This window comes from Aotus nancymaae, unplaced genomic scaffold (assembly GCF_030222135.1).
Source record: "Aotus nancymaae isolate 86718 unplaced genomic scaffold, 86718_ANA_hifiasm-v0.15.2.pri h1tg000016l, whole genome shotgun sequence".
NCBI lineage: Eukaryota > Metazoa > Chordata > Mammalia > Primates > Aotidae > Aotus > Aotus nancymaae.
In genome coordinates, this window is record NW_026988428.1 from 59,164,863 (window position 1) to 59,236,951 (window position 72,089).

General features: G+C 41.8%; 1 protein-coding gene across 1 annotated transcript; it reads left to right on the top strand.

Annotated features, from left to right (window-relative positions):
* The first annotated feature begins 451 nt into the window (after nt 1-451).
* On the top strand, nt 452-22,202 carry KLHL42 (kelch like family member 42). The gene is made up of 3 exons (XM_012474264.3): nt 452-1,323; nt 13,320-13,513; nt 17,055-22,202. The coding sequence occupies exons 1-3, from the start codon at nt 452-454 to the stop codon at nt 17,504-17,506; spliced, it is 1,518 nt and encodes a 505-aa protein (XP_012329687.1). The 3' UTR covers nt 17,507-22,202.
* The last annotated feature ends 49,887 nt before the right edge of the window (nt 22,203-72,089 follow it).

Sequence of the window (72,089 nt, forward strand, 5' to 3'; positions counted from 1 at the left end):
CGCGCCCTCCGCCTCCCGCTTCCCCGCCGCGCGTCCCGCAACCTCTCCGGCTTCCCAGAGAGCCGGATGCAGCCAGCGGGTCAGGCTGCCGGCTGGGGTCCCGCGGGCGGAAGTGAGAAGGGCGGTGGGGGAGGAGGCTGCGGGCTGGGGGCTGGGATTCCCTTCCCTCCTGGCGCCGCCCGGGAGAGCCCGTGTGAAGACGCCCGGCGCGCTGCGCCCGCCCTTTTTTGGCGCTGAGAGAAAGGAGTAGGGCAGGGCCGCCGCCTCGCTGGAGCGGGCTCCTGGAGGAGGGGCCGCCGGAGAGGCCGGGCGAGCGCGGGCGGCTCTCACCTCGCTGCTCCTCCTGGGCCGCCATCCCTCGGCGCCCCACCCGGAACCGGCGCGCGCGTAGGGGCGGGGAGGCCGGCGCGCAGATCTGGCGGTGAGCGCCGCCGCCCCGGGGCCCTCAGCCATGTCGGCCGAGGAGATGGTGCAGATCCGCCTGGAGGACCGCTGCTACCCGGTGAGCAAGAGGAAACTCATCGAGCAGAGCGACTACTTCCGCGCCCTCTACCGCTCCGGCATGCGCGAGGCCCTGAGCCAGGAGGCCGGCGGCCCGGAGGTGCAACAGCTGCGCGGCCTCAGCGCTCCAGGCCTGCGTCTGGTCCTGGACTTCATCAACGCCGGCGGGGCCCGCGAAGGCTGGCTCCTGGGCCCGCGCGGGGAGAAGGCCGGCGGGGTGGACGAAGACGAGGAGATGGACGAGGTGAGCCTGCTGTCCGAGCTTGTGGAGGCGGCCTCCTTCCTGCAGGTTACGTCCCTGCTGCAGCTGCTGCTGTCCCAGGTGCGGCTTAACAACTGCCTGGAGATGTACCGCCTGGCGCAGGTATATGGGCTGCCCGACTTGCAGGAGGCCTGCCTGCGCTTCATGGTCGTCCACTTTCACGAGGTGCTGTGCAAGCCCCAGTTCCATCTCCTGGGATCTCCTCCCCAAGCCCCAGGGGATGTCAGCCTGAAGCAGAGGCTGAGGGAGGCCCGGATGAGTGGGACTCCTGTCCTCGTGGCCCTTGGGGACTTCCTGGGGGGACCCCTGGCCCCTCACCCCTACCAGGGGGAGCCCCCGTCCATGCTCAGGTACGAGGAGATGACTGAGCGTTGGTTCCCGCTGGCCAACAACCTTCCTCCTGACCTGGTCAATGTCAGGGGCTATGGGTCCGCCATCCTGGACAACTACCTCTTCATAGTGGGTGGGTACAGGATCACCAGCCAGGAGATCTCCGCTGCGCATTCCTACAACCCCAGCACCAACGAATGGCTCCAGGTGGCCTCCATGAACCAGAAGAGGTAAGCACCCCAGCAGAGTGCTGATGCCTTCTCATTCATTCACTTGTTCATTAGTTCATTGCCCCAGTGTTTACTGAGCCAGCAAATAGGGGAGGGTGTGCTGAGGTGGAAATGACATCTTCAGGAATGTTGTTGGCCTTAGTCCTGGCAAAATTCCCAGTGAACTAAGAAATTGCAAAGAGGAAGTCCCCAGTGAGGTCAAGTAGCTGAGTGGTTTTTTGGCAGGTATTGTGCCTTTAGGTGAAACTGCATTCTGTGGCTGTGTCCTTGTGAAAAAAGATGATGTTGTTTCCTACAAGAGTACTTTGAAAGAAAATTACTCCTTAATTAAAAAAATTTTTGTCTTAGTTTTTAGGATCTGATCCTGATGATAATGATACATTGGACCGTAACCTGTAACACTGACTTTGGTTTTTTTTTTTTTTTCTGTTGTCAGTGACTGTGACAACAGAGCCTTCCACACTGTGACAGCCATCCATGATCAAGAGATAATTACAGGAAATGTATTTATATTTGCAGTAGGGGTTGCTTTTCTTATTTTTTTTATCCTCTCTTTTGCTTCCTTCCCTGGACAGCCATCACCACTGACCCAAAGCTTGAGGCTGCAAGTGTTCAACTTCAGAATTGGAACATTTTCATTAACCCAATCTTCTCCCCCTCCCATCCTGCAAATCCCTCCTGCCAACAACATTGGGTGACTTGAAGAAAGGAAGAGGAGGAGCTTGGGGAGTGGGATGAGAGGGGAGAAGGGAAAGGAACCAGGGAAAGAATATGAAAACAAGAGCAAAGAGCATATACAAGAAGAGATGGTAGGAAATAAAGATGGTAGCACCCAGGAGGCCTCAGAGTCATTCAGAAGCGGGGAAAAGAATCCATGTAACTCAAGAAAGGATGAAAACACCCTGTCTTACCATCCACGTGTTTCCATCTCAGTCCTCACAGGATCCTGGTCCTGAAGTGTGGAGCAAGGAGTTGGGGAACTCACAGCTAGGCAAAGAAAGTCTTAACAGTAACAGTGAAGCTGTTATATATCTATTGGACTTGAGGGTCCTCCTGCGCCAGGGATCATTTGGGGAAATAACTGGCTTGCTTTCTCCTATAATATGAAATTCATTTTGAAAAGTATGCTTTTTTTTTTTGCCTGATAATATATAGTTGCAGAAAACTAGAAAATGAAAAATAATGAAGAAGCGAAAAGATGATTATTCCTACTCGCTCCTCCTAGAGGCAGTAACTGCAGGTTGGCGTATTTCCTGCCAGCCCATTTTTAATGCATTATTTACACCGTTGAGATGATGTCATGTTTAAAGTTTGGTACCAGAAGTGTTATTTTAAAATAAATTCTATGCGCTGTAATTGAAACAACAAAGGAACATTGTGTGGCTATAGGCAGTGGTCTGAGTAGGGGTGGACAGCCCTGAGTTCTCTGTCTCCTTTTGCACTTGCCTCCAGCTACACATCATTTGGTGCTCACGAGGCCATCCTTAGTGCCACAGTGCCTCACAGTTCTTTCTTCCCTTCATACATCCTTGGTAGTCTTTGTCTTTTTTTCTGGGAAGGCCCTTAATAAAAAAGCATTCAAATAATGCATGAATGCATGCTTCTTAGAAAAACTGCAGATTACACAAAAAAGTGTAGAGTAAATGTCTGCCCTCAGGGTACAGAAAGAAAAAGAAAAAAGGGTCACTGTATCAACAGACTTTTGTTACCTTTAGATACTATAAATGTATAAACATTTATATTTGTAAGTTATATATATACTTATATAAATACAGTTAACCCTTAAACAATGTGGGGGCTAGGGATACCAGCCCCTGCATAGTACAAAATCCCCATATAACTTTTAACTTTCCCAAAAACTCAACTACTAAATAGCCTACTGTTGACCAGACACCTTACCAATAACTTAATTAACACGTTTTGTATATGTATTATATACTTCATTCTAACTAATAGAGTATGTTATAGAAAATAAAATGTTATTAAAAAACTTTAGGGAAGAGAAAATTAAGTAGAAGTGGATCATCCTCATCGTCTTCATGTTGTGTAGGCTGAGGAGGAGAAGGAGGTAGAGGAGGAGTTGGTTTTGTTGGTCTTGGGCGGCAGAGGCAGAAGACAATCTGAATATGAGTGGACCCTCTCAGTTCAAACCTGTGTTGTGAAAGGGTCAGCTGTAAAAAAGTATGTTGATAGTGGTTAGCAATAGGGGAAAAGTATTTATGTATATTAATGTGCATGGGGGTATGCGTATTAACTTACACATGTTTTAAATTCTAAAATTGACTAGGTTGTGCTAATTATTATGGCACTTGATATTTCCACTTAACCATATCTGAGAATTTTTTTCTGTGTCAACAAATGTAGATCTGCCTCACTCTTTTTAATGACTGTATGGCATCCAGCCTATGGATGTACCGTAATGTAGTTAGCCTTTCCCTTATTTATGAACATTTAGGTCACTTCCATTTGCATTACATGTTTCAATAACCATTGCCATATTGAACATCCTGGTAGATGCATGTGTGTATCTTAGTAGGTATATGTGAGTTAGTTTCATATGTCGAATTTGTGGAATCCCTGGATAAGTAGGGCAAAGTGTGTGCATGTCTCAAGTTTTGTTGAAGCTGGGTGCAGTGGTTCATGCCTGTAGTCCCAGCTACTTGGGAGGCTTAGGCAGGAGGATCACTTGAGCCCAGGAGCTGAAGGCTGCAGTGCACTATGATTAGGCATGTGAATAGCCATTGCACTCTAGCCTGAGCAACACAGTGAGACCCCATCTCTATAAACAGTTAAAAATAAATAAATAGATTTTGGTAGCTCCTGCCAAATTGCCCATCAAGAAAATTGTTCTGTCCCTTTTCCATCAACAGTATTTGTGCTTGCCAGTACCCTATACTCTTGAGAAGATAGAATATTATCATCTTTTTTTCCCCCAAATCTAATGGGCAAAAACACTAGTGTGATTTTTCCCAATTAGAAGAGAGATTATTCTTTTTATATGTTGGTTGGCCATTTGTACTTCTTTTGTAAATGGTCTGTGCCAGTTTTCTAAAAATTGGCTTATTTTCTTCACATTCATTTTAGCAGTTCTACATATGAATACATTAATCTCTTGCCTGTTATGTAATGTTGTGTATGTTTTCCCATGCCATTATTTTTCTGCACAGTTCAAGTAACTGGGTAGGTGAAATTGTTGCCTAGAGGGGTGCATGGGAGTTAATGATGAAGCCGAGAGCTATTGCTCCACCAAAAGAGGGCTCCACCTCTCAGCCACAGCTGGTTACTTCCACGTGGAAGTGAGGAAATTTTGCCAGACATCCAAATATCCCTTTATTTTTTTCTTTTTTTTTTAAGAGATGGAGTCTTGCTCTGTCACCCAGGCTGGAGTACAATGGTGTGATCATAGCTCACTGTAACCTTCAACTCCTGGGCTCAAGCAATCTTCCTGCTTCAGCCTCCCCAGTAGCTGGGACTATAGGCATGCAGCACTGCACTTGGTTAATTTTTAAAATTAAACTTTTTTTGTAGAAATGGGGGCTCATTGTGTTACCCAGGCTGGTCTTGAATTCCTGGCCTCAGGTGATCCTCCCATCAAGGCCTCCCAAAGTGCTAAGATTACATGCCACCATGCCAGGCCCTCCATTATATCTTCTAACTGATTATTGATGCTGTACTGGAAATTGTACCCTTCTTGAGCTCCCTTCTGCTTTGACTCAGGTGTGACGTTTCTCCCAGGAGTTCCTTCCTGAACTCTCACTTGGGCTGAATGTTCCATTTCTGCTCCTCTAGCATCTCATACACACTCCCCAACTTGAACTGAAATTCTCTGTTTGTTATCTCTCTCCCTTCCCATCAGGAACTAGGACTTATGCAATGCTTATGTATAGTCTTACTCCTAACAAGCTGTCCAGTAATAATAGGTGTTTAAAATACCTGTTTTCTTAAAAAAAATTATGGAATATATTTTTACATTACTGTAATAAAAGTTAATGTATAATTTTATATTTTGCTTCATTTGTAACACTATAGTGAACATTTTTACCTTGGTAACAGTCATTATATTTATTTAAAGTAGCTGAAGAATAATGAGAGACATCATTTAATTGAACACTTAACTCTGCACTAGGTACTGTTCCCACTGCTTTGCATGTATTATCTCACTTATTCTTCTCAAGGGCTGTTAGGCAGGTTCCCATTTTATAGAGACAGCAAGTGAAGCACAGAGAAGTTAAGTAAATTGCTCAAGGATATGTAATAAGTACAATAACCAAAATGTAAATATCCATGGAGTAGTTATAACCATTTAAATTGTTTAGAAGTTTTGGTTTTTAGACTTACAGGGACCATCTTCATGCACATTTCCCCACTTCTTTAAAAAAAAAAAGTATTTCCTTCTAAGAAATAGAGGACAGTTATTTTGTGGTACTGTGCTGCTTTTCAGAATTTCATCATGTGTGCCTCAGCTCCACTACAGCCTGTAAGTCCAGCATTTTTCTAGTCACTATTGGATACACAGAAACTGGTGACACAGTTGCTGCCCTCGAGAAGTTTAAACTTGAGTTTAGATGATGAGACATGTAAAAATGAAACCTAGCATGGAGTTGTTCCTGGATGATGCATCCAATACAGGTCCTGCATGCACTGGAAGAAATTTGGAACCTTGAGAAAGAAAAGCAGATTTTGGCCTCTGGCTATGCAGAATTTCACATGAACTTTGATTCACCTTTGTTGGAGACTGCTTTGGGATATATCAGTATTTTACTTTGATAAAGGGGTCAAATGTAGAGCAGCTCACTTTTCCCAGAGACTGAATAGTGCAGTGATCCAGAATCTTAAATAGCAGGAACTCTGGAATTGAGAGATTTTATAAAGCCTTTTGCACTCTGGTGAAGATGGTGCTATATGACCATCAGGGGGTTAAAAAAAAAAAGTTTTGCTCTGTAGGCCAAGGGTGCAACACTGCCTGATGGTCTGAATGTGGGTTTGATCTCATAGGTTGTCAGAATGTAACTCTTCACATGTAAAAGCTTGTGAGACTTCTGGCCACAATGGCTCACACCTATAATCCCAGCACTTTAGGAGTCTGAGACAGGCAGATCACCTGATGTCAGAAGTTTGAGACCAGCCTGGCCAACATGGTGAAACCCTGCCTCTACCAAAAATACAAAAATTAGCCGGGCATGGTGGTGGGCATCTGTTGTTGCAGCTACTCAAGAGACTGAGGCAGGAAAATCAGGAAAATTGCTTGCATCCAGGAGGCGGAGGTTGCAGTCAGCTGAGATCCCATCATTGCACTCCATCCTCACTTTAACTAGTGATAACTTGCAGGAACTGACCACTGTTAACAGCAGTTGGTTCATTAATGTTCTTCATTTCCAAAGTTTTCTCTAGTCTTTTTCCATTGCTCCGCACTTTGGCTCTGAAAATGGAGTTGGGGTGAGTCTTCCTGTTCTGTGTGTGAATACAGCAAGGCTGGGAGAGAGACTTAACAAACAAATGTCTCCTGGCAGAGATGGAATTGCAGTTGTCAGCCTTAGCATTTGCTGAGCTGTCCCTTCTCCTCTTAGCCAGTGTTTACCATTTTTGGAGCATTTCTGTGGTTGAGGTTGTAGTAGAGCCTGGGAATAGTGCAAGAAGAAAACTGTATGTCTATTCACAGTCCCCCTCCCCATGCCCATTTAATTTTGGCCAACAGTTTAAATTGCTTTTTGCATCTTTGCTTTTGGAGTTTCTCAGAGCTGGGCATAGGTAGCAACAACAACTACTTCTGTTTTCTAACCTTTCCCCTTCTCCCCTTCCTAGTCCCTAGGGGAAATTAATGCATGGGGACATGGCAGAAGGCAAGTAGATGAAGGAGAAAGAAGAGGCAAAAGGACCTGATGGCCCACAGGCTTAAACACTGAGGTTCTGAGTGGTTGAGAAAGGACTTTCGAAAGGAGCTTGGTATTTTGTTCTAATTTTTACTCTGGTGGTAGCAAACTTCCTTTTCTACATAGGGAGTCATAATGATGGTTTTTTGAGCTTTTACTCCAGGTCAGGTATTGTAGTCACAACTTGAGGTGTCAATATTAATGCTCACATCATCTCTGTGAGGTAGATGTTATTAATCCCATTTCCTCAAAGTGGAAACTGAGGCTCAGTGAGTTTAATTACCTTCCCCATAATCACAGGGCTAGACTTGAAGCCACCAGACTTGTGTGTCATCTTGCCTTCCTATGGTTGTATGTAGCTACTGTTAATCCTTGATATCTGTGTGCTGGTGTTTAGCATGCTTCATGCTACTTAACTTTTAGGGATTTAAAGAACTTTTTAAGCCAGGCACAGTGGCTCATGTCTGTGGTCCTAGCTACTTGGGAGGCTGACTCAGGAGGATTGCTTGAGGCTGGGAGTTCAAGGCTGAGCCATGATCAGGCCACTGCATTCCAGCCTGGGCAATGAAACGAGACCCTGTCTCTTTAAAAACTCTTATTTTTTTAAAAAAAGTTTCTTTTAAGTGACCTTGAAATTCAACTGTGGTTTTATCCAATTTTTTCACTTAAAACAGAAATTTTCATGATAACATTTTTATTTATTGCAAGTAACACGTATATAGCTGTGATAGATGGCTTGTTACTTGGTCTTGAAATTCTTCTTTTTACCTCCTGAACATAGTATGTTAATATTAAGAAAACACTGTAGAGATGATAATTTTGAAAAGTGGTTGATAGCTTGAATTTATACTTTTGCCATTCAGGAGGTGAAGAGTGGAAGAGTTATTTTCATAAAGTTGGAAATGAAGCAGTAAGTGATGAGAATTTGTGGATGAGTGAGCACTTTGTAGAGAGTTCCAGAGTATATCATGATCAGTGACTGTAGCAGTTAACAAATGAGAAACCAACCCTCCTGAGGTTAAGAAAAACTTAGGACACCCAGAGAAGCCCACCAATGGAGAATGACTTATCTCTTCAAGTGCTGTCCTTTTCGGCTCTTACTGCATGCCAGACATTGTGCCCTTCTTATCCCCACTTAACAGATGGGAAAACTGAGGAACAGATAAACAGATTTCAATAATTTGTCTAAGGTCACACTGCAATTGATGTGTGATGATGTCTGAGGTTTCCCTGTGTAAGCCTGGACTCATAACCTTTAGCAGTATGCCTCTTTATTAAATGGCCTGTTTTTAGGTGGCAATTTCATCTTAAAACAAATTCAGCATTAAAAAATATTTCTCTTCAAGTGAATTTGAGCATGTTGGGGTCTGGAGAGATGGAATCGTTTACTTTAACTGCCTATTCATTGAGCCTCAAAAAGAAGCCCCTTACATGTTTGCTTAGGACAAATGATTATGCTGGATAAATACTAAAAACTGTTTTGATCTTACAAAATTTACTATCTGTGTACCTTTGGGGAGCAAAAACAAACTGCGGCTGGGAAAATTTAGTGCTTGTTTACAAGCTTTATTTCCTTTGGTTCCCCAAATTTGCACACACAAAGAGGGCATCATGGTTGGATTTTAAGGGCCATTGGCGACAAGAAAGGTAAGCAACGGGAATCAGGGACCCCCCAGTACCTGCCACCCTGATGTCTGTTGGCACGAAAAAATGGTCTGGCTGGCTGGCTTTAAGGGACAAGACGAGGCTCTTGATGAAGAGTACTCTATTCACGCTCTGATTGGAAAAACAAACTAAACACATTTAGATATAAACATGATAGGAACTGTTAAAAAGTCTTAATTGTTTAGTAGGTGCCTATTACCAATCTGTTTTTCATAGTGCAATGCATCAGTTTTATTGAACACTTTTTAAGGAATCAAGCATGGGCTTCTTGTTTACTGCTTATTCTTTATCTACCCCCTTGTGTGATTTTTTGTGTGTGCATAGCCTCTACTTCCATTATTTCTTAGGATATTATTATTTTTGAAAACATCATTGTGTTGGAGTTAGATGTGGTCTTGAAATTCACTTGGTCTAGCACTTTTATTTCAAACATTAGAAAACAGAAATTTGAATGATAGTATTTTATCCCTGTGTAGTAGTTTCTGATAGACAATTTGATTTAATCATCTCTACCACCTTGTGATGACTCGTGCCCATTTTACAGATGAGGAAGTGAGTTGGTTGGAGTAGGGTCAGATAGCTGGTTATTAGCAGAGCTGGGACTAGAACTGTGGTCTTCTGATTGGTGCTCAGGTCTTTTTCTGTTGCATCATGCTGCTGCTCATACTCTTGGAAACTTGTGACTGTTGCACATCTCACAGCAGACTAACCCAACACTCCCAAGTATTCATCCTTCCTGGCTTTCAAAGGTCTGATTAATCCTTGTAAGCTACATCAAAACAAATTAATTTTGTGTTACTTTTCAGTTCAAAAGTCATAAGACTTATCTAGTGTCTGAAGCTGATAAGCAGCATTTAATTATTTACTGAATATAGAGCTGGAATCCATTTTTCTTCTCTTTTAGAAGTTATTTCATTTTATGAAAGATGAGCATTTGTTCATAGAAGTATTTGTTGAATTAACATGTGTAAAGACCCTGAGAATGCTGGATCAAAGTATTTTTTTTTCTTTTTCTTTCTTTTTTTTTAATTGCATTTTAGGTTTTGGGGTACATGTGAAGAACATGCAAGATTGTTGCATAGGTACACACATGGCAGTGTGATTTGCTGCCTTCCTCCCCATCACCTGTATCTGGCATTTCTCCCCATCCTATCTCTCCCCAACTCCCCACCCCCCGCTGTCCCTCCCCTATTTCTCCCTGACAGACCCCAGTGTGTGATGCTCCCCTCCCTGTGTCCATGTGTTCTCATTGTTCAACACCCATCTATGAGTGAGAACATGCAGTGTCTGATTTTCCGTTCTTGTGTCAGTTTGCTGAGAATGATGGTTTCCAGGTTCATCCATGTCCCTACAAAAGACATGAACTCACTGTTTTTGATGGCTGCATAACCATGGTGTATATGTGCCACATTTTCCCTGTCCAGTCTATCATCGATGGGCATTTGGGTTGGTTCCAGGTCTTTGCTATTGTAAACAGTCCTGCAATGAACATTCATGTGCATGTGTCCTTGTAGTAGAATGATTTATAGTCCTTTGGATATATACCCAGTAATGGGATTGCTGGGTCAAATGGAATTTCTATTTCTAGGTCCTTGAGGAATCGCCACACTGTCTTTCAAAATTGTTGAACTAATTTACACTCTCACCAACAGTGTAAAAGTGTTCCTATTTCTCCACATCCTCTCCAGCATCTGTTGTCTTCAGATTTTTTAATGATCTGCATTCTAACTGGTATGAGATGGTATCTCAATGTAGTTTTGATTTGCATTTCTCTAATGACCAGTGATGATGAGCATTTTTTCATATATTTGTTGGCCTCATGTAAAGTGTCTGTTCATATCCTTTGCCCACTTTTGAATGGGCTTGTTTGTTTTTTTCTTGTAAATCTGTTTTAGTTTTTTGTAGATTCTGGATATCAGCCTTTGGTCAGATGGGTAGACTGCAAAAATTTTTTCCCATTCTGTTGGTTGCCGATTCACTCTCGTGACTGTTTCTTTTGCTGTGCAGAAGCTGTGGAGTTTGATTAGGTCCCATTGGTCTATTTTGGCTTTTGTTGCCAATGCTTTTGGTGTTTTGGTCATGAAGTCCTTGCTTACGCCTATGTCCTGCATGGTTTTGCCTAGATTTTCTTCGAGGGTTTTTATGGTGTTAGGTCTTATGTTTAAGTCTTTAATCCATCTGGAGTTAATTTTAGTGTAAGATGTCAGGAAGGGGTCCAGTTTCTGCTTTCTGCACATGGCTAGCCAGTTTAACCAACACCATTTATTAAGCAGGGAATCCTTTCCCCATTGCTGGTTTTTGTCAGGTTTGTCAAAGATCGGGTGGTTGTAGATGTGTTGTGTTGCCTCTGAGGCCTCTGTTCTGTTCCATTGGTCTATATCTCTGTTTTGGTACCAGTACCATGCTGTTTTGATTACTGTAGCCTTGTAGTATAGTTTGAAGTCTGGTAGTGTGATGCCTCCTGCTTTGTTCTTTTTGCTTAGAATTGACTTGGCTATGCAGGCTCTCTTTTGGTTCCATATGAAGTTTAAGGTGGTTTTTTCCAGTTCTGTGAAGAAGATCATTGGTAGCTTGATGGGGATAGTGTTGAATCTGTAAATTACTTTGGGCAGTATGGCCATTTTCATGATATTGATTCTTCCTAACCATGGACATGGAATGTTTCTCCATCTGTTTGTGTCCTCTCTTATTTCATTGAGCATACCAAAACCTGGCAGAGACTCAGCAAGAAAAGAAGACTTCAGGCCAATATCCATGATGAACATAGATGCAAAAATCTTCAATAAAATACTGGCAAGCCGATTGCAACAGCACATCAAACAGCTTATCCACCATGATCAAGTAAGCTTCATCCCAGTGATGCAAGGCTGGTTCAACATACACAAGTCTATAAATGTAATTCACCACATAAACAGAACCAAAGACAAAAAAACCACATGGTTATCTCAATTGATGCAGAGAAGACCTTTGACAAAATTCAACAGCCCTTTATGCTAAAAACCCTCAATAAACTAGGTATTGATGGAATGTACTTCAGAATAATAAGAGCTATTTATGACAAACCAACAGCCAATATCATTACTGAATGGGCAAAAACTGGAAGCATTCCCTTTGAAATCTGGCACTAGACAAGGATGCCCTCTGTCATCACTCCTATTCAATATAGTACTGGAAGTTCTAGCCAGAGCAATCAGGCAAGAAAAAGAAATAAAGGGTATTCGATTAGGAAAGGAGTAAGTCAAATTGTCTCTATTTGCAGACGACATGATTGTATATCTAGAAGACCCTATCACCTCAGCCCAAAATCTCCTGAAACTGATAAGCAACTTCAGCAAAGTCTCAGGATACAAAATCAATGTGCAAAAATCACAAGCATTCCTATACACCAATAACAGACTTAAAGAGAGCCAAATCAAGAACGAACTGCCATTCACAATTGCTACAAAGAGAATAAAATACCTAGGAATACAACTAACAAAGAACGTAAAGGACCTCTTCAAGGAGAAATACAAACCACGAATCAAAGTATTTTTGAGGCCGATTTTGGTATCTGGTAATATAATCTCAGCACTTTGGGAGGCTGAAGGAAGAGGATCACTTGAGGCCATGAGTTCAAGACCAGCTCAGACAACGTAGTGAGACGCCATCTCCACAAAAAATTTTTATAAAAAATTAGCTGAGTATACTTGAGTATGGTGGTGCATACTTGTAGTCCCAGCTACTTGAGAGGCTGAGGCAGGGGGCTCTCTTGAGCCCAGGAATTCAAGGCTGCAGTGAGCTATAACTGTGCCACTACAGTCTAGCCTGGGTAACAGAGCAAGACCCTGTTTCATAAATAAATTAGTAAATAAATAAATACAAACTGTGAATTTGTTAGTGCTGACCTCTCCCTATTTTGTATGTTGTGAAGCAATATGAGGCAGGGCCAGTGGCCTGCTCAGGTGTCCTGGTGATGCAAAGATCTCCTGACCCACCCTTTAGCAGTCACCCTTCACACCTGCCTATCTGTCTAGGCAGCACCAGTGTGTCCCTAAGATGAAGCCATGCTACTCAGTAGGAAGAATGAAATAACCATTCTGAGAGGTAAAAGACAAGGGGGTGAAGTGGGTGCCTTCTTCCTCTCTTAGCCTTGTGCCTGCCCCTGAAAGAGTATGGAATTTAGTGTATACACATTGTCTTTGGTTGCTGGACTAAGGCTGAGCAAGATTAATAACTTGTTATATTGAACTGCTTATCTTCAGTAGCTAGTGTTTGGACAGTGTGCCATTCCTGTGGAATCTTGGGGACAGGAGTGAGATTTGAGAAGCCATCGTTTCCTCCTCTGTCCTCAGGCAGAGTGGCTTCCAGCTGGGAGAGCTAATTTTCTTCAGATGTCCAAGAGATTCTAGTAGTTCATGCCATCGTCATGCTTCTCATTGATTAGAAGAACTAACTCTGTGGGCCTTTGTGTCTCTCTTTCAGGTCTAACTTCAAACTTGTGGCTGTTAATTCAAAACTCTATGCCATCGGAGGGCAGGCCGTTTCTAACGTTGAGTGTTATAACCCTGAGCAGGATGCTTGGAATTTTGTGGCACCCTTACCCAATCCTCTGGCTGAGTTCTCTGCCTGTGAGTGCAAGGGAAAAATTTATGTCATTGGAGGATACACTACCAGAGGTAAGTGAAGGGACTAAGTAGGTGGTCTGGCCATGTGTAGGTGTCAGCAGCTGGGAAGGGCAAGACAGTGTCAGAGGAAGCTCTGATGTACCCGAGTGTCATTTTATGGTTTAATACTGTACACTTACACATCTGGAAGGAAGCGAGTCCCATTTGGGTGGAACGATTGAGACAAAAGGGATCTTTTGATAACTTTGTGTGAGCATGAAAATCAAATGGGGAAGGGAGGGCTGTGAAAAAAATATGTTGTTACTATTTTTGCTTCTGAAAACCCAGCTTTTTGGTCAACTGTCTTGTGATTTGGCTAGGCCTGGTTTGTGGGGGTCACTCTCTGGGGTTGGGTAGGTCTTTGGAGAAGATTATCTGGGAACTCCCATTTTTATCTCAAACACGTACCAAACCTGCCCCCATCTACCATTATGGAATTTAGTACTAGAGCATCCTTGCAGATTAGTTCTCATTTTCTCTCTTTGTAAGCACACACACATCAGATAGAGGTTCCGGAAACCCAGCTCCAGGACATTGTTCACATATCACAGCAGGAGCAAGAACATGAATACAAGAGTTCTTTCCTGACCAGCAGTGGGAGGTGGTTGTACTATCTGTCTATTTATTTATTTATTTATTTATTGAGACAGAGTCTCCCTCTGTCACCCAGGCTGGAGTGCAATGGTGCGATCTCTGCTCACTGCAATCTGTGCCTCCCAGGTTCAAGTGATCCTCCTGCCTCAGTCTCCCTAGTAGCTGGGATTACAGGCACCCACCACCACGCCCAGCTGATTTTTGTGTTTTTAGTAGAGACAGGGTTTCACCATATTGGCCAGGCTGGTCTGTAACTTCTGACCTCAGGTGATCCAACTGCCTTGGCCTCCCAAAGTGCTGGGATTGCAGGTATGAGCCACCGTGCCTGGCCTGGTTCTACTGTTTATTAAAATGTACATGTGTGTTTTTCACTTTTTTGGTGGGCATTTTATAGTTAATAATTTGGAAATAAAAAATTTCTACAGCAAGTTTATTTTTTGTGGAGACGAAGTCTTACTATGTTGCCTAGGCTGGTCTTGAATTCCTGGGCTCAAGTGATTGTTCTGCCTTGGCCTCTCAAAGTACTGGGATTACAGGCATGAGCCACCATGCCCTGCTAACCAGCAAGTTTTATACTGCTGTTCTTGGTAGGGAATTGTCTCAGGTAACAGTGATACAGAACAATGTGGTTGTTGGCAGGACACAGTGGCTCATACCTGTAATCCAACACTTTGGGAGGCTGAGGCAGGAGGATTGCTTGAGGCCGAGAGTTCAAGACAGGCCTGAGCAACATAGCAAGACCCCTTCTCTAAAAATGAAAAGAAGAAAATTATCTGGATGTGGTGGCATGTACCTGTAGTCCCAGGCCCACAGATCCTTTTTTTGAGTAAAATCACCATTCACAGGTTCTGGGGATTAGGAAATTGACATATCTTGTTAGGGACCACCATGCAACCCACTAAAGTGATGTGTATATTTATGTATTTAAGGAGACGCAAGACAAAGAGAAGTGCATTGGAAGCAGTGACCTTTTTTTTCCCCACTCCAAGTTTCTGTCATTTGTCAAGCTATTCCCAATGTCTCTCTCTGGTGACTCTCCACTGAAGATAGTTTTCAACTTTTTCTTTAAATACAATTAAAAAAAGAGAGAGACTTAGTATGTCATTTCTTTGACCTTCAATATTGGTTGTCAGGTTACAGTGATTAACTTTATAGGTTTAGACTAAGCCATGGGCCCCTCAGTCCCCCAGAATTCCTATATTTATGTAATAATCCTCTCTCTCTCTCTCTCTCTCTCTCTCTCTCTCGTGTGTGTATGTGTGTGTGTGTGTCTTTTCTTCTAGGAAAGTAAATACAGTTATTTACCTATCAGCAATTCTAAGAATTCTCTCTAGATTAACATAGATTACATCTCGTGGACTGACATAATGCAAATTTGCTTTGACTTCTGACCAAGAGCTGTTCAACACTGACAGGCAGCAGCACTGTAACCCAAAGAGTACTTTACTGGTAGATTCTGGTTTTTCCATGACCCTGGCTGAGCAAATGTCCTTTAGATTTGACCTAGAAAACCCTTCTTGTGTGTTTTGTAGCTTCACAAGCCACTGCTAATGTACCTTCTTCACTTGGGCCACCCACCGTGATTTCTGTCCTGGATTCCCTGAGCCAAATACCCATGATGGGATGGTTCAGTGATGTGGATGGATGGCTATTTGTGTAAGGGCTGAAACTAGTTTTCTAAGATGGGAGAGCTGAGCAGTTACTTACACGCTGAAGCCCTCCTTCTGTTTATAACTCAGAGCATTTGTGTTTTCTGCTGAAACTAAAATACTCATTTATTCTTTCCTAGAGGAGAAAAGAAAAAGAGAACAATTAAAAACAAGAAAAGCAAAACTAGATATTCTAAATTTCATAAGCATTTTTCACAAGGAGACTAGGCAATATTTTTCCTTAAAGAAAATCACTTTTTTTTTTTTGAGACACCAGGATCTCTGTCACTCTGGCTAGAGTGCAGTGACGTGATCACAGCTCACTGCAGCCTCACCCGCCCAGGCTAAAGCCATCCTCCCACCTCAGCCTTCCAAGTAGCAGCTGGGGACGTAGGTGCACACCACCATACCTGGCTAGTTTTTAATTTTTTTGTAGAGACGGGGCCTCACCATGTTGCCTAGGCTGGTCTTGAACTCCTGGGCTCAAGCAGTCCTCTTGCTTCAGCCTCCTAAAATGGTGGGATTACAGTTGTGAGACACCATGCCTGGCCAAAAATCATTATTAATTAAAAATGCCAGAGCAGCATTTTATCTAGACTTTGATGTTATCTACACTGCAACTATCTCTTGTGAAATGGGAAAAGGGAGAGGGGAGGACCTTTGTTATTGTTTCTCTGGTGATTTAATTGGGAAACTAAGGCTGGGCATGGTAAAGACCCTGTCTTTACAAATAAAAACAAATTGGAAAACCGAATTGCCAAGTGATTCTGTGGCTTGGTAGAAGGCCACAGGTGAGACTGTTGCATTTCTCCTGACTTGTAACGTTGTGTACTTTTCACTAGACAGCCTCTGGAGAGCTTGTGTGGCTACTTGTTATGTTTCTTAGGATCAGCTGTCAAGAACAGATCTAGTTGCTGTTCAGCCTGGCTTCTGTATTAAGTAGTCTGTACTTTTGTAGCTATTGATGAGAGTTCTGAGGAACTTAGTTTTTTTACACTGACCTGGTGGTTCAAAAGTGTGGGGGTACCAGGGAGGAGGAGCTGTGTGAAAGTCAGAGCTGCTCTTTTCCCTGGTTTTATCCAGTCTGAGTCTCCCAAGGAGGAGATGTTTGGGAGGGGGAGGTGAGTGTGGATGGATCTAAATATATCTCTTCACAGCCATTTTGAAAATTGTTTTTCCAACTTGTGCTTTTTCCAAAACAGTTTTTTCTCTTTGTACCAAATTATGCAGGTAAAGGTAGACATTTCTGTGCAGCCTAGCCTAATGGTGTTAGTGGGGGCGGTGTCATCACTTGTCTTTCCTTCTTTCAGACCGGAACATGAACATTTTGCAGTACTGCCCGTCTTCCGACATCTGGACCCTCTTTGAAACATGTGACGTCCACATTCGCAAGCAGCAGATGGTGTCTGTGGAAGAGACCATCTACATCGTGGGGGGGTGTCTCCATGAGCTGGGGCCCAACCGCAGGAGCAGCCAGAGCGAGGACATGCTCACCGTGCAGTCCTACAATACCATCACCCGGCAGTGGCTCTACCTCAAGGAGAACACATCCAAATCGGGTCTTAACTTGACTTGTGCGCTCCATAACGACGGCATCTACATCATGAGCAGAGACGTCACCCTGTCGACCAGCTTGGAACACCGAGTGTTCCTCAAGTACAACATCTTTTCAGATAGTTGGGAAGCATTTCGGCGTTTTCCAGCTTTTGGACATAACTTGCTGGTGTCTTCTCTTTATCTGCCCAATAAAACAGAAACATGACTGAATTGAATTTGTAGATGAAAGAAAACTGGTTCAAGATTTTTTTAAAAAATGTAGTGTCCCATTGCAAGGGAGACTGATTCCTAAAGGGTAAAGAAGGGTTAAAATAGGTCACATATATATAGTACCAGCTGTAAATAAGCTTACTTGAACTAATTACTTGAAAACTTGTGGAAAAAAGAGATCAACTTTGTTATTTTTTAAATTACTGATTTTTAAATTATGGGAGCAAATCCATCTCCAGACATGATACTCTTGGGCCAATGATGGATCATCAAAATGTAGATTCATTGTGACTGCATGGTAAAGGGCCAAAGTCAATAATTGGAACAAATGGTAAAGATGATTTTAAAATCTGTTGTATTTAGGTCCCTTGACATATCATTAGCACCTTATGTGAGAGATTTTCTTTTTCTTGCCAGTATACTTGACAAGCATTCATATTAACATATTCATTTCCTCTTCTCCATCAAGCATACCCACACATACATCTAGTATGTTTAAAATAGGGTTCTGTGTTCAGATATTTTGTTTGCACACTACTTTTTAGGAAACTTACAATAATGGAGCCCTACAGTGAATCCTTGCCAGTGTTCAGTCCTCCTCAAAACTTGCATAAAAACATTCTCAGTTATTTTTCCAGCCTTCTTTGCAGGTACAAATGCTGGATTGATAGATTGATATAACCTCTTATTTATGTGGCAGATTGCATATTTATGTGGTCACAGGTTGCATTGCTAGGTGTTCTGTGTTATTTTAAAGAGGATATATTATTTAGAAAAATGAATATATGAATATTTTTAAAAATTGAGTCTTAAATTTAAATGGGAAGGGAAGAAAACACCAAATAAGACAAAAATTTGCCTTTGAGAGTTACTTTTATTGAATGTATTTGACTTAGTTCTTATTTTAAGGCTTAAAAAAAGTTTATCTTATTTAAGTCAGGCAGCTCATTTAATCTTAGCTTTGTAATTCATGTTTTGCTTTTGTGGACTAAGGTAAGGACAGCATTTAAACATTTGTTCTGGAGTAAGAGGAAGAAGCCCTTACAGAAGTGGAATGGCTTCTGGTAGTATTTCTGAAGTTAAGTAAAGTGCTTTACTTGCCTTGGTTGTTAATCGAAATAGAATTCAGCTCAAGCAGTTGTTTTCACTGAGGGAGTTAACAATAAAAGTTTCTGCCAATCATAGATCAGCATTCCTCAAAAATATATATATTCATCCTTACAGAAATTTTATTTTGATTAAAAAACACTCTAAAATTATCTGATATTTTATAATGGAATTAGTTAAACTGTGAGCTGGATTCCATCATTCTGCACTAACAGCAGGCAGAACCATTTCGGTCAGTATGTGCCTCAATTTAAGAAAATCCTGTTGGGGGAAAAAAAAACTGTCAGAGCAAATTCATGCATTCAGCAAACAGTTATTGAGTGCCTGCAATATGCCATCCACTGTGCAGATATAGGACAGGGCTAATTTCTTAGAGTTCTTCAGTTTATTATAGGAGTCACTACAGGGTTTCTTTACAACTGTGGCCTCTAGTATACTTAAAATAAGGGTCCAGTTATAAAAAGCCTATTTGCACAACTTTTTGGGAATACTTCTATTAAGTAAAATGAGGTAAGCCATTATTTTAGACATAAAAACAGATCTTTGTATCTTGTCACCAAATAATCTTATCTCCAATCTACTTAGAACTTTGTAAGGGTTTCTAAGCTGTACCCATTTATTCCCAAATATTAAGCCCTTAAAAAAATAACCTCTGAACAAAAATCTTCCTAGTAATAGTACTTAAAAGATTTTAATGTTAATTTATATTCATTGTAGAATTGAATTTCCAGTGACCTATATTTCATTACATATATTTTAAAATCTAATTTATTTTAGATGGTGTTAACTTTTTGTTGCTGAAGAGCTTAACTTTTTAAAGGCTGAGTCCTATACATTTAGAAGATGAGTCAGTTGAATTAGTACTGGACAAACAGTTGGAGATTAGCTTGCAAATAAGCACATCATATCAAATACAGTATTCCTGCCAACCAGTTAATTCTCTTCCTGATTACATTCTTTGGATCTGTTTGCCTAATGTTGACAATTAGATTCTTGGACCAAGTGGAGGTATACTCTGATCCACAAAGCTCTTTTATTAACCAGGTTTGGGTTATGTGTGTGTGTGTGTATGTTTGGATATTATAGCTTTCTTTAAGACAGACAGCTATCAAGATTTTGTTATTCTGGGCTGCCAGCAGTACTTGAGAAAGGTAGAATGTGCAATAGGAACAGATTTGTGCATTTTAGGACATCATCCTTCCTGCCGTGCACATCAGCTGTGTTGACATTTTGAGGATAGTTTTAATTTAGCTGACCTCTTGTTGGTGCCAGTATTACATTGAAGACTCTACCTATGATAGAGGCAATGTTGCTTTGAAAATCTCCCTTCATCCCCCAGGACTGTCCTTTACTCTTTGATAGTATCTCTCCATTTTCTTCCCACTTCTCTAAATGCTTTATCATTTTTTTCAGAGATGCTTCTGAGGGATCCTGACCTCCCACTATGGGGATGGGGTTGCTTGGAGGACCTAGGGTGACAGCCCACTGACCAGAAGCACCCTATTTTATAAATAGCGGTTTGAATGGTAGAGAGTGTCTCGTGTGTGGGTTGTTAGAAGGCTGGTTCTTCCTGTCATTCTCTCTGGCTTTCCTTTCAACCCCCTCAGTTTCAGAGGCCTCTCCCCTTAGCATCCTTTAAAAGGTTTTCTGATGAATGTCTACAAGAGTTGATTATTTTGACAGTATTGGTTAAATCACAACGACGAAGTACTGAGAAGGTTATCAGTACCAGGAAAACAGAAGTCTTAAGATTAGAATGAGAACCAAAGAGAATTTAACCCTGCCATTTTTTTTTAAACATCAAGATCCTAAGTAATTCCAAATGCCTTAGATATCAATGAAAGCTACACACCATTGAGATGAACAAAATTCTCTCTCTATGAAGGGAGTAATCAAGTAAATGCCTGTTCTCTTTCAATGGACTGTTGCTTATTGAGCATTGTGGATAATGTGTTTTCAGATTTCCAGTTCTGACCCTACCTGTTTGGCCAAAGACGTAAATTGAGAGGAAAGGCCTTGGTCTTCCTGATCAGCCAGCATTTAATGAACAGTGGCTTAATGCAGATCACTCAAGAGGCAGCACAGCAGTGTAAAAGGAATGTAAGTAGGAGTTGGATGCCTTTTTCCTAGGCCAGGAATGGGGAATACATAACATCTGTGCCATCGTTCTTCTAAGGAGGCATTATGAATGAGTGCAGCATTCCTTTCCTCTGTGCCAGGATTTGGTCTTAGAATCCATGTCAGATGGGTGCTTCCAGACATCTACTCCCAGTCCATCAGCTATTTGCCACCCCTGCCTTAGAGAGAGGAGTGAAGGAATTAAGAGGGTAGACACCAACCGAAATGGCTTTGAAAGCAATAAGCTGATTCAGCTCTAGTCCTGTGGTAACTAGAAAGTGTCTGTCATGTGCAAGACAATGCTAAGAACTGAGAATGCAGATATAAATAAGCCACGGTCCATGACCTTGAGGAGCTTACAGCCTTATAAATTATGAGGTTCACTGTAATTGTCTTCACCAGGGCATCCTTCTCAAAGATGCCCACTTTTGTCTGGCACGTAGGGGCTTGTTGGTCTGGTGGTCCCTTCGGTCTTGGCCCAATCTATCCTTTGTTTTTGTGATTTACTAACGATTATCATGAACCAGTTTTGTTTTTCTTTTAAATTTGAACATCACATCCTGTGTTTTAGTTTTTTCCTGTATGCTTTTCTCTCACTGCTTTTCATAGTCTTCTATGTACTTCATTATTATGAAAATCACATTAATTTGCTTTATTTTAAAATGCTCACTAAGCACTGCAGACTTTACAGTTGGGGGCCCAGCTGCTTGGTCCAGTGAAAAGGAAGAGTGAAGCCAGGGAAGTTAGTATCCAGGAGGGGCAAGTTGATTGCATGTGCATTTATACCTATGCCTTTAAAACATTCCCACAAAAAGAATAAAGAAATTTCCATTCCGCACTAGTACCGATGAAATGACACTTGATTTTGCCTTGTGATAATTATCAAAGGATAATTTTTCATCCTTAGATTTAATTCACATAAGAGTTTTTTTTTTCTTTGTTGACTTAGGAACACATCAGTTCACATCAACTGACATGTTGCTGATGTCTATACTTGACATAACCATTTTTATTCCTACAGGAAACATTAAATATAAAAGATGGTCAATTTTGAAGAGCAAAAGGGTGCTGAAATGACTTGTAGGGTTGGCTGGTGCTTTCTCAAATGGATTGCCGTAGTTTATTACTAGTAAAGAAAAGGAAAATGTGATTTACGTTATTGTCGTTTTTTCTATTAAAAAAAAAACCTTAAGAATGGGGCACTTTAGCTGTCCCCACAATGTTTTCATATCTAGTAGTCATTTTAGGGAAAGTGATAATCTGTAGAATGAATAGTTATGTTTTGATATGACTGATACTTTCTTTGTTAAAAAGGTTTGTCTTCAATTTCAAGTGTAGCTTAAAAGTGTAAACATATATGATTCATTTGAATACGAGAATGCCTATGAAGTACTCACTATAACAGCATTCCTTTTGTGTTTAGAACTATAGAAGAAAAAATCTTCAAATAAAGTAGTTCTCAGTCACTTTTTGTTGTCTAAGTTCTGTGTATCAGCTGCATATTCAGGGCTGTGCTGGAACGAGGAGGAAATGGGTGAAGCAACTCGGGAACCTGAGGAGGGAGGATTGCTTGGGGCCAGGAATTTGAGACCAACCTAGGCAACAGTGCAGTCCTGTCTCTACAAAAAATTAAAATAAAATAAATTAGCTGACGTGGTGGTGCATGCCTCTAGTCCCAGACACTTGGGAGGCTGAGGCTGGAAAACTGCTTGGGCCCAGGAGTTCGAGGCTGCAGAGAGCTCTTGATTGCACCACTGCACTCCAGCCTGGGCAAACAGTGCAAGACCCCAAGTCAAGAGAAATCTATGAATAAATGGACAAATTTCCTACACAGGACACATTAAAGGAGGAGGAGGATGGCTGACCCAGCAGAGTGACACCCAAAGCTAACTGAGCATTTTTTTTTGCCAGTAATTCTAAGCATTTTTTATTTATTTAATCCTCACATGAATCCCATGTGGTAAATAAAAATATTATCCTCCACTTTACAGTTGAGAAAACTGAGGCACTGTTGGTTACAAATTGCCATTTGGGAAAGAGGAGAAGGGAAAACTACATACGGCGGTCACTCGTCTAAAAGGTATCCTTTCTTTTGCTGGTGGAGGGGTGGGTTTCCGAGTAAGCCAATCTGGGAGCCTCTGTTCCTACTTTTGCAGCAGTGTTCCATGGCTGACCTGCATGGAGGTGATGTGGCAGCCGCTTCCTGTGGGCGTGGTTACAGGAGGTGTGTGGAGGGGAGCTGAACATTTCTGCGGAGGCTGAGGATCCCAGGCTCCTGTTTGTAGGCCATCAACATTTCCTTGGCAATCAAACTTTAAAAATCCATTTAGGGCTGGGCCCGGTGGCTCACACCTATAATCCCAGCACTTTGGGAGGCCGAGGTGGAAGGATCACTTGAGCCCAGGAGTTCAAGGCCAGCCTGGGCAACACAGTGAAACCATGTCTCCATTAAAAAAATAAATAAAACTCAGATGCTGGTAAATCCAGTCTCCTGCAACTCCGTAGGATAAAGGCCCAGATTTAGAGGAGCCCAGTTTCTTTAGCTTAGAGCCCATCGGTATGATGTCTGTCTTTTAGTCACAGGCTTCCTGCTCATGCCTTCACCCTCAGTTTGGTGGTATCAATCTCTCTCTCAGCTTTGGGATCATCTGAAACTGTAGGGGTTTGCCATTCCCAGACTACATCCCAGGGAATGCTTCATTAGTAGAAATGATTACCTCTGTGTGGCAGGAGGTGTTTAGAAAATAAAATTCCCACCCTATTTCTCTTCCTCCTCCTCCTCCCCGCTCCCCTTCCCTCATCCCCTCCCTGCTCCTTCTTCCTCTTCCTTCTCCACCTCCTCTTCCTCTTCCACTTTTGGAGACGGAATCTTGCTCTGCCACCCAGGCTGGAGTTCAGTGGTGTGATCACAGCTCACTGCAACCTTGGCCACCTGGGCTCAAGTGATCCTCCCACCTCAGCCTCTCAAGTAGCTGGGACCACAGGCATGTGCCACTACACCCAGCTAAAATTAAAAAAAAATTTTTTTTATAGAGATGGGGTCTTACTGTGTTGCTCAGGCTGGTCTTAAAAAATGATTCTCCCGCCTCAGGCTCCCAAGTGCTGGGATTTACAGGTGTGAACCACTGAGCCAGGACCCCCACTCTTATTACTTTGCCTTCTCTGGGAGCCCGATCCTACTATATTTTCCTGCCTCTCCATGCCCCTTTAACTAAGGCAGAGAACCTGGCTCCTATAGTTCTGCCAGGCACATTCTGTCTGATTCTCTGCAGTCTGCTGGCTACAGGCAAAAGGGTGAAAGGCATGGACTCTAGAGCAAAACTTTGCTTCCAAATTCTGCTATTTTCTAGCTATAGCTTTGGGTAGACTACTTAATCTCCCCAGGCCTCAGTTTCTTCATCTGTAAAGCAGGGTTAACAGTAGTATCCACTCTGTGAAATTGTTGCAAAAAATTGTATGAGGAAATTAATGTGATGTGTTCAGAATGGCATCTGGCACATAGCACACATTGAACGCGAGCTTTTACTATTTCCAAAGCTGTTTCTTTTATACCTTCAAATGAGCCAGCTTGGCTGGAAGCTTATGCCTTTCCTAAAATACCTTAGCAAAGCCATTAAGAGGTAGCTAACAAATTCCAGATCCTGGCACGTTCCTTTTACTTCTCCCAAAGAGCCAACTTGAATGGTCTGAGGCCCAAGATATAGCAGCTTAATCAGTTGCTTTGCTTCCCACAGAAGGTCAGGGATGAGAAAATTCTATCTACCCCATCCCTTCCCTTAATTTAGTTGGTTCCATATTTCAGCTTTAGATATTTACAACATTCGATCCCAAGTACCAAACCCTTTATTACGACTGATTTGAACCAGCCCAGGTAATGCGTCCATTTCTGAGGTAACCACTGTGGCCAGGGGAATGGAGGAGAAGCTCCAGTTCAACCATGTGGAATGAAGTCATCTCAGATAATAGGGGTCTGCTTACTAGAAGAAAGGGGTGTTGACTGTTGACTTGCAAAAGGAACAGCTGGACAACCTGTTGTTCAAGCAAAGTCAAGTTTGTTATGCTTACTGCTGAAAAAGCCTTAGTAGTGTCTCAGAAGGGATATGTCAGGGTTTTGGGCCTGGGCTGGGTGATTTTGAAGTAGGTCTCAAGACTGGACAGTTTCTGATACAAGAACTTTGGGCACAGGACTCTGTGGCCACAGTGCAGTGAGAGTCCGAAAGCTAGTCTTGAGAGCTTCTTTGGAGGTTCCAGCAGGGGAGTGCAGCTACTCGTACACCCTTGATTGAAGATCAGTCCTCCTGTATTGGGGATGTTCATCCTCTTCGACCAAGCGTGCAGCTTTGGGAGGGACACACATGGAGCGGTGAGGGTGGAAGGGGACACCCACCGAGCCAGCCAGATCAACTGAATCAACCCTGACGATCAATGGGGTGACAGATGTCGCAGCCAGATCGCCCACACATCCCCAAAGCTAGTCTTGATGGGGAAGCTGTGAGTCTTGGTAAGTAAGCTAGCTGGTTCTCTTACACTGTTATGGAAGATAAGCCTTCTGAAGGTACTTGTTTCTGGTTATAGCTTCAGCTGTCTCTCAGGATACACATACTTGTCTCATAGAACAGTTCTTATGTCCTTGTCTTATTCTTCTTCTAGACTGTAGTTTCCTTGATGATAGAATGTTTCATTAATCTTTTTATTTTATTTTATTTATTTATTTATTTATTTTTTCTTTATTTAAATTGCATTTTAGGTTTTGGGGTACATGTGAAGAACATGCAAGATTGTTGCATAGGTGCATACGTGGCAGTGTGATTTGTTGCCTTTCTCCCCTTCACGTATATGTGGCGTTTCTCCCCATGCTATCTCTCCCCAACTCCCCACCCCCTGCTGTCCCTCCCCTATTTCCCCCCAACAGACCCCAGTGTATAGTGCTCCCCTCCCTGTGTCCATGTGTTCTCATTGATCAACACCCGCCTATGAGTGAGAACATGTGGTGTTTGATATTGTGTTCTTGTGTCAGTTTGCTGAGAATGATGGTTTCCAGGTTCATCCATGTCCCTACAAAGGACGTGAACTCATCGTTCTTGATGGCTGCATAATATTCCATGGTGTATATGTGCCACATTTTCCCTGTCCAGTCTATCATCGATGGGCATTTGGGTTGGTTCCAGGTCTTTGCTATTGTAAACAGTGCTGCAATGAACATTCGTGTGCATGTGTCCTTATAGTAGAACGATTTATAATCCTTTGGATATATACCCAGTAATGGGATTGCTGGGTCAAATGGAATTTCTATTTCTAGGTCCTTGAGGAATGGCCACACTGTCTTCCACAATGGTTGAACTAATTTACACTCTCACCAACAGTGTAAAAGTGTTCCTATTTCTCCACATCCTCTCCAGCATCTGTTGTCTCCACATTTTTTAACGATCGCCATTCTAACTGGAGTGAGATGGTATCTCAATGTAGTTTTGATTTGCATTTCTCTAATGACGCATTTTTTCGTATGCTTGTTGGCCTCATGTATGTCTTCTTTTGTAAAGAATCTGTTCATATCCTTCGCCCACTTTTGAATGGGCTTGTTTGTTTTTTTCTTGTAAATCCGTTTTAGTTCGTTGTAAATTCTGGATATCAGCCCTTTGTCAGATGGGTAAGCTGCAAAAATTTTTTCCCATTCTGTTGGTTGCCGATTCACTCTAATGACTGTTTCTTTTGCTGTGCAGAAGCTGTGGAGTTTGATTAGGTCCCATTGGTCTATTTTGGCTTTTATTGCCAATGCTTTTGGTATTTTGGTCATGAAGTCCTTGCCTACGCCTATGTCCTGAATGGTTTTGCCTAGATTTTCTTTGAGGGTTTTTATGGTGTTAGGTCTTATGTTTAAGTCTTTAATCCATCTGGAGTTAATTTTAGTGTAAGATGTCAGGAAGGGGTCCAGTTTCTGCTTTCTGCACATGGCTAGCCAGTTTTCCCAACACCACTTGTTAAACAGGGAATCTTTTCCCCATTGCTTGTTTTTGTCAGGTTTGTCAATGATCGGATGGTTGTAGATATGTTGTGTTGCCTCCGACGCCACTGTTCTGTTCCATTGGTCTATATCTCTGTTTTGGTACCAGTACCATGCTCTTTTGATTACTGTAGCCTTGTAGTATAGTTTGATGTCCAGTAGTGTGATGCCTCCCGCTTTGTTCTTTTTGCTTAGAATTGACTTGGCTATGTGGGCCCTCTTTTGGTTCCATATGAAGTTTAAGGTGGTTTTTTCCAGTTCTGTGAAGAAGGTCATTGGTATCTTGATGGGGATAGTGTTGAATCTGTAAATTACTTTGGGCAGTATGGCCATTTTCATGATATTGATTCTTCCTAACCATGAACATGGAATGTTTCTCCATCTGTTTATGTCCTCTCTTATTTTGTTGAGCAGTGGTTTGTAGTTCTCCTTGAAGAGGCCCTTTACGTTCCTTGTTAGTTGTATTCCTAGGTATTTGATTCTCTTTGTAGCAATTGTGAATGGCAGTTCATTCTTGATTTGGCTTTCTTTAAGTCTGTTATTGGTGTATAGGAATGCTTGTGATTTTTGCACATTGATTTTGTATCCTGAGACTTTACTGAAGTTGCTTATCAGTTTCAGGAAATGTTGGGCTGAGACGATGGGGTCTTCTAGATATACAATGATGTCGTCTGCAAATAGAGACAATTTGACTTCGTCTTTTCCTATTTGAATACCCTTTATTTCTTTTTCTTGCCTGATTGCTCTGGCTAGAACTTCCAGTAGTATATTGAATAGGAGTGATGAGAGAGGGTATCCTTATCTAGTGCCAGATTTCAAAGGGAATGCTTCCAGTTTTTGCCCATTCAGTATGATATTGGCTGTTGGTTTGTCATAAATAGCTTTTATTATTTTGAGATACGTTCTGTCAATACCTAGTTTATTGAAGGTTTTTAGCATAAAGGGCTGTTGAATTTTGTCGAAGGCCTTCTCTACATCAATTGAGATAATCATGTGGTTTTTGTCTTTGGTTCTGTTTATGTGGTGAATTACATTTATAGACTTGCATATGTTGAACCAGCCTTGCATCCCTGGGATGAATCCTACTTGATCATGGTGGATAAGCTGTTTGATGTGCTGTTGTAATCGGCTTGCCAGTATTTTATTGAAGATTTTTGCATCTATGTTCATCATGGATATTGGCCTGTAGTTTTCTTTTCTTGTTGAGTCTCTGCTGGGTTTTGGTATCAGGATCATGTTGGTCTCATAAAATGATTTGGGAAGGATTCCCTCTTTTTGGATTATTTGGAATAGTTTCAGAAGGAATGGTACCAGCTCCTCTTTGTATGTCTGGTAGAATTCGGCTGTGAACCCATCTGGACCTGGGCTTTTTTTGGGTGGTAGACTCTTGATTGCTGCCTCGACTTCAGACCTTGTTATTGGTCTATTCAGGGTTTCAACTTCTTCCTGGTTTAAGCTTGGAAGGAGGCAAGTGTCCAGGAATTTATCCATTTCTTCCAGATTTTCTAGTTTATGTGCATAGAGTTGTTTGTAATAATGTCTGATGATGGTTTGAATTTCTGTGGAATCTGTGGTGATATCCCCTTTATCATTTTTTATTGCATCTATTTGGTTATTCTCTCTTTTCTTTTTTATTAATCTGGCTAGTGGTCTGTCTATTTTGTTGGTCTTTTCAAAAAAACAGCCCCTGCATTTATTGATTTTTTTGAAGAGTTTTTTGTGTCTCTATCTCCTTCAGTTCTGCTCTGATCTTCGTTATTTCTTGTTTTCTGCTAGGTTTTGAGTTTTTTTGATCTTGCTCCTCTAGCTCTTTCAATTTTGACGATAGGGTGTCAATTTTAGATCTCTCCTTGCTTCTCATGTGGGCACTTATTGCTATATATTTTCCTCTAGAGACTGCTTTAAATGTGTCCCAGAGATTCTGGTATGTGGTGTCTTTTTTCTCGTTGGTTTCGAAGAACATCTTTATTTCTGCCTTCATTTCATTGTTTATCCAGTCAATATTCAAGAGAAAGTTGTTCATTTTCCATGAAGCTGTGCGGTTCTGGGTTGGTTTCTGAATTCTGAGTTATAACTTGATTGCACGGTGGTCTGAGAGACTGTTTGTTATGGTTTCCATTCTTTTGCATTTGCTGAGGAGTGATTTACTTCCAATTATGTGGTCAATTTTAGAGTAGGTGTGATGTGGTGCTGAGAAGAATGTATATTCTGTGGATTTGTGGTGGAGAGTTCTGTAAATAAATGTCTATTAGGTTTGCTTGGTCCAGGTCTGCATTCAAGTCCTGGATATCCTTATTAATTTTCTGTCTCGTTGATCTGTCTAATATTGACAATGAGGTGTTAAAGTCTCCCACTATTATTGTGTGGGAGTCTAAGTCTCTTTGTAAGTCATTAAGAACTTGCCTTATGTATCTGGGTGCTCCTGTATTAGGTGCATATATATTTAGGATTGTTAGCTCTTCTTGTTGCATTGATCCTTTTACCATTATGTAATGTCCTTCTTTGTCTCTTTTGATCTTTGTTGCTATACAGTCTGTTTTATCAGAGATGAGAATTGCAACTCCTGCTTTCTTTTGCTCTCCATTTGCTTGGTAAATCTTCGTCCATCCCTTTATTTTGAGCCTTTGTGTATCCTTGCATGTGAGATGGGTTTCCTGGATCCAGCATACCGATGGGTTTTGGCTTTTTATCCAATTTGCCAGTCTGTGTCTTTTGATTGGGGCATTTAGTCCATTTACGTTTAGGGTTAATATTGTTATGTGTGAATTTGAAACTGCCATCTTGATGCTAGCCGGCTGTTTTGCCTGTTAGTTGATGGAGATTCTTCATTGTGTTGATGCTCTTTGCCATTTGGTATGTTTTTGGAGTGGCTGGTACTGGTCGTTCTTTTCTATGTGTAGTGCCTCTTTCAGGAGCTCTTGTAAAGCAGGTCTGGTGGTGATGAAATCTCTGAGTACTTGCTTGTTCACAAAGGATTTTATTTTTCTTTCACTTATGAAGCTTAATTTGGCTGGATGTGAAATTCTGGGTTGAAAGTTCTTTTCTTTAAGGATGTTGAATATTGGCCCCCACTCTCTTCCGGCTTGTAGGGTTTCTGCTGAGAGATCTGCTGTGAGTCTGATGGGCTTCCCTTTGTGGGTAACCCGACCTTTCTCTCTGGTTGCCCTTAGCATTTTCTCCTTCATTTCAACCCTGGTGAATCTGACGATTATGTGCCTTGGGGTTGCTCTTCTTGAGGAATATCTTTGTGGTGTTCTCTGTATTTCCTTGACTTGAATATTGGCCCACCTTGCTAGGTTGGGGAAGTTTTCCGGGATAATATCCTGAAGAGTATTTTCCAGCTTGGATTCATTCTCTTCATCACATTCAGGTACACCTATCAAACGTAGATTAGGTCTTTTCACATAGTCCCATATTTCTTGACTTTGTTCATTCCTTTTTACCCTGTTTTCTCTAATCTTGCCCTCTCATTTTATTTCATTGAGTTGATCTTTGACCTCTGATATCCTTTCTTCTGCTTGGTCAATTCGGCTGTTGAAACTTGTGCATGCTTCGCAAAGTTCTCGTGTTGTGTTTTTCAGCTCCATCAATTCACTTATATTCCTCTCTAAGTTGTCCATTCTCATTAGCATTTCATCAAATCTTTTTTCAACATTCTTAGTTTCTTTGTATTGGGTTAGAACATGTTCTTTTAGCTCACGGAAGTTTCATATTACCCACTTTCTGAAGCCTGATTCTGTCATTTCATCACACTCATTCTCTATCCAGTCTTGTTCCCTTGCTGGTGAGGAGTTGTGATCCCTTGTAGGAGGAGAGGTGTTCTGGTTTTGGGTGTTTTCATCCTTTTTGCGCTGGTTTCTTCCCATCTTTGTGGATTTATCCACCTGTCGACTTTGTAGTTGTTGACTTTCTGATTGGTTCTCTGAGTGGACGTCCAGTTTGTTGATGATTAAGTTATTTCTGTTTCTTAATTTTCCTTTTAACTGTCTGGCCCCTCTGCTGTAGGACTGCTGAGGTCCACTCCAGGCCCTGCTTGCCTGGGGATCACTTGCAGTAGCTGCAAAACAGTAAGGGTTGCTACCAGTTTCTTCTTCTTCTTTGTCCCAGAAGGATACCCGCCTGATGTCAGTCTGAGCTCTCCTTTATGAGGTGACTCTTTGGATATACGGGAGTCAGGGAGCTGCTTGAGGAAACAGTCTGTCCTTTATAGTAGCTCAAGTGCTGAGCTGTGAGCTCCGTTGTTCATTCAGAGTTACTGGGCAGGTAAGTTTAAGTCTGCAGCAGCAGAATTCATAAACCCCTTTTTTTCCCCCAGGTTTTCTGTCCCAGGGAGTTAGGGCTTTATTTATGAGTTTCCACTGTGCTGCTCCTTTTTTTTTTCTTCAGGGCTGCTCTGCCCAACAAGGAGGCAGCCTAGTCACTCTCTGCCTGCAGAGGCTTTGCTGAGCTGCTGTGGACTCTGCCCAGCTGCCGTGTGAACTTCCCTGCAGTCCTGTTTATATGGGTGTGGTTAGAACTACCTCGGCAATGGTGGCCTGCCTCTGTAATGAGGGACTCTCTCTGTAATGGCAGGCTGCCTCGGCAACGGCGGGTTGCCTTGGCAACGGCAGGCTGCCTCAGCAATGGCGGACTGCCTCCGTAGTGGTGGAGTGCCTCGGTAATGGCGGAAGCCCCTCCCCCACCAAGCTGGACCGTCCCCGGTTCAGCTGTGCTTGCTGTGAAACTCTCAACCCAGAGCGTTTCCAATTACTGTTTTTTTGTTTTTGTTTTTGTTTTTGTGGGGGTGGGACCACCCAGGCCTGATCACCTGGCTCCCTGCCTCAGAGCCTTTTATTTTTTAGTTGAATGGTTGGCTCTCTCCCAGATGTCCTGGTCGCCTATTGAAAAGGTGCCGGGATCTGTGTGATTTCCTGTGCGGCGACCCACTGCGCCAGCTGAAACCGCGGCTCTGAGATTTGTGGCGCTTTTTTGCCCGGGAATCTCCTGGCCTGGCTCCCTGTTTCAGCTCCCCTTGCTGGCTAAGTGGGGACACAGTGCCATTTACTCTGCACTGGGAACCGCTGCGCAGGTGCACCGGCAAAACAGCTGCACCGGCCAAAACAGCCGTGCTGGTGACCCGTGGGGCTCCTCCACCTGGGAAATCTCCTGGTCTGTGGGCAATAAAAATCCATCTGGAAATGCGGCGTCCATTCACCCTCTGCCCTTTCACTGGGAGCTGCAATCCTGAGCTGCTCCTAACCGGCCATCTTGGATCTGTCCTCCTCATTAATCTTTTTATCACTGTATGTCAGGGCATACACCAGAGGCATGTAACACAGCAGATTCTGAAAGTATTTGTGGAATTGGAAAGATTTTGAAGCTCTCTTGGGTTTTCTGAAAATATATAGGTTTTGGTTTATGCAGCCCTAAAATTTCTTTATAAGAAAAAATAGTGTTTTATTGATGAACAACCGTTATTAGGAAAACAATGTACTTTTCTCCTCTACTGACGTAGATAATGTGTCACACAGTTGGGAGAAGTTTCTGGCCAAACACCTAGGCGCTCAGGGGCCCTGCAGGCAAATGGAATGGAGCCCCATCACTTCATTTTTTTCTTGTCACTGGAATCAATACTAGGGCTTGAGTGATATGATTGTCACTCATAGAACTGTTTTTTCCTAAAATCTGAATTGAATGGTGCAAATATACAGTTACCAGAATTGGAACGCCAGCGGGAAAGAGATGTTGAAAATGTAGAAGATGTTATTGTCAGAAAGTGTGGTGGTCTGTGGCCATGGGCCAGTTTCCCAGTGTGGTCTGACCCCCATGCGGGCCTATGGAGGGCTTCCTGAGGAAGTCTAGGAGGCAGAGATACCTCTGCTCAGGCCACTTTTGGCCCTGGTGGATTTCAAGGTGGTGCTGGGTAGGAAGACAAGAAGTCAGAGGTGAGAGATCTAGAAAGAGGCACTGTAATAACAAGTGGTTTGTGGCTGGTGGTGACTTTCCTTATACAATCTGGTGTGTATGTATGTTTGTCTGCTGGTTTTATTTATTTATTTATTTATTATGGAGTCTTGCTTTGTTGCCCAGGCAGAAGTGCAGTGGTGCGATCTCAACTCACTGCAACCTCCACCTCCTGGCTTCAAGCGATTCTCATGCCTCAGCCTCCTGAGAAGCTGGGATTACAGGTGTGTACCACCAAGCCCGACTAATTTTTGTATTTTTAGTAGAGATGGGGTTTCACCACATTGGCCAGGCTGGTCTTGAACTCCTGACCTCTAGTGAACTGCCCGTCTTGGCCTCCCAAAGTGCTGGGATTACAGGCATGAGCCATCATGCCTGGCTGCTTGCTAGTTTTATTTTTCCAATGCTTCTGCAATTGAGGCAATGTCTTTTTGAAAGTCAGGAGGGCACTGTATTAGTTTCCTAGGGCTGCTATAACAAAGTACCACAAACTGGCTGGCTGAAAACCACAGAAATGTATGATCTCCACATACATGGAGGCAGAAGTCCAGAATCAAGGTGTCGGGAGGGTCATGCTTCCTCAGAAGCCTGAGGGGAATCCTTCCTTACGTCTCCCTGGCTTCTGGTTTGCTGGCCTCTGGCATTCCTTGGCTTGTCTCTGCTTTCATCATCACATGGTGTTCTCCCTGCATGTCTCTGTCCTCACATGGCAATCAGTCTTCTTACAGTCCTACAGACACCTGTTGTATTGGATTAAAGGCTCACCTTGTTCAGTTATGACCTCATTTTAACTAAACTAGTTACATTTGTAACAATCCTATTTCCAAATAAGGCCGCAATCTGAGGTATTTGAGCTTAGGACTTCAGCATATATATATATATACATACATACATATGTGTGTGTGTGTGTGTGTATGGAGGCGGGGGGCACCATTCAGCTCAAAACAGGTACTAAATCTTATCTCAAAAACCTTTTAAAATGTGCTGTTTGCTTCATAAGCCATTCATTTAGAAGGGGCACGTTGCCCGAAATGAAGTTCGCTTTGAGTTGCCTACCTTCTCCACCTCCCACATCCCCGTGATGCCTGTCATTTTAATGCCTAATAATGTCATTTTAATAATTACGAGTCTGAAAGAACAGGATAGGTATATCTTATACCGTTAGCCATGCTTTGATTTCAACTTTTAATGAAAATACACGGCACCTTTCTTAGCCGAGTTAGCAGGTACACATGTTAAATGATGTCTATGAACTCAGTGCCATCAGTGTTCAGTGTTCCATGGAGGCTAATTTCTGTCACCTTCTGGTACCTGGTGGAAGGCACCCACCAATGAGGATTTTTTTTTAAAGCAACAGACACTGACTCTGGCCAATTAAAGAAAGAAAGAAAAGTTGCTAAGTTAGGATTTAGCTCAATTTTTTTTTTTTTTTTTTTTTTTTTGAGACGGAGTTTCGCTCTTGTTACCCAGGCTGGAGTGCAATGGCACGATCTCGGCTCACCGCAATCTCCGCCTCCTGGGTTCAGGCAATTCTCCTGCCTCAGCCTCCTGAATAGCTGGGATTACAGGCACGCACCACCATGCCCAGCTAATTTTTTGTATTTTTAGTAGAGACGGGGTTTCACCATGTTGACCAGGATGGTCTCGATCTCTTGACCTCGTGATCCACCTGCCTCAGCCTCCCAAAGTGCTGGGATTACAGCCGTGAGCCACCGCGCCCGGCCTTAGCTCAATCTTTAATAGAAAATGAAAGAAACAGAAACTATGGCAGCTCTCGCAGTTGGGAACTCAAGGAAAATCTCTTCAGGGCTCCACCAATGGGATAGAAACTCCAACCCAGTTCAGGTCTCCTGCCATGAGCCCTGAATGGAAACCGAAGGAGTGAGCACCCTGATTGTCCTGCTGGGGTCACATGACCAGCCCTAGGCTGGGGCCCTTGGAAAGTCTCACCGAGACTGTACCCATTGAGGGAGAGGGATTCTCTGGAGCAAAGTCAAGAGTTCAGTGGTAGAGTCAAGACAGTGTTGTTCTAATCCCAGGAATCATCTGACGCCTTTGCCTTGTGTTTCCTTTTTTTCCCCTCTTTTTTGAGAGAGAAACTCTGTTGCCCACGCAGTGGCACAATCTTGGCTCACTGTAGCCTCGGCCTCTCAGGTTCAAGCGATTCTCCTGCCTCAGCCTCCTGAGTAGCTAGGACTACAGGCGTGCCACCACAACCAGCTGATTTTTGTATTTTTAGTAGAGACAGGGTTTCACCATGTTGGCTAGGCTGGTCTCCAATCTCCTGGCCTCAAGTGATTTCCCCCAACTTGGCCTCCCAAAGTGCTGGTATCACAGACATGAGCCACCACGCCTGGCCACCTTTGGCTTCTGTTTCTCAGGATCAGAGTCATCTTAAGCTTCCTAGTCTGGGCAGGTTCTCATGGGAAAAGGGAAGTCCCCAGGGGCCTGCTCCATTACTATTTTAAGAAAATAACACAAACAGACCCAAGGCCATGGCTGGCATGATGGCATATTAGACAGCGTAAAAAGACTGCTGATTTATTCAGTTCTTTTATCTGATAGCCATTAAGGGGAGAAAGAACAGGTGGGGAACATTCATTAGCACTGTTTATTATTATCTTCATGGACTATTTCACAGCCCAAACTGTGGCAACTCCATAATCCTTCTGAGGCGTTGATTTGGAACATGCTTTATTTTAACCAAGGCAGCCTAATTGTGAGAGAACATTCTGCATTTTTTCCCATTTAGTTGTTGCCCAGAGTGATGCTATCTATGTTACCCTGGATCCCAGCCATCTCATGACTTTTGTGGGCCCTCGGCATTTTTGCCTTCCTGGGCCCCTTCCTTGGTTAAAAAAAAAAATTAAAAATTATGTTTTACTACTCTGTATAATGACCAATATAATCCAGGCTGGACTCATTATTACACATTCACTCATTATTGTCATACTCATGTTTTCCTTCGTTGTTAAAATTTTTAGAGATGGAGTCTCGCTCTGTTGCCCAGGCTGGAGTGTAATGATGCGATTACGGCTCACTACAGCCTGGCCCTCCTCAACTCAAGGCATCCTCCTGCCTCAGCCTTCCAAGTAGCTGGGATTACAGGCCTGTGCCACCATACCTGGCTAACTTTATATTTTTTGTAGAGGTCGTGGGGGGCATCTCACTATGTCAGTCAGGCTGGTCTCTAACTCCTGGACTCAAGTAATCCTCCCGCCTTGGCTTCCCAAAATGGTGCTGGGATTACAGGCATGAGCCACCACTCCCAGCCCTTTAGCCCTTTCTTCTGGTTTTAAAATAAATTGCAAAGAAAACACTTTTATGTACCTCCAAAAGTATTATGATGCCTCACCTGTGTGCCTTGGCCCTGCACTAAGTCATCCTAAATGTGCACACCCTTATCCTATGCCTAGCACTGTTCTGGAATGATCCAGAATGCTATCCCCAGATCCCTTTCTGAGAAATCTGGAGTCGAATGGCCTGGATGCAAATACCAGTTTCATTCTCACTAGCTAGTGACCTGCATTTAATCCCACAGACCTCAGTTTCCTCATTTGTGGCATGCTGGTAATAATACCGGCTTCTTTACTGGTTTCTTGTGAGGATTACCAGAGAAAATGTCTGTAGACACTTCCCACCAGATCTCACATACGCTTAATGCTCCATACATGATAGCTGCATGTATTTCTTGTGATCACTATTCCTAGGTCATGAAGGTCATAACCTCACAGAAGGTGCCCCTGAAGAAAATCCAGTTATTTCGTGACTTGCTCCCCTTCCCCATTATCTGGCACATCTGCAGAAGGGGCTTTGGTGAGGGAGTGCAGGCAGGTCACATGTAGTTATTAAAAAAAAAAAAAACTTGGCTGGGCATGGTGGCTCACACCTGTAATCCCAACACTTTGAAAGGCCGAAGTTTGAGACCAGCCTGGCCAACATGGTGAAACCCTGTCTCTACTAAAAATACAAAAATTAGCTGGGCATGGTGGTGGACACCTGTAATCCCAGCTACTTGGGAGGCTGAGGAAGGAAAATTGCTTGAACCCGGGAGACGGAGGTTGCAGTGAGCTGAGACCACACCATTGCCCTCCAGCCTGGGGGACAAGAGCAAAACTCCGTCTCACAAAACAAAACAAAATGAAACAAAACAAAAAAACCATACACAAAGAAGTAGGGAAGGACTTCCAGATCTGCATCTTATTTGGAAGAGGTGTTGTAAGGAAGAGAGCTGAAGCAGTTAAATGGAAGGCTGTGTGTTTCATAGGATTGTTGGTGCCACTGTTGGGTTCTGGGTTTGGGTGTGGACACCAGGCTGTCCTGCTTACGGCCAGACCCTCCACTGCAGCAGATCCATGCAGGGTGATTCGGAGCCACTAAAATGTAAAGAAAAAGACTGCGTGTTTTTCAGCTCAGTTTTCAGAGCGGTGAGTAGGTGTTTTCTAGTAGTGCCAATGTTTATTTGTTTTGAAGTCTTTTCCACTCTGTTGTGGGTCTGAAACTTCACCGATCTTCAGAGGCAGCTTTGTAAAATGAAGTGGGGTTTTAATGTCTCATACTCTTGGATTTGTTGCATCACTTCAAAATATTTTCCACCATGGTGCCTGCTCAAAGGTCTCTGTAAAGCGCGGTGGTTATTGTCTCTCTGGCACAATTGCCCTTCTGTTTCCTTCTGAAGTTTGTAAAGTTTTTCAGCCTCTACTGTATAAGGAGCAGGGTCAATTTTACTAGCGGGAGGCGGAAATGAAACGGCAGCTGCTATGAATGCTGTGTAGAGTAAAACCTGGCATCACACACCCACTGCCCTGCCTAGATTCAAATGCATTCACACAGAAAACCCCCAGTAAAGAAAATTTCAATGCTGAAAGAGAAGACTCAAGAAAATTACCATAGAATCAGATATGTCTGCATGTGACAGATACCCTAAAATAACAGTCCCTTATGTAAGATAGAAGTTAATTTTTCTCTGAGGACAAAGCAGCATGGAGGGTAAGCAGTGCAGAGCCAGGACCATCAGTGGTGGCTGCAGCTGGCTCATTCCAACTCGAGAGAATCGGTTATTTGCACCCCGTCTCAGTCCTATGTTCAGTGATGTCACACAGGTAACTTGAAATTGGCTATGGTGTGGCTGGGTGCAGTGGCTCATGCTTATAATTCCAGCACTTTGGGAGGCCAAGGCAGGAGGATCGCTTGAGTCCAGGAGTTCGAGACCAGCCTGGGAAATATAGTGAGACTTCATCTCTTAAAAAAAAAAAAAGAAAAGAAAAGAAAAAAAGAAATTGGCCATGGTGGAGGATTTACATCAAAGACATTGGCAAATGCTGCAAATCAGGGCTTTGCCCTCCAGAGAGCTGGTTATTTACCACTTATCAGCATGCCACTGGGTCTAGCTCTCTAATGGGGTTTAGGGACCCCAAGCTCTTTATATTTTACTGCCCATCTATCCTAATATGTGACTGTCATTCTTACTGTCATTTCACAGTTGAGAGTTGATGCAAGAGTTCCAGCCATTAAATGACACATTCCAGATGGCAAGAAGGAATAGAAATATAAGGAGACAAATACTGAACACCAGCAGTATTTTCAGATCTCTTGGAAGCTGCTATACCGCATTTCTTTGGCAAATACTTAGCTACATGGCTTTGCTTAGCTATAAGGGAGGTTGGGAAATGCTGTCTTTATTAGGGGATCCACATGTCAAGCTAAAAGCTAGGGGTCTGTGGTAGACAGAGCTCTACAAAATCCCCAATGATCTTTACTTTGTATAATCTCCTTCTTTCGAGTATGAGGCAGGCAGAACTTGTGACTATGACAAAATATAACTCCTGCAATTATGTTATACATCAAATCAGTTGATCTTAAGATACAGAAATTATCTAGGTAGGCTTGACCTTAAAAAAAGCCCCTTAAATCCAGATCTAGAGTCAGAGATGGAGGAAGTCAGAGATTAGGAGCATGAGAATGATTGGATGTGCCATTCCTAGCTTGAAGGTGGAGGGGTCATGTGGCATGGAGTGTGGGTACCTCTAGGAGCTGAGATTGACTCCACTGACAGCCAGCAAGGAAATGAGGGTCTCAGTTCCACAACCACAGGGAACTGAATCTTGACAATGACAAAAATGCTAACTGTAAAAGTGGATTTTTCTCTAAAGTCTGCAGACAAGAACTCAGGCTGGCAAACATCTTGATTTTAGCCTTGAGATGCTCCAAGCATCCTTGCTAATTTTTAATTTTTTTGCAGAGATGGTGCGGGGCAGGGGTGTCTTGCTGTGTTGCCCAGACTGGTTTTGAACTCCTGGCCTTAAATGATCCTCCCACCTCAGTCTTCCAAAGTGCTGGGATTATAGGCATGAGCCACCATGCTTGGCCATGATTAACTTTCTTACGTTTGCTTTTAAATGTTAAGACAGAGCATCAAACAGGGATTCCAGGGAAGCACAATCTGGAATAGGTATTCAAGAACTCCAAATTTCTACCCATAGTGTAGAGGAGAGGCCACACAATTCCCATGAACTTCACTCCTCTCTCACCATTTTATTGCCAGTGAATTCTCTCCCTCTCCTAAAGTTCAAAACTGCCAGCCCCAACTTGGCAGCCACTCGGGAGACAGGGCAACAGGAGCCAGGGTGGCAGCAGCTGTAACCTCTTGCAAATCACCTCCTTCTCTGAGTCTAAATTTCACAAACATAGTTCAACAGTTGCTAAAAACACTCACTGCTTCTTGGCATTCAAAGAAGGCATTTCAGGACTCCTCAATTTTAATTAACAATCTCAAATATTAAAGCATTTTGCTGAGTTTGCTGAAGCATTCTATAGTTGTAGAAGAAAGCATCGGGTGCAAGGGGAAGACCCTCACAGAAAAACATGCTATTCTGGATATATGACCATTTATGAATATGTCCTGCTTCATTTAGATATTGCCAGGTTCCAGACTATGCCAATTGTTATGTGCAGGGTCACGTTCCAGCCCATGCTGCGGTCTGGAGGGAAGTGGTGGATGAGCAGAAAGAATACTTGGGGGCTGTAGGCAGGTGAAAGATGGTTTTATTCAGCAGCACCTCTCATCAACAGCTTTCTCACATCGTCTGCCCTATCTTGGCTGCTTAGTCGCGCTCCCACGTACAGCTGCGCGGCTGGCTCTTCCTTGCTTTCAGGGTCATCAGCTTAACTCTTTCTCTCTGTGGGCACAAGTGAGCCAAGCTGTGTCCTGGCTCCCCTCTGTCCATCTGCAAAGATGAACAGCTTTGGCACTCTCTCTTTCTCTGGTGCCAGCATGCCTGCACAGTGTCAACAGAGCAATTATACCTTTTAAAGACAATAGTGGCTTAGGGCCAAGGAATGGCCTTCCCATGTTATGGCTACATGGCTTTCATAATGAGTGGATTATATGCCTGTGCTCTAAACTCGCTGAGTCACTCAGGATGTTTGCTTTGACTTATTCTTGACCAAAGTACAGCCATGTTCCTTACGGTTATGACTTAACCTGAAAAGGAGAGACAATTGTCTAGCTTTGAGTAGGCATGTTCGAAAAGAAGTGGATTGCTGACATGAAGTATTTGTCCATAGGATCAAATATTTAAGGAAAATACTTCTTGTTTTCTGATATTGGTGCTAGGTTTTCCTTTGCATCAAGACAACAATATTTACTTTACCCCTAAGATCAAAAAAGAATGGCCCTACCTTTGTTACTTACTACTCACCATGGGGAAGTATAATTCTTTTGTGTACTATGAACATTTAATTAGTGGCCCCTTTTGGAATGCTCAATTGGCACTCGTGTGTTACTTATCAACTTTTTCTGGCCTTGCCACCGCAGTCACTCCTAATGCTTAATTACTTAATGATGTGATCATCTTCCCAATCAGATATATTGGAAAGGGCAGCACCTCTCAGAAGGTAATGTACATGCAGTTCACCTGGGCATCTTGTCACCTGCAGATTTTAATTCAGGAGGCCAGGATAGAGCCCATGGTTCCTCTTTTCTAACAAGCTCCTAGTTAATGCCGATGCTGCTGGTCAGAGAGCCATGCTCTTGTGTAGTAAGGTATAGCGGAGGAATGACAGGCAGCATTAAGAAGAAAGATTACCTTTCAGAGAGCCACAGACCACCTGGGAAATAATATACCAGGAAGAGGTGAGAAGACATGTGTATATGTGAGATATATTTATTCATATTAATGTATATGTATAAACATACGAACTATCTCTGTTTAAAAATGGCATTCTTCAATAGATGTTTTGCAAAAACATTTAAAAAGGAGGTATGGCTGGGCACTGCGGCTCACGCCTATAATCCTAACACTTTGGGAGGCCGAAGTGAGTTTAAAAATTAAAGAAAGAGGAGAGAAACATGAAGGTGGCTTGCCAGCTAACAAGGACAGGTTTATTTTTGAAAACAAACCTGAGAGGGATTTCTGGCTGAGTTAGGTCAGAGCCATACTCTCTTACAGAATAAGAGTTTTTAAGGATTCAGAGCGGGAGAGTATATCAGAGGCTTGGACTGCTTCTGTGTCTCTTTGTGTTGTTTACCTGCGAGGGAGAGTTGTGTGTCTGTGCGCATCTTCCTGCAGCTGCAGGCATACCCCTCCAAGTCAGCTTTTAGCCTCCCTGTCTTAGTGCACCTAAAGGGAAAGGAATGTGCTTCTTAAGGCCTACTGTTTTATTGGGGACCATGGTATGGAAGTTTAGCAGTTACTCAAGAGACGTTCCCCACCTCCCTTTGTGCCCAAGCTGTCTTATCTGTGTTTTACTGTCTGCTCTTTCTGGCTACTTGTAGTTAGAAGAGAAGTGATTTCCTTGAAATGCATGAGGCTAGAAAGGGAGCTGGAACTTAAAGTGGCAGTGTTTGTCCAAGATGATGGTGCTCCTCCTGCTCTGCCAATGGGCAGATCACTTGAGGTGAGGAGTTCAAGACCATCCTGGCCAACATGGTAAAACCCCATCTCTACGAAAAATACAAAAACTACCCAGGTGTGGTGGCAGATACCTGTAATCCCAGCTACTCAGGAGGCTGAGGCGGGAGAATCACTTGAACCTGGGAGATGGAGGTTGCAGTGAGCCGAGATCACGCCACTGCACTCCAGCCTGGGTGACAGAGCAAGACTTTGTCTCAACAACAACAAAAAAAAAAAAAAAAAAAAAGGAGGGAGGTATGAAGCTATGTAGGGATGTTTCATAGATAATCTTAAATATTTGGTGTGCTGTTGCTTAAATGAGTTAATATATATAAAATGCCTAGTGCTATAATGGGTTTAAGTAAAATGTGTTACTTATATTTATTATATTATTATAGTTTTATGCTGGTTCTAGGATTGAAAACTCGAGGAATTAGAATGGAAAGGAGTTCCTTGGAGAAAGAAATTGTTCATGACTGGAAAAGGACAGTCGTGGAGATAGTCACCAGGAAGTGCAACAAATCAAGAGCCACCAATTTCTTCCTTAAAGAAGTCTTTCACCACACAATAGCCATACCAGACGGAGGAAAACTGTAAGTATGCTATTTCCAGAAGTGCGCAGGTTACGGAATAGCTGCAGTGTGAGAGGCTGTCATTGCTTCTCACCTCAGTCACATTTGCAGCCTGAGACTCTTCTGACCACTGGAAAAACAAAACAAAAGGAACACAGGAAAAAAAGTTAAAATTCCCTCTTAAAAATAGAAAAAGCAAAACCAGTATTAGGTTTAGCAATAATCAGCAGTAACTGAATTTTAGGGAGAAAGGCAGTGAATTATAGCAATATGAAAAAGCCCTCTTTGTCCAAAATCAGATTTGTTAATTCTCATTTTTTTAAAGAAGGAGATTATTTTTACAAAACAGCATAATTCAGATTGTGTATTACAAACTAAATTTTTATATGATTTTATTGTTCTCTAATCCTAAGTTGTAAAGTCCTGTTTTTCAGTGGAGTTTTTAGTCTTTAATGAAAGCTGGTAGAACTGACTTTATAAACGTAAATGTTTATCAGTTGCTGGGGAAAGCTTACTAGTATTCAGCAAAACCATTAATATATAAAGCACTACCATCCACCTAGTGGTAAAAATCCAAATTGCAAGCACTGCGTCTAGGTTGAGAGGCTCCAAACCACATTTGAGGAGTTAGCCAGACTCCAGCCTACCTGACCACAAGGGCCACGTGTGGTGATCCGCAGCTCTCATTTCTTTGGGGGTTCAGTGGACCCAGAGACACATGGGCTGCTCACGCACTGCTTTTGAGGTTGGAGTTAATGCATCTGTGAAAAAGCACACTCTTCACTCTCTTCTTAATTCATTAATAATGTTAGACTTATCTGTATGTGGGAGAAAAATAACCAATACTCTAATTATTATAACTGCATTCAAAGTTATGTAGTAGATACCTTCTCAAATTGGTGAATACAATGGAAGAAATGAAATAAGTATTTAAAAGCTCTGTTACTACTTATCGAGCTTATCTAAATTGAAGTGACAAAGACCCTAGTAAAAATGATGACTAGGAGGCGGCTCAGAGAATATTTTACACTGTTTAAATTCTTACTGTTTTACACTGTTTAAATTCTTACTTATTGCGTCTCCTTGGGAGGCAGTGTAATATAATGGAAAAGCACTGGCAATGCACAAACTTGGTTGTGGGGCTTTGAGAATCCCTCTGAGTCTCAGTTTCTTTACCTTTAAAATGGGGCAATAACTTGGAACACATACTATCATGAGATTAAATAATATATGAGAAGTAACTAATACCATGTGATCATGGAGCCTGGTTTATGGAGTAGAGGCAAAGGTCATAAGTTTTTCCTTAGTTTCTGTATATTTGTGAGGCGTTCGGCACCTCCAGGAACACAGTATTCTCCAACACCAACTGGGCTTATGAGCTCAGCATTGAGTCAGAGGAAAGGAGGTCTCTTTCTGATTCATGGTTCCACTTCCTGAGGTTCCTTAGTCATCTGAATTGGTCCAGACGAGGCTGCCCCTACTGAGAAATGTTCGTGTTCTGTTTTGAGTCAGGTTACATTATTTACTGATAGTCTTGCCTGGACGTAAATGGTGTTTGTGTATTGGTACACGATGTGGCCAAGGTAACACATATGTTCTTCCGAAGTTGGCTTTTATTTTTTTGGAGAAAGTTATGAATAGCCGCAGAGAACTGGAAACTGTCTTTCAGCTTGGTGGAACAGCGGAAGTCGGCAATAGGTGGAGTGGAAGCTGACTAACTTGCAGTGTAACCTCTGGGGAGGGTTACATAACCTCTGGGTTTGCCACCTGTGCTGCGAAAGCCATGAATTGAGGGTTGCTCCCCTGCTCCTGGTAAGGGGTAACTGACAGAGTGGTTTCCAAGCACTCTAATGAAACATTAGCATTTTAATCACAGTGATTGCCACATTTATGGCTCTTGGCACTATATGATTATGGTGGTAAATAATTTGAATTACATGAATTTAGCTTTATGATTTGAATGAAAAGAATACAGACTCACAAGAATTAGAACTACTGGACTGGTTTCTTTTTTTTAAAGGTGCACAGTGCTATCTCTCTACTTATTAAATGATATATGCTTAAGGAAGGACATTTGATATACAGATGCTCTTCAAGTTACAACGAGGTTATGTCCCAATAAACCCATCATAAGTTGAAAATATTGTAAATCAAAAATACATTTAACACACCTCACCTACTACACATCATAGCTTAGCCTGGCCTGCCTTAACTGTGCTCAAAACACATACAGTTGGGCAAAATCATCTAACATAAAGCCTATTTCATAATAAAGTGCTAAATATCTCATGTAACTTATTAAATTCTGTACCAAAAGCAGAAGACACAGATGGCCGTTTTGTGGACAAGATGGGGTGTGAAAACCCAAAAGACAGTATCCAAAAAATGCTGGCAACACAGTGCCCTACAGTTTTTGACCCTGATGGTTGCATGGCTGACTGGGAGCTGCAGCTCACTGTGCCTGCCCAGCATCATGAAAGAGTGGTATCACATATCACTAAACCTAGAAAAGATCGAAATACAACAATTGAAATATGGTTTCTACTGAATGTATATGGCTTTCATACCATTGTAAAGATGGAAAATCCTAAGTCGAACCATGCTAAGTTAGGGACTGTCTGTATGTGGCATAATGAAAACAGTCACTCACAATTGGGTCATATGTCTTAGTGCTCCTAGGACAGTCTGAGTCCAAGTAGTGCCCGCTTTTACTCTCAAGAGTGTCCCAGTTTGAGTGAGAGCTTATGTAGTCACTCTGCTACCATAGTGCTCCTAGACTGCCTCACAGGGTAACTGCCATGCACATGTTGGCCAATGGTTATAGAATCCATTTTCCAACAATAAGGTCATAACAGAGTAAGGAAGCTCCTACACTGGGGAGCCCCATAACCCAGATTCTGGAGTTTGGCTGGGTCTCTTACTAGCAAATTATTTTCTTAAAAAGATGCAATTATTTCCTTGTCACATCTTGTCAAATGCATCAAAATAATATATGCTTATGGTTAAAAAAATATTCTAACAGTATAAAAAGGTATAAGCTGCTGTCCACTGCACCCCTCCCCTACTCCCCAGAGGTAATCATCTTCTGTTGGGTTGGTTATTTTACCTCTTTGCTCCTTCTTCTCTCAACTGAAAGATGGGGATTGTAATACTCATTGCATACCCTCATCTACACTGACCTTATGTGCCCGGCACAGGTCCTGAGGTATAGTCAGTGCTAAAAAAAAATGCTTATTAAATTAAGATTACTGGCATATTCCTTAGTAGCCTGCTTCTTTTCACTTAGCAAGTATACAGAATGGTTTCTTAACCTCATTTGTAATAAACAAAAATTCCCCGTAAATATGGAAATGTGAGTTTTCTGAGGGGCCTCTATTCAAATGTTCTTAAGCAAATATTACCAGGTTCAATAAGCATAGAAATGGAACCATCATCCCCCTGCTAGAAGCTGGTCCTTCCAGGTGGGGCTTAGGGCAGTCTGGATGTGTGGGAGGCAGTGGGGTGGAACATTTGCACTGCTGTTTGTGGTGTACCTGTTCAGTCATAAACAGAGGGCTTTAGTTTCCATCTGGCTTTCTGCACTGGCACTAAAGTCACATTAAAAAGAAAGAGAGTAATGAAAAGAAAGACATCTAAATTGCTCCTTGGGTAGGGTCAAAAAAAAATTAGTCCGACGACCCTAAGTTCTAATGTGGTCAGAATGAGGCAGGAGACGACAGATTTTGAAATACAAGAAGCCAAGGAGATGTATTTTGACCATGAAGAAGATTAGTTCTTGTCAATTCTTGGTGATGAGTGCTACTCACTGTGTAGTCAAAACATCCCGCTGAAACGGAGGATTGCTGACAAGAACGTCCTCCCTTTCCTGTCGCTTTATTTAGTTCCAGTCAGTTCCAGCTTGTTTTGTCACAGTCAGAGGCGAGGGAGATGCCTCAGTTATCCTCAATATCGTGGAAAATTTGGTTCACAGAATTCACTCTTTTTAGGTTCTTCCAGCCCTGTGTGTCTGCTGTCCTGGTCTCTACCCTGACTGTCGTACTGGGCTTGAAAACTCTTTCCTAAAATTGGGGATCCAGTATTTGAGCTATGATCACTCAAAGACCCATCTCAGTTTTCACTGAATCCAATGCCTTTTTAGGCTCTTTTAAGTGGATTAAAATCCACTCCCTGCTTTACTCCCAGGTGGGAGCATGCAAAACAATGAACTCTAGCATTTCCCCCAGTCATAGAACTGTTCTGGCACCAAACATATGTAAATAGGAGATCACTCAAAAACATTCTTGGCATGCTGTGAAAAGCAAAAGATTTACCTCCCTGACCACTAATGGGTTATAGGTTTGTGTTCCTCTCTTCAGGAATGACACCTTGACTCTTGAAAGCATTTTCTGTATTTCGATGTCCTTTACATATATAGGGTGATATTCGGCAAACAAGTCTTAATTATCATACCCCATGTCTGTTATTAAAATTTATCTTAAGATAATAAATATATGTACTTTTAACCACATAGACATTTGTTGTTTTTAACCATATTAATGCAACACTTTAAACATTTTCTGTATTAGTTATCTGTATTTGTTATCTATTGCTATGTAACAAATTGCCCCAAAACATATCAGTTTAATAAACAGACATTTATTATTCATATACTTTCTGAGGGTCAGGAATCCAGGAGCAACTTCACTGGGTGATTTTGGCTCTGTCGCTTGTGTGGGTTCAGTCAGGATGTTGGCTGGGCTGGAGAGTCCACCTCTGAGCTCATTCACATGGCTGTTGGCTGGGGGCTTCAGTTCTCCAAGCTGCAGGCCTTTTCATAGGGCTTCTCATGACATGGCAGTTGGCTTCCTCCAGAATGAGTGACCCCAAGAGTGAGGACAAGACAGAAGCCACAGTGATAGAACACCACTTCCACCGTATCTTATTGGTCACACAGACCAATTCTGGTACAAGGTAGAAGAAGACTATCTGAGGGTGTAAATCATAGGTGCCACCTTGGAGGCTGGTGATCACAGTCCATCTTTTGGGTTCTTATGATTCATATCCCTTCCATAAGCAAAATACTCAATTCCTCATAAGTTCCCCAAAAGTCTCATCCCATTAGAGCATAAACTGGAAGTCTAGAATATTTTCATATATTCAGGCCTGGGTACAGATGAGGCTTGTCAGGTGTAGTTCCCTTTGGACAGTTCCTTGAGTATTATTTCTCTCTATTCATACACCTGTGGGCTGCAGAGACAAGTTATCTGTCCCCCACACTCAATATACAGGCTTAGCTAGGCATTGCGTAACCACTATTGATATTCCTGCCCAAAAATGTGCAGAGTGGAGGCACACAACGACCTCTAGCAGGTCTGAAATCCAGTTGGGCAAACTCGGAGGTTCCTTGATAGGGTCTCAGTCACACTCGTGACTAGGAGTTATTCTATTCACTCCTGGCTCTGCCTTCTGGACTCTTGGTTCTCTCTGAGTCATCCTTTTTTTCATGAAAACAGCACGTGTTTGTGGCTTAGTTTTCTCAACCTGTTTCTTATTTATATACATTTTTGAGTTCAACAGCCTTTTTTTGTATTGTCCTTTTTTGTGTGCCTCTCAGTCAAAAGCTGGGATGTTTCTGCTGATACAATTTTTTTTTCTTTTTTTGAGACAGGATCTTGCTCTATCATCCAGCAGGCTGGAGTGCAGTGGTGATCATGGCTCACTGCAGCCTTGACCTCTGGATTTAAGAGATCTTCACACTTCAGCCTCTTAAGTAGTTGGGACTACAGACACATGCCACCATGCCTGGCTAGTTGTGTGTGTGTATGTGTGTTGTGGTTTTTTTATTTTGTATTTTTGGTAGACAGGGGTTTTTGCCGTGTTGCCCAGGCTGGTCTCGAACTCCTGGGCTCAAGTGATCCACCTGCCTTGGCCTCCCAAATTGCTGGATTGTAGGCATGAGCCACCACACCTGGCCTGATATCATTCTTTTAAAAATTTTGTAAGTCTGTGAATCCTACTGGAGTTTATTCTATTAGATAAAAAGGCATAGATCTCTTCAAAAGAACCTTTTTTTTTTTTAAACTATAAACTTCTTTAGAGGGACAATGTCCTCCTAAACTTCTTAAAGTCCTGTTGTTTAAATGAATAAGTCTCTGACTCAAACCCTTAAAATCATTAGAGGGTCTTTGGTGTGAAGCATAATGTCTTCCTTGCAGCATCCTGGTTTGATTTTTGCTTGCAAGCCCTTTCTAAAATTTGTCAGTGTTTGTCATCTGAGAGAGCTGAGAACTTTCAAAGCCATTGTGTTCAGTGGTTTTAGTGGTTTTTAGGCTTGTTCAGTTTAACAGTCTTTTATATATCAGTCTGTTTGTTTTGAGACAGAGTCTCACTCTGTTGCCTAGACTGGAGTATGATGGCACAATCTCTGCTCACTGCAACCTCTGCCTCCTGGGTTCAAGTGATTCTCCTGCCTCAGCCTCCTGAGTAGCTGAGATTACAGGTGCCTGCCACCATGCCTGGCTAATTTGTGTATTTTTAGTAGAGACGAGGTTTTGCCATATTGGCCAGGCTGGTCTCAAACTCCTGACCTCAAGTGATCTGCCTACGCGGCCTCCCAAAATGCCAGGATTACAGGTGTGAGTCACTGTGCCCAGCCTTATATATCAATCTTATCTCTTACAAGCAGTAAGAAGAAACCAGGTGGTACTTTACCACTCTGCCTGAAATTGTCCTCAGCCAGATCACCCAGTTCACTGGGTACACTTTCTGCTCTCGACATAACTGCAGGTAACAGTGTTGCTAAACTTTCTGCTACTCCGTAATCAGGATCCCCTTTCTTCTAGTTTCCAATAAGATTTTCCTCAATTTCCTTTAAATCCTCTCCAACAGTTACAGTCCAGAATTATATAAGAAGTGCGTTCAAATGCATTTAATATTTCACTTATACTCTTAAAATCCTTATAGCTTGTCTAGTTGCCACTCAATGCTCAGTTCTAAAGCCATTCCCACATTTTAGTTTTCTGTTATGGTATGCGATTTACAAGGAGCAAAATCTTTACAATTCCTCCAGATGAACATGTTTATTACCAATTTATTCCCAATCCAAGATAGGGAAATGGAGGTGCAGAAGGCTTGTGACTCAGGGTCACACAGCCACTATGTGGAAGAATGATGACTCAAATCTATGAATGCCAGACTCAAAGGGCCTCTTCTTTTCATGATACCTCATGCTGTCTCTGGAGGGGTAAAGGCAAATGGAATCTATTAACAGTTTGGAATTGCTGAAGTCTTGGCAGGAACATTCAATCACACAATTCTAGATGGTACCATTTATGTTGTATTCCATTGTGTTGTATTGTCTAGTGCAGAGCTACTGAGTCTTTAGATGCTCCCATTTTATAAATACAGAAATTGAGTTAGAGTCAGGATTTAAACAAGTTCCAACTGGCTCCAAAATACTTTATCTTCTGAGTGCTCAGGAACACACATCTTATTCATTGACATTTGGATGGATGTAAAGGGGATTATGCTTACTGAGAAGGGAGAAAATGGGGCCAACCATATGACCTTAAATTCTCTGTACTCCAGTTTCCTCATGTGTATAAAGGCGAAAAGGCAGGTTTCTCATAGGGAAACCTGTTGTCATGATTGAATGAATGAGGCAATGCATGTTAAGTTTAGCAGTGCCTGGCCTCTGATAAGCTTCCTGTAAATGTCCTCACATAGTCAGTGTGTAGGAGATTGACATTCTAGTTCTAACCCTGGCTGGTTGCCTGAATTATTCAAGGCCTTGCTTCAGATTTGCATCAAAACAAAGATGAAAATTATCCATCCTGGATGTCACTAACATCTGATGAGAAAAAATGAAACAAGTTCCATGACAAGCATTGAGTTCTTCAGCAGAAAGTTGTTCCAGAAGTCTGGCCTTTCTATATCACCATCTCAGAGGGTATGAAAGAGCCTCATTCTGAGTCTGTAATGCCCTTTGGCTCCAGCCAGGAGCCCACGCTTCATTAAAAACTGTGAGCTGTGCCAATCTGTCTGGGGCTTTATGGGGTACATGAAAGGGGGCCTCAGAAGAGACTATCGGCTCCACCCTGGCTCAGGCTGGTGTTTGCCCCCAGACTCATGTGGTGAGATGACAGTACCCGCTCACCCACTTCGCTTCGGGCTGGGTTGCTCTCGAGGGCCAGGGCATTGATCTTGCCCCTAAGGCTTGGAATGTGGCTCCAGTCTTATTCCCAGGCCTCTTGAGGCCCCACAGTCGGCCTCACACTTTCACAGGTTTATTCTTGGTGGCAACGGGTCTCACAAGGTAGGAAAGTATGAATTTGGAGCTTTGTGGTCATTTTTATGTAACAATGTTTTAATACATAAGATGTTAGAGTCAAGCTTTCTATGCTTTCCAAACGGTGTCTGTATTTTGATTTTTAATGTGCTCCTGAACAAGGCTGTCTGCCAGCACAGGCCAAATCTGGTTAAGAAGGGCTCCTGTACCTGGAAGGGGTCCCTGAAGAAAGCACTTCAAGTCGTTTATCCAGTGCTGGCTGCTTTCGCTCTTGGCTTGGAGACTGTCAACTTTCCACCAGACCTGCCGCATAGTAGAGCACATCCTCTTGGAGAGGGTGAGATAGCCAAGGAGCGAGCAGGTTGCAGGAATGAGGGCTATAAAGCAGATGTTATTAGTGGGCATTGGGTGAGGTTGGGAGGCTGAGTACAGTAGCTTTATTTCAGCCTCCAAGGTGGGCCACAAACCTGTGGTCTAGAAGGAAAGCTGTTCCCATTTGGCCGCGCCTGGCATCCTGAGAATCCCCAGGCGAAGAAACACTTCTGCCTGGTGTGTAAATTCAGAGCTTGGGTCTGGAAGGAGTGATGTTGATGAAATGCCACATTTGGGACGCAGCCTTGAAAGCTGTCAAAAAGACACCAGTGGAGAGCTAGGAGCAGGGAGTTTAAATGTCTCACGACCACCCAGTTTTCATTTTGCTTTGATTATTCTTAGAGTAAAAAAAAATTTAGAAAAGGATTTGGAAAAAAGGATGTGAGGTAATCAGAATGGCAGCAGGGTGCAAATTGGTTTGCCATCATGAAGTGTGGCTTAACTGTGTGAGTCATACATGTTGCTAGGTCTGGTGACAAGAAGCTCCTATTTTAATTTAGGTTAGGGTATATGCCCTACATTTGATACATGGAAGGTCAGGTTACCTTCCTGCCACTTTGATTTCTTCACTCCGAAAGGTAATCTGGGTCAGTTCAGTGTGCTTCCCCCTGCCAGTCCTCTTGGTGTCTGTAGAGTCTCTCTCGGCATAGGGTGAAGGAACTGGACTACCCACTGAATAGCTAAACACTTACCTAGCATTTCTGTTTGGATTTCTTAGTTTTTTTTCTCCCACAGAATTGACATAAAAATAATTTTTTGACTCTGATTTTGATATGGCTTTAGATAAGACTACACCGTCTCACTGGGGCGGCAAGGGGAGGTCTGTAGTAGCTCTCAGTACTTACTGACCAACCCCTTGGGTTAGAGCCTTTCCTGATACTTCACCTTGCCATGGTCTCCCTCCCATCCTTCTTCCTCGAGTTCCTTAGGAAAGTCCTAGTAAAATGCTCTGCCGACTGTTTCTAGAATTGGAATCACACAACGAAGGGGAAGGAAATATACCAAGACCACACTTAACCTTGCTGAGTTCTGTTTGAGCATGTCACACTCAAGTTCTATGACTGTATGTGTGTATCATGAACAACAGAATGAGGATCCCTAGGGAGATTTATGCATAGTGCTGCATAGAATATGCCATAGTTAGAGATGTTGTACCCCATGGATTTGTCTGTTGTGCAAAAATAACCTTTTCAAAAATTCTATTTATAATTTTGGGGCCACCCTTCTTTACCTTATGGAAATCAGGACCAGTTCTTAAGGTTCTTTTTTACCTTTAAGGCCAGTATACAGAAGTGCGTTCTGTGTAGTGGTATCAGTCATTAGGCTGCCCTGAATATTTAATCTGGAGAGAGTTAAAAGGAAATATTTCCCACTTTTCTTACCTCCTCAAGAAGAAGTCCACTGCCGTTGGATGCCAAAGCCCAAATGTATAAAACAGAAAGCACTGACACAGCCTGGAAGCTTTGGGCACATCCATGAGAAGCATTTTTAACTTCCCAGACTTGAAATGTGTAGCGCCCAACCATTAATTCACTACTCTGCACATTCATTCACAGTGTTCTAATTTGGCTTCTCTTTCCTGTTGTGATTAGGGAAGTGGCCCCATTAACTTCACGGCTGTGTTGGTTCAAAGTAAGGAGTGGGCAGTTGACCTTCGAAATAGAAATGGAGTGGAGATTAACCTGGTTTAAATGAGGTTGAGGTTTAATGTAGAGAGAAGCATTGAACTAAGAAGGAGATAAAGCTGGGCTCAGGGAAAGATCTGAAAACTGGGAGGGATGCTCTCTGGCCTCTTCATCCCACCTTTCCACACTCTTTGTCTAACACTGCGTGCAGGGCTGGGCTCCTGCCCCGTGTTCTCATGCTGCCTGTCCTGCTGTTCTCTGAAACCAAGTCAACAATAAAATAACAATGACTGAAATAAGCTTTCCTTCCCAGGGAGTCCATAGGTGTAAAGAGTATTGAGGGTGGAGGATGATGCTTAACTCCAAAAGCAAATACCTGATGTTGAACCTGGATTCCTATAACATTTAATTGACATAGGTGCTTTGAAAGGCAGACTTTATAGTGACTCCTACAATCAACTGGGGAATTGTCCCCCCAGATAGTGTCACATAGTCTACTTTGCAATGTGATATAAAGGTAGACAACAGGTTGAGAGTTTCCCACGATTTAACCCATCAGAAATTGCAAAGCAGAGAGGTTAGAGAGACTGAGGGAGACACTAGAAACCATCACTGTTTTTTCTTTTAAACTTTACTTTAGGTTCAGAGTTACGTGTGAAAGTTTGTTACATGGGTAAAGATGTGCCACAGGGGCTTGTCGTACAGATGATTTTATCACCCAGCTATTAAGCCCATAGTTGTCTTTTCTGGTCCTCTCCCTCCTCCAGCCTTTCACCGTCAATAGACCCCAGTGTCTGTCCTTATTTGCAACATTGCTTTTTTTTTTAAATTTTTTTTGAGATGGAGTCTTGCTCTGTTGCCCAGGCTGGAGTGCAATGGTGCCATCTCAGCTCACTGCAACCTCTGCCTCCTGAGTTCAAGTAATTCTCCTGCCTCAGCCTCCCAAGCAGCTGAGATTACAGGTGCCTGCCACTATACCCAGCTGATTTTTGTATTTTTAGTAGAGATGGGGTTTCACCATGTTAGTCAGGCTGGTCTCAAACTCTTGACATCAGGTGATTCACCCGTCTTGGCCTCCCAAAGTGCTGGGATTACAGGTGTGAGCCACCACACCTGGCCTGCATCATTGCTTTTAAAAGTTAATTTCTTTCTGCTGTGTAGCTTCAATGCATACTTGATAATTTCCAGGAAGATCTCTTAGACTCTCATAAGTGAAGGCTTTTAGTAATGTGTTGGCAAATTAGTATTAAGTAATCACTGGCAAGACCACTTCTCTACACTGTCACTATGGCTACATAAATTGTGAATTATTGCCTTCCCTAAGTGATTATAATCAGGCAATCATCATACATTTATTTCTGTATATTTAATCTGTATATTCTGAAAATATCTGATTATACCGGATATTAGTATCTGTATAAACTGACGTTTATAAATTAGCTTGTGAAAGTTATTGTATTAGGGATAAACGTGAATTGTTCAAATACATGTACATTTCAATGTACTAAAAGCCAGTATACAGAACTCTTTTGAATTTTCTTTCTACTAGGGATTGCATTATCAATTTTCAATATTCTAGTAATCTGGTATACTGTACTATTTTTAAGTGTCAAATAATCACATATTACTTGATTATATGGTACTGTTATTTTTTTATTGTAAAAAGATGAAGTCCTGGCCGGGTACAGTGGTTCACGCCTGTAATCCCAGCACTTTGGGAGGCCAAGGCTGGTGGATCTCCTGAGGTCAGGAATTTGAGACCAGCCTGACCAACATGGTAAAACCCCATCTCTACTAAAAATACAAAAATTAGCTTGGCATAGTGGCATATGCCTGTAACCCCAGCTCAGGAGGCTGAGGTGGGAGAATGGCTTGAACCCAGGAGGTAGAGGTTGCAGTGAGCCGAGATTGTGCCACCGCCTTCTAGCCTCGGTGACAGAGCAAGACTCCATAAAGAAAGAAAGAGAGAGAGAGAGAGAGAGAGAGAAAGGAAGAAAGAAAGAAAAGAAAAGAAAAGAAAGAGTCCCAGTCAGTTACAGGCGTACCCCATATATTGTGCTTCACTTTATTTTGTTTCACAGATATTGTGGTTTTTTTTTTTTTCTTCCAAATTGAACATTTGTGGCAACCCTGAGTTGAGCAATTCTGTTGGCACCAATTTTCCAACAGCATGTGCTCATTTTGTGTCTCTGTGTCACATATTGGTAATTTTTGCAACAGTTCAGCCTTTTCCATTATTATTATATCTGTTATGGTGATCTGTGATCAGTGATCTTTGATCTTAGTATTGTAAGTGTTTTGGGGAGTCGCCAACCACATCCATAAAGATGGCAAACTTAATTCACAAATGTTATATTCTCTGACTGCTCCACCAGACCGGCTGTTTCCTTGTCTCTCTCCCCGCCTCTGCAGGCCTCCCAATTCCTTGAGATACAACAATATTTAAATTAGGAGAATTAGTAGGCCTACAGGACCTCTGTTCAAGTGAAAGAAAGAGTCACATGTCTCTCATTTTAAATCAAAAGCTAGAAATGATGAAGATTAGTGAGAAAAGCATGCTAAAGCCAAGACAGACCAAAAGCTAAGCGTTTTGTGCCAAATGGTTAGCCAAGTTGTGACTGCAAAGGAAAATTTCTTGAAGGAAATTAAAAAGTGCTACTTCAGTGAACACATCAATGATAAGAAAGCAAAACAACCTTATTGCTGGTATGGAGAAGGTTTTAGTGGTCTGGATAGAAGATCAAACTGGTCACAACATTCCCTTAAGCCAAAGCCTAATCTAGAACAAGGCCCCAACTCTCTTTAATTCTGTGAAGGCTGAGAGAAGTGAGAAAGATGCAGAAGAAAAGTTCAGAGCTAGCAGAGGTTAGTTTATCAGTTTTAAGGAAAGAAGCCATGTCCACAACATAAAAGTGCAAAGTGAAGCAGCAAGTGCTGATGTAGAAGTGGCAGCAAGTTCCAGAAGATCTAGCTGAGATCATTGATGAAGGTGGCTGCACTAAACAAAACAGATTTTCAATGTACATGAAACATCCGTGTACTGGAAAAAGACACGTTTTAGGACTTGCATAGCCAGAGAGGAGAGGCCAATACTTGGCTTCAAAGCTTCAAAGGACAGTCTGACTCTCTTGTTAGGGGCAAATGCAGCTGATGACTTTAAATTGAAGGCAATGCTCATTCACCATTTAAAAAATCTTAGGGCCCTTAAGAATGTTGCTAAATCTACTCTGCCTGTTCTCTATAAAAGGACAAACAAAGCCTGAATGACAGACATCTATTTGCAGCATTGTTTACTGAATATTTTAAGCCCACTGTTGAGACCTACTGCTTGGCAAAAAAGATTTTTTTTCAAAATATTGCAGCTCATTGACTATACATCTGATTATCCAAGAGTTCTGATGATGTACAAGGAGATGTACAATGAGTTAATGTTGTCTTTGTGCCTGCTAATGCAACATCCATTCTGTAATGCATGAATCAAGGAGCAACTTTGACTTTCAAGTCTTATTATTTAAGAAATATGTTTTATAAGGTTATAGCTGCAATAGATAGTGATTCCTCTGATGAATCTGGGAAAGTAAATGGAAAACCTTCTGGAAAAGACTCACCATGCTAGATGCCATTAAGAACATTTATGATTCTTGGGAGGAGGTCAAAATATCAGCATTAACAGGAGTTTTGAAAAAGTTGATTCCAGCCCTCATGGATGACTTCGAGGGAGTCAAGACTTCAGAGGTGGAAGTAATTACAGATGTGGTAGAAATAGCAAGAGAACTAGAATTAGCAATGGAGCCTGATGATCTGACTCAATTGCTGCAGTCTCATGAGGAAAACTTGATTATGACTTGCTGAAGGCTCAGATGATAGGATTTTTTAGCAATAAATTATTTTTAAGTTAAGATATGTTCTTGTTCTTAGACATAATGCTATCACACATTTAATAGACTACAGTATGGTGTTAACATAGCTTTTATACCCCCTGGGAAACCAAAACATTTGTATGACTCCCTTTATTGTGATGGTCTGGAACCAAACCTGCAATATTGTTGAGGTATTCCTGTATACCTTAAGATGATTTTAAAAAATGAAAATGAGGCTGGATGCGGTGGCTCATGTCTGTAATCCCAGCACTTTGGGAGGCCAAGGCAAGTGGATCACCTGAGGTCAGGAGTTCAAGACCAGCCTGACCAACATGGTGAAACCCCATCTCTCGTAAAATTAAAAAATTAGCCAGGTGTGGTGGTGTGCACCTGTAATCCCAGCTACTCAGGAGGCTGAGGCAGGAGAATTGCTTGAACCTGGGAGGCGGAGGTTGCAGTGAGCTGAGACTGAGTCTCACTCTGTCACCCACTGCACTCCAGCCTGGGTGACAGAGCAAGACTCCATCTCAAAAAAAAAAAAAAATCAAAATGAAAAGACAATCTGATGCACAAGTCTAGTCTACAAGTCTAGGTAGTCAGAGTGTTTTAAATCTCGTGTAATACGGACAGAAGAATATTGAACTTTAAGCATGATAAGACAAAGATGAAATAAACTATGCATTCTTTGAAACAAAAATTGCAGGTTGCTTTCAGTAAAAGATAGCTTTTGCAAAGAAAAAAAAAGATGTTCAAAAAGATCTCCTTAAAATTATTAAATAAGAGATGATATTATTTGAAGATGTAAGGACCAAAGGAAAATGTTTGGAGTTGGATCATAATTATCTTTCCACTAGTCCACAGACTACCAGAGTCATAAAAAATTTTTCCAGTGGCTGGATTATTTGTATGAAAATTTATGTATGATTTAAAGAAGACACACTTCGCTTTTTTTTTTTTTTTAAAAAGACAGCACTTGAAAAAATTAAGTAATGTTAATTCCTTGTTAACTTTTTAATATTCATTACATGTTTTCATTTTCATGTTAGTGATTTTTGTTTTTAAACATAAGTTTATTTTTATGAATATTATTTGCTAGTGCTTTATTTTGGAATGACAATATGTATTTAATGTTTACATTTATATAAATAAATTTTACTGGAAATGATTTTAGTTTATCAATGTTGTATTTTAATGAAAACATTCTTAGTTTTACTGACACTTTTAATGAAATAATTTAAATTTAAAACACTGGTGTTGGCTGGGCATGGTGGCTCACACCTGTAATCCCAGCACTTTGGGAGGCTGAGGCGGGCAGATCATTTGAGCCTAGGAGTTCAAGACTAGCCTGGGCAAGATGGTAAAACTTGTCTCTACAAAAAATACAAAAATTAGCTGGGTGTGGTGGCATATGTCTGTGGTCCCAGCTACTCAGGAGGCTGAGGTTGGAGGATCGCTTGGGCCTAGGAAATCGAGGCTGCCATGAGCTATGATCATGCTACTGCACTCCAGCCTGAGTAACAGAGTGAGATTCTGTCTCAAAAAACAAACACACAAACAAAAACCAAAAAACAAACCCTAGTATTATACAAAATAAATACAAATATGGTATAGCCATTTTGTCCTCATAATCAATCAGGTTTCTACTTATCTCAGAAATATGCTAATTTAATGTTTAAAAGGGCTTGATTTTGAGAATTATTTCATGTTTAACCCACTACATGAGTACTTTAAATTCAAAAAGTTTAAAGAGATATCTTTCAGTACAATTTGTTTAAAGAACCTTTATCATCACAATATTACAGATAAGGAAGCCAAGAGCTCTGGGACACAGCTATGATTCTAATAATTTACAATTGCCATTGCATAAAAATTCATCAGTATTTCTACCACATCAGTAATTCTGGTGAATTGAAAAAGTTAATTTAGGTTTAAAAAAATCGTTTTAGAGACAGGGACATGTTTTCATTCTGTCACCCAGGCTGGAGAGCAATGGTGCAATCAATGCTCACTACAGCCTCCAACTCTTAGGCTTAAGCAATCCTCCCACCTCAGCCTCCTGAGTATCTGGGACTACAGGGATGTGCCATTATGCCTGTAATTATTTTCATTTTTTGGATATAGAGTTTTACTTTTTTGCCTAGGTTGTTCTCAAACTTCTGGCCTTAAGCAATCCACCCACCTTGCCCTTCCAAAGTGCTGGGATTACAGACATGAACCACCGTGCCTGGCCTAAATTTTTATCAAAGTATTATTTACAAGTAGCTAAAAAAGTTAGATCACGTTACATGGCTTATTACAGAAAACAGTGCTTGCTTGTTTTCCATTTTACTTCTGTCCCCATCCCCAGAAGCAACAATTTTGAATTTTCGGTATGTATCTTTTGGCATTAGCCATGTATTTCTTTTCTTTCTTTCTTTCTTTTTTTTGAGATGGAGTCCCATTCTGTCACCCAGGCTGGAGTGCAGAAGAGTGATCTTGGCTTACTGCAATCTCTGCCTCCCATGTTCAAGCGATTCTCCTGCCTCAGCCTCCTGAGTAGCTGCGACTACACATGCGTGTCACCACGCCCAGCTAATTTTTTGTGTGTTTTTAGTAGAGACAGGGTTTCACTGTGTTAGCCAGGATGGTCTCCATCTCCTGACCTCATGATCTGCCTGCCTTGGCTTCCCAAAGTGCTGGGATTACAGGCGTGAGCCACTGCACCTGGTCTTTTTTTTTTTTTTTTTTTTTTTGTAATGGAGTTTCATTCTTGTTGCCCAGGCTGGAGTGCAATGGTGTGATATCTCGGTTCACTGCAACCTCCACTTCTCAGGTTCAAGCCATTCTCCTGCCTCAGCCTCAAGAGTAGCTGGGATTACAGGTGCCTGCCATCGTGCCCGGCTAATTTTTGTATTTTTAGTAGGGATGGGGTTTCACCATGTTAGCCAGGCTGGTCTCAAAATCCTGACCTCAGGTGATCCTCCTGCCTTGGCCTCCCAAAGTGCTGAGATTATAGACATGAGCCATTGCACCCGGCCACAGTAACCCTGTATTTCAATCTTTTGGTTTATCAATTTTATACATTATATATTGACTTCCTCCTATCCAGTCCTCAGTTTCTGCTTAACTACAATATTCAGTCTTTCCATCGTTGTGACTGTGTTATTCTTTTCCCACTAAGCCAAGGAGTAATTATTTTTCCTGTTATACAACTTTTTCTTCTTCCTGGAGGTAATATTATAGTGACTTCAATTCTTCATCTGTTTTTCTAGGATCATATGATGAAGTCACCCTATACCTTTCAATAGCTTCCTACAAAGCTTATGAATACATTTGCCTACACAGTTAAAGTCCTGGACAGTTTCTTACCTCCCTTCTCCTCTCTGCCACCTTCAGGGAAGGGAACGATCTGAAGGCATTATCTGTTTACTCTGCAGAACCTCACCCCCACCCTTCCCTGTGCTTCAAGGCCACAGCTTCTCTGGTTCTATTTCTCTGGGGAAATATTGCTAGAGAGAAAACCCTTTGTATCCTGTGGTGGGGTTGAAGACAGAGAGTTCCTGACAGTGTAGGATGGGGGTGGGCCGAGGGTCTGAGAGAGACTTTCCTTATGTAGACTTTCAGACAGGCCTTTTCTTTTCAGTACCTTGGCCTCATCCCTAATAGGTACTTTGAATTCTGAGTTTTCCCAGGTTTACTTCTCAAAACCATAGCTTGCCCCTACTCCCTGCATCTCACCATTTCGGCACTGGTTTTGACTTTCCTCCATCAGTTAAGCAATCTACAGTTTGATTTACTTTTAGCATTCTGATTCGGGACTATAGGTGATTTTAGTTTCATCAAAAATAGAGAGTCCTGTTTCTGTTTCCTATTTTCCTTGTTGTTTTCAGAAGGAGTTGGAAATACCTTTGCTCTTCCAACTTGGAACTAGATGCCTTTTATAGACTTTTAAAGAAGGCTTTTTGTTTTCTGGCCAGCAGTAAATGGTGTGACAATCCACGTGGTCTTTGGCCCATAGGGATTTGCAAAATTCCTCTATATTCAGGAGATGCTATGGTTGGGGCTCTTTGGTAGCAAATAAAGAAAACCAACACTGATTAACTTAAGCTCACAAAGTCCAAGGACAAGCTGAGTGTCCAGGTCTCAGAAGTGGCAGAGGCAAGGAGAACTACAAGGATCTCAGTAGCAGGAACTAACCAGCTGTTACTTCACTGAGCTGTTTTAAAAGGATTGCACCCAACAACTCTGTTCTTTTGTCACTTTACTGAAGAGTCAAATTGCATGCAGAGAAAATCTGATTGTCCAAACTAGGATCACATGTCCATTGCTTAAGGCTTCTTAGCCAAAATAAAGGGGAAGTGATGTTGGCAGGCAAAACAAAACAAACAAATAAATAGATGTCCACGCAGGTGATAATTTTATAGGGTTGGAGAGGTTAATGGAAGCTGGGTTTGCTTTTTTTGAGATCTTTCAGGCAAAATTCTCCTTGGGACGTGCCAGTGCTACTGGCAAGTCAACTTTTATTATAATATGCCTGGCTGGTACAGGCTGTACACACTTGGAGAAGCAGGGTGCACTTGCCACCATAAACTCATCTGAATTCTCTGAAGTAGGACGTTCTTGAAATGGTTTCCATAGGATATTTTGGGCTAGGATTCTTTGGAGCAGAATTAAGAAATTTTTCTAGGAAGAAAGTGCTTTTATTTTTTAAAACACAAGTTTGAACAGCATCTTTCTAGGAAGAGTCCCTGAGATAACCATGCTGTTTTCAGTGGGGAAAAAGTTAGTTCTTTACTCCAGGTTCCTGTGAGGACTCAGGGTCCCGTCTCTCACACTGCAGCGTAGTCACCATAGTGATTTATGAACCATAGCTTCAGGATCAGCCTGACTTAAGCATTTGGGAAAAGGCAGAACAATCAAGTGTGTTTTCTTTTGTTTTCTTTTTTGAGACGGAGTCTTGCTCTGTCTCCAGGCTGCAGTGCAGTGGCATGATCTCAGCTCACTGTAACCTCCGCCCCTGAGGTTCAAGCAATTCTCATGCCTCAGCCTCCTGAGTAGCTGGGACTACAGGCATACACCACCACGCCCAGGTAATTTTTGTATTTTTAGTAGAGAAAGGGTTTCGCCATGTTGCCCAGGCTGGTCTCGAACTCCTGAGCTCTAACAATCCCCCCACCTCAGCCTCCCAAAGTGTGTTAGGATTACAGGCGTGAGCTACTGCACCCAGCCTCAAGTGTGTTTTCTAAGTCCTTCTCTTTGCAGATGAAATGGTAATCTTTGTAGCCAAGCACCCATCTAAAATAACATCAATATTTCAGTCTCAAGGGGCAAGCCAGTCTTAAAAGTTTGTGAACTGTCAGCACAATTAAACCAGACTCTGGCGTGGCACTAAGACATTTCCCAGAAACCTTATGCCCCAAAGAAGACTTATGTCAAACATCAGATAGAATAGTTTCAGATTTCTCAAGAAAAGGAAAATTACAGTAATATTTATAAGGGGAATCGGTACAAATCCAATGTTTTCCTAAAGTCATCAGTTCTCAGACTTCAGCATGAGAGGGCTTTTGAATAAATAATGTGGAGTTAGTGTGAATATTTGGTGTTTGGAAAATTTATTAGCCAAATTAACCTCAGAAACATTGCCCTCTTCTGGAAGGCCTTTTAAATAGCTTTTCTGCAGAGGCATAATGCAATATGAATTTAATGAGAAACGTATCTTTTTCTAAACCTTGCCAATCAAATGTACATGTTTAGTCCTTTCTAGTTGCAATACAAATGGAAATGTCACCTTTGAAATGCTGCCAAAGTTAGGGCCTAAGAATTACAATACATGCAGTTTTAGCTGTTTTCAAAAGACTTGGCATTTAGCAAATTACTAATTTGAAACGGTACTTATCTTCATCAGCTTAAGCAATCTATAGTATCATCCTCATTTTCCAGACGAGGAAACTGAACAAGCTAGAGACTATGAGAGACAAGTATTGAAACTAAAGAAAGATTGAATGAGGCAGGCACTAAAATGACTTTGGTTTGTTGTTACCATTGGATCTGAAAGTGCGGCCTTAAGCCCTGCTTCTAAGAAGCCAGAAATTGCTTAAGATAACGTCACCTGAAGGTGGTAAACCCAATGCAGCAAAGAACAAAAGTGGTTTGATGACTGGGGAGAATATCCAGTTAGCAAATTGTAAGTCTTACAGAATTACAACCAAGATAGAAAGTGATGTTTTTTCTTGTTAGTTTTTAAAAAGACAATGACACTGAAAGTGGGTTCAGTCAATCTTGTCAGCTGAGTGTCCTAGAAGAGGGGATAATCATCTTGGGCTACAACCAGCTGAAACAAGGTACCTGCCCTGCTGAGGGATGGCGGGGGGTCTAAGCAAGGAATGTGTCCCATTCTGATGATAGCATCAACAATTCCATGATGATGGATAAAGTCGGACAACTTTTGGATTAAAACAAATTCTTGAATTTTCATCCCAACACACTCTCATGATTTTTTGTTTAATATGCTGCAATTCAATTCAGTGAACATTGTTTTGAGCACCTCCAATTTTTAAAAAATGAACCCTAGTGTTACTATCAATGCTTCTAGAATATTTATAATAATAAATTTCTTGTGAAACACAGCAGGCAGGTCATTAATTCCTTTTAAAGTACAATTTAATGCAAGGCTTCATGACAGGAAGTGAGCATGATAATAAAAACCTTTACTGCTTAAAACCACACTTAACATTTTTATGACCCAGTCCTCCTGACAAAATATTCTTTGTGAGTCATCACTTCAAAGTGAGGGCCTGGGGACTTACTAAAGACATTAACAGCAGGCCTCATGCCCATTGCAGACAGCCCCTCAAACTTGAACTGCTCAGGCAAGACCCTTCAAGTAAGAAGAAATACACCAGAGGGTCACTACAGAGTGTCCTTGTGTATCCCATGGTTTAGGAAGCCATGTGACCAGGTGCATTTATTTTCAATCTCCCAATCACATTTTTGACAGCTTAGCTTTTGTATGGTTTTACCTTTACTCATAACTGACCGCATTCTACTGACTAAAGAGATTGTGAAGCCTTACATTGTCCTATCTAGTTTGTGTAGAGCTTAAATAATTATGTCAAGTTCATTAAGATAAATGTTTAACCTGGAGCCATTTGCCAAGTATGGGTTAAGAAGAGAAACAGTTTGCAATGAACCACTCACTAGTTGCCCTAGTTTTTGGGCAATGGTCAGGACGGCCTGAGCAACTCTTTTAAACCAAAATAAGAGCAAATAAGGGAATATAGAGGCCTCTTCTGCATGTGTATAGGACTTTTTAACATTATTACTACTACCATAACACGTATTTTTGATGATCTCTTTTCTTATAAAGTTCCAGGGGTTAAAAATCCCACTGCTGGCATTGATACCCTTAATAATGTTTCAAATTCTTCACAGTCAGAAATATTTTCTATCTCTTATCTAAATCTTATAATGTGTTGCTTGAAAGCCGTTTCCTCTTCTATTTATTTTATTTTGAGACAGAGTCTTGCTCTGTCACTCAGGTTGGAGTGCAGTGGTGTGGCCTTGGCTCATTGCAACCTTTGCCTCTCAGGTTCAAGAGATTTTCCTGCCTCAGCCTCCTGAGTAGCTGGTACTACAGGCATGCGCCACCATGCATGGCTAATTTTTGTTTTTTTAGTAGAGATGGGATTTCTCTGTGTTGGCCAGACTGGTCTGGAACTTGTGACCTCAGGTGATCCACCCGCCTCGACTTCCCAAAGTGCTGGAATTACAGGTGTAAGCCACTGTGCCTGGCCTCCTCTTCTCTAAATTTAAAGAAAATAGATTCACTCATCATCTAAAAATTATTTATTGAAACATGTGTCATGCACTAGACACTACTCTAGACACAGGTGATTCAGCAGGGAACAAATAGGGTCCCTACCCTGGTGGTGTTTATATTCTGCAAATGTTGTCTTACATGGTGGAAACCTTTTTACATGTGAACATGACCTGCCAACCTCTTCTGTTGCCCATCTGGAACCTTACATGTTTCTCAAAGGAAGCCACTTATTAAAGCTAAGTGGTTCTTATCTGGCTTTCATCTCCTCTCTCTGCAAATTTTCATGCCTCTTGTTTTTCATTCTTCAACTGTCCTAAAAAAAAAAAAGTAGAAAGTAAACACACACACACACAAACACAAACACACACACACATCCCACATAAACAGATGCTTGCCATTATTCTCCTATTATCTTTAGGAATAAGAGCAATTTTGAAATTGGGAGCTAGACCTATTTCCATCCCTACCTGGGTTCATTTATTCATTCATTTAGCAAGCATTTAAAATTACTTATTTGTAGAAATGTCTAAACTGTAGAAAAGTACAAGGAGAAAATAATGTGCACTCATATTCCCACCACCCAGAATTAACCACTGTTAACATCTTGGCATAATTGCTTCCAGTCTTGTGACTTCATGTGGTGTTGTAAGAATAACTGTAGGTGAAGCATGGTGGCTCATGCTTGTAATCCCAGCACTTTGGGAAGCTGAGGCGGATGGATTGCTTGAACCCAGAAGTTTGAGACCACCCTCAACAACGTGGTTAAACTCCGTCTCTTAAAAAAAAAAAAAAAAAAAAAATACAAAAATTAACTGGGCATGTTGGTGCGTGCCTGTAGTTCCAGTTACTTGGGAGGCCAAGATGAGAGGATCGCTTGAGCCCGGGGAGTAGAGACTGCTGTTAGCTGTGATCATGCCACTGCACTCCAGCCTGGGTGACAGAGTGACACCCTGTCTCAAAAAAACAAACAACCCTAAGGATCCTAAACCTAATAATAAATGCTAACCCTATTCACCAGCACTTAACTCCATAATAGTACCCATTAGGCGCTTAATTATACTCAACTACTAGGAAGAAGAGGGAATGGTTTTCATGGAATTTTCTCAAAACCTTGTTTCTTGAGATGCAGCTGAATGACGTGTAGCAGCCCTTGTTGCAGAAGCCTCACATCCCAACACCCTCTTCAGGGTCCTGGCCACACTGCCACAAAGCTTGTCTGTGTACACATGAGCATAACCCGGCAATGGCTCTTCTGTTATCTACAAAATATTTGGGTGTGGGTTTGGCGGTTGGACGCTACTGAACTCAGGCTCTTGTGAACTCAGACTTAACCGCAAATGATTAAAAACACACACATACTCTTCTCTCTCTCTCTCTCTAATACACACACACACACACATACACACCCCATTGGCTAAAATAATTAAAAAATGTTTAAAATAAATCATTTTTGACAGTGATTGCCCCTGGGGGAGGGGTAGCAAGTTACACTGGGAACTGCCCCAATTTCTTCCCAAGTCATGTATCCACGGGCTGGGAGGAATTTCCCAGCAAGCCTCTCCCACCCATTTGATCCTCTGGCAGTCTTATTTCAGGATTAAGTCTGTCTGAGTTCAGTTCTGATAAGTGATACAGAGGGAGAGGGTTTCAGTGCTTCTCATGCCTTTTGCAGGGAAAGGGGTTTTTGATTTTTTTCTGTCTCCAATGAGGTTGTGGTGGAGTGTTAAGGAGGGCAGATGAGCTCCAGGTGCACCGTTTCATTCCTTGTCTTTCCGTCTCCCCTCAGCCCTGAACCAAGTATAGGATCAGAAATGTTTGGTTTGCCCTTCCCCCTGCCCAAGAGGGAAACCGTGCTTATAGAGCCGATGGGGCTGACGGCAGCGAGAGCCCTGATCTGAAGCCCTTGTTTGACTCCAGGCCAAGTGTTTCAAACAGCAGGTCTTTCATAGCTGGGAAAACCCCAAGCTAGACCTGCTGGACACCGCACAACCACATAGGGCTCAGCTCGTGTCAACAGAACTGATAACCAAATTGGGCTTCTTGGCTTCCTGTCCCGGGCAGCCTTGCCAGCCCGCTACCCTCCAAGTCCCAATTAACAGGCGGCTACGCTATAACCATAAGCGGGGAGTGGAGAGTTTGTTTACCACATAGTTAACAGGCAAATACAACTTAATCACAAGGAAAACAGCTTTTATGAGAATCATCTTGAAGTCCTTCTACAGCCCTAATAAACCATCCAGGAAGCCAAAACCCAGAGTTCTCTTCGATTTCATCCCTTAGAGGAAAGGCCAGTAGGGACAGGTGGAGAGGCATATGGTCTTGCTTTCTGACCACTTAACAGCTGCCGGATGAAGTGAACGTCTCTTCCCAGTCTGAAGGTTTCTCCAAGTGATCTCTCTATGTGATCCTTCTGTGATGGGCTGCAGGAGACCTTGAAAAGAACCACAAGGTGGGGAGGGAATGTGTCTTTTCAGCAGAACCCATTGAGGACCAGACACTTTACACACATGCTCTCAATCCTTATTTCCTAATTGTATGGAAGACCCTTGTCTATCTTACTCCCTTCTACAAAGGGGAAAACCAAAGCTTGGTGAGATTGAGTAACTTTAGAAGATTACACAGTTTAAATGCAAAACTGGGATTTGAACCCAGTTCAGATGGACTCCGAAGTCCATTTCTTTCTACTCCACATCTACCATCAGAGGATCTGGATTCCAGCTTTGGGCCTAACAGTGATTGGTCATGGGATGCTATGCAAATCTCTTAACAGCTTAATACTAATTTCATTATCAGTAAAATGTGGTCGTAGGAGAATGAGATTTGATAGTGTAGACTTGCAAAGCCTTATGGTATTACTTGCACTGAAGAAAGAAGCACTCCAGGGCTGGACAGTGGCCTCTCAGAGTCCCAATTTATTACTGCAAGGCTTATTGGTTGAAAATTATGAGACTAGATATTTTATTTGAAATTCTGATTTGTTTTTCTTTTAAAAAAAATTTTAAATTCAGGGGTACATGTGCAGGATGTGCAGGTTTGTTACAAAGGCAAACATGTGCCATGGTGCTTTGCTACGCCTATCAACTCATCACGTAGGTATTAAGAGGTATTAAGCCCAACATGCATTAGCTATTTTTCCTGAAGCTCTCCCATTCCCCACCCCTCCCTGCCATGCCCCAGTGTGTGTTATTCCCCTCCTGTGTGCATATGTTCTTATTGTTCGGCTCCCACTTGTAAGTGAGAACATGTGGTATTTGGTTTTCTGTTCCTGAGTTAGTTTGCTGAGGATAATGGCTTCCAGCTCCATCCATGTCCCTGCAAAAGACATGATCTCATTCTTTTTTATGGCTGCATAGTATTCCATGGTGTATATGTACCACATTTTCTTTATCTAGTCTATCACTGATGGGCATTTGGGTTTATTTCATGTCTTTGCTATTGTGAATAGTGCCATAATGAACATAGGCATGCATGTATCTTTATAATAGTATTATTTGTGTTCCTTTGGGTATATATCCCCTAAAGGGATTGCTGGGTCAAATGGTATTTCTGGTTCTAGATCTTTGAGGAATTGCCACACTGTCTTCCACAATGGTTGAACTAATTTACACTCCCATTAACAGTGTAAAAGTGTTCCTATCTCTCTGTAGCCTCATCAACATCTGTTGCTTCTTGATTTTTTTAATAATTGCCATTCTGACTGATGGGAGATGGTATCTCATTGTGGTTTCAATTTGCATTTCTCTGATGATCAGTGATATTGAGCTTTTCTTCAGAGGTTTGTTGGTCGCTTGTATGTTTTCTTTTGAGAAGTGTCTGTTCATGTCCTTTGCCCACTTTTTAATGGAGTTGTTTTTTTTCCTTGTACATTTAAGTTCTTTGTAGACTGGATATCAGACCTTTGTCAGATGGATAGATGCAAAATTTTTCTCTTATTCTGTAGGTTGTTTGCTCTGATGATAGTTTCCTTGGCTGTGCAGAAACTCTTTAGTTTAATTACATTCCATTTGTCAATTTTTGCTTTGTTGAAATTGCTTTTAGCATTTTTGTTATGAATTTTTTGCCTGTGCCTATGTCCTGAATGATATTGCCTAGATTTTCTTCTAGAGTTTTTATAGTTTTGGGTTTTGCATTTAAGTTTTCAATTCATCTTGAGTTAATTTTTTTATAAGTGTAAGGAAGGGGTCCAGTTTCAATTTTCTGCATATGGCTAGCCAGTTTTCCCAGCACTATTTATTAAATAGGGAACCCTTTCTCCAATTCTTGCTTTTTGTCAAGTTTGTCAAAGGTCAGACGGTTGTAGGTGTGCAGTCTTATTCCTGAGTTCTTTATTTTGTTCCATTGGTCTACGTGTCTGTTTTGTACAAGTACCATGCTGTTTTGGCTACTGTTGTATTGTAGTATAGTTTGGTGGTATAGTTTAAAGTCAGGCAATGTGATGCCTCCAGCTTTGTTTTTTTGCTTAGGATTGTCTTGGCTATTCAGGCTCTTCTTTGGTTCTGTATGAATTTTTAAATAGTTTCTTCTAATTCTGTGAAGAATGTCAATGGTAGTTTAATGGGAATAGCATGGACTCTACAAATTACTTTGGGCAGTATGGCCATTTTCACAATATTGGTTCTTCCTATTGTTGAGCATGGAATGTTTTTTCATTTGTTTGTGTCTTCTCTGATTTCCTTGAGCAGTGGTTTGTAGTGCTCCTTGAAGAAATCATTCACTTTCCCTTGTTAGCTGTATTCCTAGGTATTTTATTCTCTTTGTAGCAATTGTGAATGGTAGTTAATTCATGATTTGGCTCTCTGCTTGTCTATTGTTGGTGTATAGGAATGCTTGTGATTTTCTCATATTGATTTTGTATACTGAGACTTTGCTGAAGTTGCTTATCAGCTTAAGAAGCTTCTGGCACTTTGGGAGGCCGAGGCGGATGGATCATGAGGTCAAGAGATTGAGACCATCCTGCTCAACAAGGTGAAACCCCGTCTCTACTAAAAATACAAAAATTAGCTGGGCATGGTGGCACAAGCCTGTAGTCTCAGCTACTCGGGATGCTGAAGCAGGAGAATTGCTTGAATCCAGGAGGTGGAGGTTGCGGTGAGCCGAGATCACGCCATTGCACTCCAGCCTGGGTAACAAGAGTGAAACTCTGTCTCAAAAAAAAAGAGAAGCTTCTGGGCTGAGATGAGATGATGGGTTTTCTAGATGTAGGATCATGTCACCTGCCAACAAAGACAATTTGACTTCCTCTTTTCTTATTTGAATACCCTTTATTTCTTTCTCTTGCTGATTGCCCTGGCCAGCACTCCCAATACTATGTTGAATAGGAGTGGAGAGAGAGGGCATCCTTGTCTTGTACCACTTTTCAAGGGGAATGCTTCCACCTTTGCCCATTCAGTATGATATTGGCTGTGGGTTTGTCATAAAAGACTCTTATTATTTTGATGTATGTTTTTTCAGCACCTTGCTTATTGAGAGTTTTTAACATGAAACGATGTTGAATTTTATCCAAAGCCTTTTCTGTGTCTATTGAGATAATCATGTGGTTTTTGTCTTTAGTTCTGTTTATGTGATGAATCACATTTATTGATTTGTGTATGTTGAACCAATCTTGCATCCTTGGGATGAAGCCAGCTTGATAGTGATGGATAGCTTTTTGATGTGCTGCTGGATTCAGTTTGCCAGTATTTTATTGAGGATTTTTGCATCAACATCACAGAGAGTGGCCTTAAGTTTTCTTTTTTTGTTATATCTCTGCCAGGTTTTGGTATCAGGATGATGCTGACCTCAGAAAATGAATTAAGGAGGAGTCCCCTTTTTTCAATTGTTTGGAATAGTTTCAGAAGAAATGGTACCAGCTCCTCTTTCTACTCTGATAGAATTCAGCTGTAAATCTGTCTGGGCCTGGGCTTTTTTTTTTTTTTTTTTTTGGTAGGCTGTTTATTACTGCCTCAATTTCAGAACTCATTATTGGCCTATTCAGAGATTTGACTTCTTCCTGGTTCAGTCTTAGGAGAGTGTTTGCATCCAGAAATGTGTCTGTTTCTTCTAGATTTTCTAGTTTATGTGCACAGAGGTGTTTACAGTATTCTCTGATGGTTGTTTCTATTTCTGTGGGGTCAGTGGTGACATCCCCTTTATCATTTCTGATTGTGTCTTTTTGATTCTTTTCCCACTCTTTTGTTTTATTAGTCTAACTAGCGGTCTGTGATGGTTAGTATTGAGTGTCAACTTGATTGGATTGAAGGATGCAAAGTATTATTCCTGGGTGTGTCTGTGAGGGTGTTGCCAAAGGAGATTAATGTTTGAGTCAGTGGACTGGGAAAGGCAGACCCACCCTCAATCTGGGTGGGCACCATCTAATCAGCTGCCAGTATGTCTAGAATAAAGCAGGCAGGAGAAGATGGAAGTGCAGACTTGCTGAGTCTTTGGGCCTTCATCTTTCTCCCATGCTGGATGCTTCCTGCCCTTGAACATTAGACTCCAAGTTCTTCAGCTTTTGGACTCTTGGATTTATATAAGTGGTTTGCTAGGGGCCCTCAGGCCTTTGTCTATAGACCAAAGGCTGCACTGTTGGCTTCCCTACTTTTGAAGTTTTGGGACTTTGACTGATTCACCACTGGCTTTCTTGCTCCTCAAATTGTAGATGACCTATTGTGTAAGTCAATTCTCCTTAATAAACTCCCTTCACATATACATATATCCTATTAGTTCTGTCCCTCTAGAGAACCCTGACTAATATACAGTCTATTTTATTAATTTTTTCAAAAAACCAGATCCTGGATTCCTTGATTTTTTTGAAGGGTTTTTTATGTCTCTATCTCCTTCAGTTCTGTCCTGATCTTGGTTATTTCCTATCATCTGCTAGTTTTGGGGTTGTTTGCTCTTAGTTCTCTAGTTGTTTTAGTTGTGATGTTAGGATGTCAGTTTGAGATCTTTCTAGCTTTTTGATGTGGGCATTGAGTGCTATAAGTTTTCCTCTTAACACTGCTTTACCTGCATCCCAGAGATTCTGGTACATTGTCTCTTTGTTCTCATTAGTTACAAACAACTTCTTGATTTCTGCCTTAATTTCATTATTTACCAGGAGTCATTCAGGAGCAGGTTGTTCAATTTCCATCTAGTTGTCTGGTTTTGAGTGGGTTTCTTAATCTTGAGTTCTAATTCGATTGCACTGTGGTCTGAGAGATTGTTTATTATAATTTCAGTTTTTTTTTGCATTTGCTGAGGAGTGTTTTACTTCCAATTATGTGATCAATTTTAGAGTAGGTGCCATGTGGCACTGAGAAGAATGTATATTCTGTTGCTTTTGGATGGAGAGTTCTGTAGATATCTATCAGGTCCACTTGATCCAGAGCTGAGTTCAGGTCCTGAATACTTTGTCAGTTTTCTGTCTTGATGATCTAATATTGACAGTGGGGTGTTAAAGTCTCCCACTATTGTTGTGTGGGAGTCTAAGTCTCTTTGTAGGTCTCTGATAACTTGTTTTATGAATCTGGGTGCTCCTGTATTGGGCACATATAAGTTTAGGATAGTTAGCTCTTGTTGAATTGAACCCTTTTCTATTATGTAATGCCCTTCTTTGTCTTTTTTGATCTTTGTTGGTTTAAAGTCTGTTTTACAAGAAACTAGGATTGCAACCTCTGCTTTTTTCTGTTTCCCATTTGTTTGGTAAATTTTCCTTAATTCCTTTATTTTGAGACTATGTGTGTCCTTGCATGTGAGATGGGTCTCTTGAATACAGCACACTGATGGGTCTTGACTCTTTATCCGGCCTGCCATTCTGTATCTTTTAATTGGGGAATTTAGCCAATTTCCACTTAAGGTTAATATTGTTATGTGTGAATTTGATCCTGTACATGATGCTAGCTGGTTATTTTGCAGACTTGCTTATATAGTTGCTTCATAGTGTCATTAGTCTGTGAACTTCAGTGTGTTTTTGTAGTGGCTGGTAACATTTTTTCCTTCCCATATTTAGTGCTTCCTTCAGGAGTTTTTGCAAGGCAGGCCCGCCGGTGATGAATTCCCTTG

What these genes read in the sequence shown, in the direction of transcription:
- KLHL42 (XM_012474264.3), top strand. Translation starts at nt 452, where the DNA reads ATGTCGGCCGAGGAGATGGTGCAGATCCGCCTGGAGGACCGCTGCTAC. An exon ending in GCCTCCATGAACCAGAAGAG is followed by an intron (nt 1,324 to 13,319) that starts GTAAGCACCCCA and finishes TCTCTCTTTCAG; the next exon opens with GTCTAACTTCAAACTTGTGG. An exon ending in TGGAGGATACACTACCAGAG is followed by an intron (nt 13,514 to 17,054) that starts GTAAGTGAAGGG and finishes TCCTTCTTTCAG; the next exon opens with ACCGGAACATGAACATTTTG.